At 38.0% G+C, this 72,089-nt stretch overlaps 4 protein-coding genes and 2 pseudogenes across 8 annotated transcripts; 3 read left to right on the plus strand and 3 right to left on the minus strand.

Annotated features, from left to right (window-relative positions):
- Nucleotides 1-13,685: 13,685 nt before the first annotated feature.
- LOC147487236 (uncharacterized) lies at nucleotides 13,686-15,593 on the minus strand. The gene is made up of 2 exons (XM_086573986.1): nucleotides 14,933-15,593; nucleotides 13,686-14,683 (listed from the first exon to the last, which is right to left on the minus strand). Exons 1-2 carry the CDS (start codon nucleotides 15,591-15,593, stop codon nucleotides 13,686-13,688), a joined length of 1,659 nt encoding a protein of 552 aa, XP_086430112.1.
- Nucleotides 15,594-19,527: 3,934 nt separating this feature from the next.
- On the plus strand, nucleotides 19,528-33,283 carry LOC147487237 (ABC transporter B family member 21-like; annotated as a pseudogene). Its single transcript, XR_015202784.1, has 11 exons — nucleotides 19,528-19,582; nucleotides 19,686-19,828; nucleotides 27,943-28,005; nucleotides 28,085-28,311; nucleotides 28,443-28,671; nucleotides 28,759-29,284; nucleotides 29,599-29,878; nucleotides 30,510-31,330; nucleotides 31,633-31,900; nucleotides 32,043-32,306; nucleotides 32,438-33,283. The product of XR_015202784.1 is annotated as an ABC transporter B family member 21-like (transcript).
- A 220-nt stretch (nucleotides 33,284-33,503) lies between these two features.
- On the plus strand, nucleotides 33,504-36,068 carry LOC147487238 (putative pectinesterase 14). 2 transcript variants are annotated; one of them, XM_086570568.1, is made up of 5 exons: nucleotides 33,504-34,330; nucleotides 34,586-34,757; nucleotides 34,831-35,055; nucleotides 35,172-35,422; nucleotides 35,512-36,068. In XM_086570568.1, the coding sequence occupies exons 1-5, from the start codon at nucleotides 33,882-33,884 to the stop codon at nucleotides 35,681-35,683; spliced, it is 1,269 nt and encodes a 422-aa protein (XP_086426694.1). In that variant the 5' UTR covers nucleotides 33,504-33,881; the 3' UTR covers nucleotides 35,684-36,068. The 2 variants fall into 2 exon arrangements, with proteins under 2 accessions (XP_086426694.1, XP_086426695.1); XM_086570569.1 differs by having other exon boundaries at nucleotides 34,849-35,055.
- Nucleotides 36,069-49,858: 13,790 nt separating this feature from the next.
- Nucleotides 49,859-51,711, minus strand: LOC147487239 (UDP-glycosyltransferase 73C5 pseudogene; annotated as a pseudogene). The gene has a single exon (XR_015203313.1). The product of XR_015203313.1 is annotated as a UDP-glycosyltransferase 73C5 pseudogene (transcript).
- Nucleotides 51,712-51,873: 162 nt separating this feature from the next.
- On the plus strand, nucleotides 51,874-55,559 carry LOC147487240 (cyclin-dependent kinases regulatory subunit 1-like). 2 transcript variants are annotated; one of them, XM_086575306.1, is made up of 4 exons: nucleotides 51,874-52,035; nucleotides 54,991-55,074; nucleotides 55,153-55,213; nucleotides 55,300-55,559. In XM_086575306.1, exons 2-4 carry the CDS (start codon nucleotides 55,022-55,024, stop codon nucleotides 55,435-55,437), a joined length of 252 nt encoding a protein of 83 aa, XP_086431432.1. In that variant the 5' UTR covers nucleotides 51,874-52,035; nucleotides 54,991-55,021; the 3' UTR covers nucleotides 55,438-55,559. The 2 variants fall into 2 exon arrangements, with proteins under 2 accessions (XP_086431432.1, XP_086431433.1); XM_086575307.1 differs by lacking the exon at nucleotides 51,874-52,035 and adding an exon at nucleotides 54,879-54,910.
- A 6,565-nt stretch (nucleotides 55,560-62,124) lies between these two features.
- LOC147487241 (uncharacterized) lies at nucleotides 62,125-62,679 on the minus strand. Its single transcript, XM_086573987.1, has one exon. The coding sequence runs from the start codon at nucleotides 62,677-62,679 to the stop codon at nucleotides 62,125-62,127; it is 555 nt and encodes a 184-aa protein (XP_086430113.1).
- Between the last annotated feature and the right edge of the window lie 9,410 nt (nucleotides 62,680-72,089).

Consider the following 72,089-nt stretch of genomic DNA (forward strand, 5'->3'; position numbering starts at 1 on the left):
AATACAATTCACATTATCACGTGCCAATACTATTCATTGCACGATATCCAAGCATCTCTATATCAAATCTCGAAACTTATTATTTCACGTGCCAATCATATATTGCACTACACCATATGGAATATCTCAAGCCGTCATAAATACTACATTTCATTTAAGTAGCAACTCATAATAATAATCCATCATGAAATGTATTCGTTCAATATATTTATGTGAACTCAAGTCACCATCAAAGGCACGCATTATTTCCATTTGTGCACAATATAAATAGTATATAAATAATCAAAATATAAGTCCATTCCACCAAATATCACAATGAAACGACTTTAAAAGAAAGAACAACTCAAGTCCAAATATCACGCATAATTATTCAAGTTCAAACCTCAAGTCAAGTCAAACTGATCCACCGTCAAAAGCCCAAAACTAAAGTCCATGAATCTAAGTCTTATAAGAATTCTCCTCTTGTTACGTGCCAATCTTATATTCTTTACACACTACTCACGTCAAATCTTAATTAGATAATGACAAACAATGTTATATAATTTTTGACAATATTTTATTACTACATTCGTCCATATTCTTAAATATGTGAAAATCTGGAAAAAGTCAACATTCCACAGTCAACGGTCAACTATCAAAGTCAACACGTCATTTCCATGTTCAACAAGTTCATGGTCATAGCCATGGTTCATGGCTAAGGTCAAAGGTGCATGGCTCATGGGCTCATGACAAAGGAAACGGTTCGGACCCAACTAGCCAAGCCTATGACTCAACCAAAGATTCAAATAATGTTAGCAGGATCCAACATAAAAGCCAAACCTGAAACCGGCCCAACAATAGATTTAGCCCAACTAGAAATATCTAAAGGGAACAGATTCACTTAAAACCAAAATGACCCAGCCCACAAAATAAAAGAAAATCGGCCCATGTATACAAAAAATTAGAACTGGCCCCATCAAAAACAAACTAAGTTCCGGCCCCAAAACAACTAATTGGAAAAGTCCCAAACAAAATTAAAAGAAAAGAATCCGGCCTAACCACTAAAATTAGATTTTTGGCCCAAACAAAACTTAAACATTTCGGCCCAAGGCCCAACAGAGGGAACATGTTGTCTTTCCCCATCAGCCACCACCAGCTACCACAATCGGCCACTACAACCTCCACTCCTCCGCCCATTTCAACCCAGCGGTTTCCCTTCTCATCAAAAACCAAACAACATTAATACACACAAAAACTTGATTCATTACCTCGATCCCCCTTCATCAAATCTAGATCTGATTTTCGCCACCATTAACGCCGGACTCCAAGCTTCAATCCGCCCTACTATCTAGCCCCCAATCAACCCTCCACAACCAATAACCAACCAATAACCAACATCCCAACTAAAAGAGTTCAAACAAATCAATAGGATTTCATCCCTTTTTTCTGGGCGACGCCATTAGCGCCTGTTCAAAGCTTGAACAGCCCCACCCAAATCCGGCATTCAAACCTCCCAATACAACCAATCCAACCACATTTTTTTCAGTTCACAAATCTAATCCCAACACAAAAATAGTACAACAATTTCAACATTATACAATACAAATGATAGTTCGGGGATCGCGTCGCCATTGACGCTCTTGCGAGCTTCAACAACCCAATAAGCCGCAACAGTTCAATAATTCCACAGGATGCGAAAAATAACGAAAGACAGAAACTGAGCGAGAACTGACAGTAAAGATTTTTGTGAAATAGAGTAAAAATATAATTACTCACCTGTATCGCGAAAAAGAAATATAGAAGAAAACTACGCGAGAACCAATCCCAAACTAGCTCGCATCATAGTCCGAATCGTTGCGCTCCAACTCTCTAGCAACCGAGCCGCCTCCACTTTTATTTTATTTTATTTTCTTCCAAAACCCTATTCTCTATAAAAATATAAATATATATCGGGGTTTGAAACCTAAGCCCAATACAGACTCGGGCCTAGAAACCAGGCCCACATATCCCAAATCCAATCCAGCGAATTTTAAATAAATAAATTAATTAATTAAGAAATAAATACGTATATTTTAAATACGGGCGTTACAGCTATACACATCTCAAAAGAATCTCGTCCCGAGATTCGGAAGTAAATCTATACTAACAAATAACGTTGGTTATTAACTTAGAACCTACACAAAAATGTACAGAGATTAAACTTAAACAAGATAACGTTGATATTAATTATTTTAAATAATTCCAGAATATATGTCCTCATGCCATTACAAAATCTACCATAGTTTAACTGTCTATATTAAAACACATTATTATTGTCACTTAAACACAAGATAAATACATCATTTCTTTTTAACATGTAGTTTCTTGACACGTAACAAACTCTACGAAAATTAATATTCTACTTAACTAATCAATAATATGGGGTAAGTTCATCCCTGCATAAAACATTATGGAGTCTTTCATTATCATGCACCAAAGAAAAATTAGTGCCCTGATACACTTAAAAAAAAATCACTCATGTCATTGATACTACAATAAAACTTTATATTTACTTTAGTCATGCTATCAGAAACCCTTTTATTTTATTATTTTATTGTATGTACAAATATTATTTACTTGCATTGTTAAACAAATTATTAAGGAACTCTAACTCAACTTCATGCAACTATGATTCATCAACACGAGAGGAAGATAAACAATCAAATCTATAATACTCTCATTTCAGCAAAACAAAAATGAATCATATATAGCTATAGAAATCGGAAATATTAAATTTAGAACGACTATCAAATCCTAATTCAGGAATGCAACTGGATCAAATATAACACGTATTCAAAAATAATTTTTCATATTCATCTATCAAAACCATATAGACTGAAACAAAACACTTAAGAATAAATACTCGACGTTCATTGCTATTATTATTATTACTAATTATTTTAAACGGTGAAAAGATTCAAAAATTAATCTCCATATACAATGGCAATTACAATAAGACTTGCTACTGTATAACACGAATTTAAAAAAAAAAAATAGGATAATATAAACTCACTTCTAATATATCAACAACAACAATTTATATCGGCATGAACAAATTTCAATATATTAATTAAGAACAATTAATCCAATTATGGTTTATGACTACCAATTATCACGACTAGTTTAATTAATCATTAATAACGCAGCATTAAGAAAACAACCTACACATGCATGTCTTATTGGTGAAACCATATTATCATCATATATACACGGTAATAGTTCATCTATATACAATAATATAAGAAAGCGTGTATACGCAAGTATACACATCTCAAAAGGAATACACGTATATTTTATTTATTTATTTTTTCTATATATTTATAATTAATCACATCTAACAAATTAATCGCTTATACTTTAAAACATTATTCATCCATTGCAATTTGTACGAGTAAGGCGAGATAGTTCCTCCAACACATAGGCAATGAGTTCCTCACTTAGTACGTCATAAAGTCATCAGTTAATGCAGCTCATTCAATATAGATTAAAATATCTCCTTGTTTCTTGAATAATAACATAACACTCCAATACAAAGTTCATAGACATGTTGTCGTACTTAATCCATACTCCACGTGAAAATGAACACCAACAATAAAACAATATTATAACAGCACACATCATTTTGATCAAATCCGTTAATAATTAACATATTACACATATAACCACTCCACATATGATAAGGAAAAATAAAAACATTTCATATGCACTCCACCAGAGTAACTAATATAAATATATACACATTACACATACAAACAAATCAAGAAAAATATTGACTCTCTTTATTTATGTATCATTTTTTTTTCTTTGTAAAAAGATAAAACGACTAGCGGAAATAGTTTTGAAAATAATACTTCATAAACACTACCCATAAACCACGATCCGAGAATCACTTAGACTCACCTAAGTCTAAGCAAACCAAATGCTCCGATACCAAACTGTCACACCCCGAATTTCGACAGAATTCGAAAAAAACAATATTTGTTCCCGACTCTTCGATTTCCGAAGTGTGATGTACTCTCCACTTCCAAAAACCCATAAACAGTTTAAATATGCGGATAATTAAAAACCAATAAAAATTTAATTTAAACAAAAGTCCTCTTCATTACAAAAATTCACAAATAAGATTAGGTTACAAATCTCTTTTCAATAACTCTTTAATTAAAATTACAAATGAAAATACAAATAACATTGTCTCAACTGAAAATCTATATCACCTCAAGGAAAACAAAACATATCCTCGAAATGCAACGCTTAACGAAACCACAAGCAAAGAACCAACCTTCTTCAACACTAAACCTATCAAGACTTATCAACTATGTTCATTTAATGAACACACCCGATAAGAAAACATGCAAATCAGGTCAGCATTATAAAAATGCTGGTGTAAGTAGCTCTAAAATACAACATATACTTATACATATACATACACAATCCATAAGGCAGTTAGTTCCTCCACCGAGGCGCCTTAACTTCCAACAACTAATACGACATTTTTAACTACAATAAGTAAGGTAGGTAATTCCTCCACTGAGGCGCCTTAACTTCCCACTAACCACACAACAAACCATACGCATAATAAAAAGGCATTTAGTTCCTCCACAAGGCGCCTTAGGTTCTAACTAAACTAATGACTAGCCAAGCATATTCTATACTTACCGCATTTCATGCTCAATTACAGAGGGGGTCGTCCCTGCACAAGTAATTAGTTTGACCCACCTTTCTACAAAACCATATACAATCATCTATCTAAAGATATATCATTAACCAACATATTACCATAATTATATTAATTAAGGCTTTCTTTGCGTGTCCCTAAAATCACGTCGTATCTATGTCTTACCTAGTTTCCCTGGCTACCACAATTGCTTCCCAACGCCGAACATGTACATCCACATGCCTCCCCTTACATAATGAACCACTCCGTGTGTAACTACCCTGAGCGGGATGCCGCACACCAGGTAACCCTCATACGAAAGCCATTATGTAAGTACTGCCACTATTCGGCATAAAATATCATGCGTCTCGTTCTAATTTTGCGAACGGAATAATCAAGCCACTATTCGGCTACGCTAGAAGGGCCATTCAGATTTACTGAAACGCTAGAAGGGCCAATCAAATTACTTTCGCCCATAGGGCCATTCAGATTCACTGAAACGCCAGAAGGGCCAATCATATCACATACGCCCATCACAAGGGTCAAATCCTCTGAGTTGTGGTAGCTAGGTTCCAGGATTTTCGTTACGTAATTTATTCAGGTGTCATGCATGTATGCCTCATAATAATTCTTATTCTATCTCATGCCAGTATACTTAATAGTATTGAAGCTCAACGTTTCTCGTTATAATACAATTCACATTATCACGTGCCAATACTATTCATTGCACGATATCCAAGCATCTCTATATCAAATCTCAAAACTTATTATTTCACGTGCCAATCATATATTGCACTACACCATATGTAATATCTCAAGCCGTCATAAATACTACATTTCATTTAAGTAGCAACTCATAATAATAATCCATCATGAAATGTATTCGTTCAATATATTTATGTGAACTCAAGTCACCATCAAAGGCACGCATTATTTCCATTTGTGCACAATATAAATAGTATATAAATAATCAAAATATAAGTTCATTCCACCAAATATCACAATGAAACGACTTTAAAAGAAAGAACAACTCAAGTCCAAATATCACGTATAATTATTCAAGTCCAAACCACAAGTCAAGTCAAACTGATCCACTGTCAAAAGCCCAAAACTAAAGTCCATGAATCTAAGTCTTATAAGAATTTCCCTCTTGTTTTGTGCCAATCTTATATTCTTTACACACTACTCACGTCAAATCTTAATTAGATAATGACAAACAACGTTATATAATTTTCGACAATATTTTATTACTACATTCGTCCATATTCTTAAATATGTGAAAATCTGGAAAAAGTCAACATTCCACAGTCAACGGTCAACTGTCAAAGTCAACACGTCATTTCCATGTTCAATAAGTTCATGGTCATAGTCATGGTTCATGGCTAAGGTCAAAGGTGCATGGCTCATGGACTCATGACTAAGGAAACGGTTCGGACCCAACTAGCCAAGCCTATGACTCAACCAAAGATTCAAATAATATTAGCCGGATCCAACATAAAAGTCAAACCGGAAACCGGCCCAACAATAGATTTAGCCCAACTAGAAATATCTAAAGGGAACAGATCCACTTAAAACCAAAATGACCCAGCCCACAAAATAAAAGAAAACCGGCCCATGTATACAAAAAATTAGAACTTACCCCATCAAAAACAAACTAAGTTCCGGCCCCAAAACAACTAATTGGAAAAGGCCCAAACAAAATTAAAAGAAAAGAATTCGGCCTAACCACTAAAATTAGATTTTTGGCCCAAACAAAACTTAAACATTTCGGCCCAAGGCCCAACAGAGGGAACATGTTGTCTTCCCCCATCAGCCACCACCAGCTACCAAAATCGGCCACCACAACCTCCACTCCTCCGCCCATTTCAACCCAGCGGTTTCCCTCCTCATAAAAAACCAAACAACATTAATACACACAAAAAATTGATTCATTACCTCGATCCCCCTTCATCAAATCTAGATCTGATTTTCGCCGCCATTAATGCCGGACTCCAAGCTTCAATCCGCCCTACTATCCAGTCCCCAATCAACCCTCCACAACCAATAACCAACCAATAACCAACATCCCAACTAAAATAGTTCAAACAAATCAATAGGATTTCATTCCTTTTTTCTGGGCGACGCCATTAGCGCCTGTTCAAAGCTTGAATAGAGCTTGAACAGCCCCACCCAAATCTGGCATTCAAACCTCCCAATACAACCAATCCAACCACATTTTTTTCAGTTCACAAATCTAATCCCAACACAAAAACAGTACAACAGTTTCAACAATATACAATACAAATGATTGTTCGGGCTCAAGGCCGCATTGGTGACGCTTCTTCGAGCTTCAATGTTCCCCAATAAGCCGCAATAGTTCAATAATTCCACAGGATCACGAAAAATAACGAAAAGATGTAAACCGAAATGAACCCGACAATAAAGCTTTTTGTGAAATAGAGTAAAAATATAACTACTCACCTGTATCGCGAAAAAGAAATATAGAAGAAAACTACGTGAGAACTAATCCCAAAGCTAGCTCGCATCATAGTCCGAATCGTTGCGCTCCAACTCTCTAGCAACCGAGCCGCCTCCATTTTTTTTTTTTATTTTCTTCCAAAACCCTATTCTCTAGAAAAATATGAATATATATCGGGGTTTGAAACCTAAGCCCAATACAGACTCGAGCCCAGAAACCAGGCCCACATATCCCAAATCCAATCCAGCGAATTTTAAATAAATAAACAAATAAATTAATAAATAAATACGTATATTTTAAATATGGGCGTTACAAACCCTTTATTCAATATCAAGTAAAGCAAAAGTGTAGCATTTAATAACATATACTAGCATCTCAGTTCCATATTTCACCATTGTTCCCACCCAACTCTATTACAAGCTTGTCCGTAGTTCAATATTGAAAATGGAGGTATTGTCCATAGTTCAATATTAATGCTTTTCCGTAGTTCAATATTTAAAAAGTTTTCTTATACAAATAGCCAAAATGTTAGGATGTCCCACCCTTTGTAAAAAGACCAGACTCAGAAGTTGCTGATAGTTAGTACATTAGAATATGTCTGTCCTAAGATAAACTGGTGAGATGAAGAATCTAGTTTGGGCGGGAAAAATCTTTGCCACGTGTTAGGAACGATACAATAACATTAATTATTCGCCGAACTATTGAAGAAATGATGGGTTTTTTAACCTTTAACTGGCACGTGTCGGTAGTAATATGTTTGAGGGTATAAGGACTGTTCAGTGTTCATTTTTGGACAAAAAAAAACCGCCCAAAATCCCTAATTTTTTAACCATTTCCAATCTTTCAAAAATGAGAAAGCTTAATTTGACTGTTTGTATGTCACTCGATAAAATGCATAAATTGTTCAAGACATTTAATACTGAAGAGAGGGAAGATTTTAAGCATTAACAAGAGAATGCACACCACTACTACGCTAGTGTATATTGTTTTGGGACACCAAGTAGGTAAACTTTGCTACCAAATCGGTAAGAAGGATTTGGTGTTTAAGAAAAGTGATGTTGCTCTTATAATGGGTCTTAGTGTGAAGCCGGTTTCTAATTCATTCTACACGGCAGACATCAAGATCCCATCCCAATTTCGTGCAAGGTTTTTTAAAGGAACCACGGTTTAAAAACGTAAATATTTGGAAGCTAGAAACTTGGCAAAATCCAGTGTTGGTGAAGAAAGTCAGAATGATGTGTTTAGGCTGAATAGGTTGTATATACTGTTGCAAGTTGTGCTTCCAGGATCTGCTAGGACAATTGATGGGAGGTATATTGATCTAGCCGAGAATTTAAATGCATTTGACAGCTTTCCTTGGGGCACACCTCTGTTTGAAATGTTGGCAGAGTCTTTGGAAGACATGTCTAACCTGGTGAGTGTTAGAAAGGATTCTTTCGCAGTTTATGGTTGTTTAATTTGTTTTGTTATTTGGGTATATCTTCACATACCATCTCTTGGGGCTCGGAGACAAGTTGATGGTAGGTTCCCCAGAATACTAGATTGGGTAGACTTGCCTTCCAGAAACATACATCTACATACTTATTAGAAAAAGCTTCAGCCTCTTAAGGGGAAGGCAGTGGTGTTGGAAAGTCTAGATCTTTCTGAAGGAGAACTGAATGAAGAAGTGCTAAATGATACTTTGGGGCAACAACCCATGCAAAGTGGTCTTTGCTTGCTAGCTTCGTTCAGGACATATAATAATGAGGAACTTTTTTCAAGACAGGCAAAAGTAATTAAAGGCCTTGTAAGTAACTTGTTTTCTTTTGACATTTGAAGTACTCACATAATCTTATAATGTTATAGAAGTTGTAATATGATAATGGAATTGCAAATGTTGTTAGGACCCATGTTGTTAATCAAGCACTGATAATGTGTTGTTATGGAACTGCATGTTGCAGCATTGTTTCATATATGAGGCAGTAATATGTTATGGTACCATGAGTGAGCTATTGTGAAACACTATATATCAGCAACTACAATGTATAAATAGTGAAGTGGGATCTTGCATGTTAAACCCAGAATGATAATAGGGTACCCATGATACCCTTTTGGGTAACCAGTTTGACATGGGTACCCTTTTGACATTTGAAGTACTCATATAATCTTATTTAAAAGTTATAGAAAGTTGTAATATGATATGGGTACCCTATTATATAGTCTTGAATTGGAATTGCAAATGATGTTAGGACCCATGTTGTTATATGAAGCACTGATAATGTGTTGTTATGGAACTGCATGTTGCAGCATTGTTTCATATATGAGTGAACTATTGGGAAATATGATATGTCAGCCACTACAATGTATCTGTAGTGGTTTATAAATATTGAAGTGGGATCTTACTTATATTCTTTGTTATGTGCTCTGATTAATCTAAAACAAGTCAGTAAGGAGGTTAGGGTTGTTGGGGATATACTCCAGAGTGAAATAAGGACTGGCATGGAAACAATAATTCAAGAGATTGCTCATGGTGGGTTGAAAGGTGGTATGGAAAGTTCAGAGGTTGAGGTTGTGAAAGGGCCTGGAACAAGGGGTAGAACAAGGAGTTGGAGTAGAACAAGGAGTAGAAGTTTAGAGGTTAAGGTTATGAAAAGTGCTGATGCTAGAACAAGGAGTAAAACTAAAAGCTCAAGCCCAAAGAAGCCAAGCAATGTAGACTCTGATGCTAAACTGAAAACACCAACAAGGTCTTCCCAGAAGAAGTCTACCCCGAAGAAGTTTTCCCAGAAGAAGGTTCACTCAGAACCTAAGAAAGGGAGTTCATCTGTTTCTAAGAAAGTTACCTTTGAGGTTTCTCCTAGTTCCTCAAATAAAAGAAAAAGAACATTGGACAAGGATCAAAGCCTTGAAGTTGAGGGAGATACTTCAAAACCTGCTCAGTATGAAAGAAAGAAAAGGAAAGTGGTCAAAGTTTGTGGTACTCGAGTTCAGTCATCTAGGGCAACCAAAAATGAGGCTATAAAGGCTAGTGAGAGGCAAAATTTGAAGAAAAAAAATATCAAATCGGTGAGAACACAAGGGAAAGGGGAGTCGAAGCTTAAGGAAGCCGAGACACCCAAACAAAGAAGGAAGTTGATCCAGCCGAAATCGACGAAGATGAAGATGTTGCACAATAACAAATAGGGCAAAAATAATTTGAGTCGGGCTTGTCGCAAGTGCTTTGCGGAGATTAGTGAGGTCATACCCCGACTATAGTACCTTATCTTTGAATCTTCAATGCTTGATCATGTTCCCTTTACTTTTCTTTGTCATCTAGGGATCTTGATGGGGTATTATATCCTTTGGCATCTGTTTTGATCCTTCCTCCCGGGTGATCTTGATGGGGAAGAAGTCCCGAATAGAAAATGGAAAAATTCAGTTTTGTTTCTCTATTAGCCGGAAGGCTGAGCTCTCCTCGACATAACGAATTGCCGACCTATCACCATCGGAAGGAGTAAGCAATCGAACATGATATGGCAGTACGTAGATGATGATCGAACAATCGATGGTCAACATGATGCCGGGTGCCGGAGGAGGACCGATGTGGTACTCATTCACACTCAGATGGAGAAGGAAATGGATAAAAAAAAAAGTGCAGAGAGTGGCCGTAGAAGGAGGAGGGAGAAAAAACAGGGAAAAGAAAGTACTATTTTATGGGAAGAGAAGATGGGAAAAGACTGTGACTCATTAATCAAGGTTGCTCTGTGATCAACCTTTTACAAGAAAACAACTACCACAGGTGAGGTAAATGTTGTCAATTATTACTGGAGAAAGTGCAGTAGGAAGAAGAATCAACAGAACTCTCCTGATATGAGACTTTTTGGGTATGATCAAGTTATTTCAGTGCATAATTTTCATTCGTTACATGGAAGACAATGGGTGGATGGTGAGGTAATGAATCTACCATAAGTAATTTGCTCTAAAACTATCAGCAACTTGGTATTAATGTGCAAAGTAAACTACTACAGAAAGTTAATTGTTACTAATTCCTATTTGATTATTTTATAGGTTCTCAGCTTGTATGTCAAGCTATTGATAAGGTGGTATAAGCAGCACTGTAAGGAATATGCCATTCCGGAAGATGAAGTGTATACTGTTATGGAGGATGTTTACTTTGCTATGAGTTCTCTATACTTTAATACTAAGTTTCTGTTGAAGCTTACTCACTAATCTTACTTAAGTTTGATAAGCTTAATCATCACTTTGTGGATGTAGAAATTCATGATAAGAGAGTATGGGATATTCAAGAATAAGCTACAAGACCCAAGTTTTCGAGCTGCAAGCCCAGAGGAAAGAGTGGTTAATGGTTTGTACCATACAGATGAAATTGTGAAAGAGTATTTGGAACCCATTGATGGAAGGATTAGAAATCAACCACACCCAGTACAGGGTAAGGGAGTAATTGTACCTTTTCAAGTTCATGGTAGTCACTGGATTGTTGATGTCTTTAACTTTAAAGAGATGAAAGTGTGCACCTATGATTCTCTTGGTGGAAAGCAAATTTCTGATGAACAACTAGCTTTGGAGAGAATGATTCCTTATGTGCTCAGTGTGTTGATCCAAGCTCCATCATTGATATGAACACACCATGGGCTCGTGAATTTGTTAGTGTCACACAACAACCCAGATTCCAACAAACCGGGTTATATTGCCTTGCCTTTATTGATAGTCTTCTTAGAGGTGTTCCTGAGAGGGTAAACAATATTGACATGCAACCATTTAGAATGCGGCTGAGGATTGGAATGGACATTATATCCTGTGGATTAAATCCAGATGAAGTGGTTAAGAAGAGAACAAAATTTGAAAAGAGGTTGACAGAAGAAAGTCAGCACCTAGTAGCTACTGGGACAGAGGTACTGAAGCATGTGCCCAAGGATGTAGCAGCTACTGGGACAGAGGTACTGAAGCAAGTTGACATTGGCATAAAGCTAGAGAGTGAAGCAGATTCAACTGTAATTGACAAAGAGCTCAAGGATGCTGAAGCGGCTACTGAGATAAAGGATGATGAAGCTAGAAGTGAGCAAGTGGACAAAGATGTTGAACCTGCTACTCTAAACCAAGTGGAGACGGAGCAATGCCAACAAAGTGAAGCAGATGCAACTACAAGTGAAGAAGTGCAGCTGTATGTTAAACCTGCTACTGAGTGGGTCCAAGTGGGGACAGTGCAATGCCCACAAAGTGAAGCAGATGCAGCTGTATGTGAGAAGGAGGATGTTGAACCTGCTGCTGCGGAGGATGTTGAACCTGCTACTAAGGAGGATGTTGAACCTGCTGCTAAGGAGGATGTTGAATGTGCTGCTGAGGAGGATGTTGAACCTGCTGCTGAGGAGGATGTTGAACCTGCTACTAAGGAGGCTGTTGAACCTGCTGCTAAGTTGGTCCAAGTGGAGGCTAACCAATGCCAACAGAGTGAAGCATATGCAACAGCTGGAATTAAGCAAGTGAAGGAGGATACAGAAGCTGCTACTAAGGACCAACTCAACATTGAACCAAATGAAGTGAATCATGATGAAACAACTAAGGATGTAGAAAACAACAAAGGTAAAGATGCTGAAGATGGGTCTGCTGACCAGCAGGAGAACATAGCTGAAGATAAGAACTAGGGGACATTGAAATGCTATCATTTTCATATGTTTGTTATTATTCCGTTCTAATAAACATAATATTTTGAAGTCAGTGGTTTGTTCAGATAACGTATCTAAACAATACACAAAACACCTGAAATTAGTATTTATTTAGATAATTTTCAAGTTACAATCCTAAGTGTTTCAATTGAGGCGTTAATTTTATAGTATTTTTTATAGTATTTGTTTTTTTGCTACCTACCTTACATATTGATAACTTGAATAGACAAAACACCTACAAGTATAAACAACAAAATACCATTACATTGATTTCCAAATAACTTACATAGTCATTGAAAGGCAAAAGAAAATCCAAATAATATTATTTTGAAAGGGTTTGAACTCAGTGGTTTGTTTAGATAACGGCCCTAGATAATGTCTCTAATTTTCAAGATACAATCCTAAGTGTTTCAATTGTAGCGTTAATTTTAATCTTTAATTTTATAGTATTTTTTATAGTATTTGATTTTTTTGCCTACATATTGATAACTTCAATAGACAGAACACCTACAAGTATACCCAACAACAAAATATCATTACATTGATTCCCAAATAACTTACATAGTCATTGAAAGGCCCAAGAAAATCCAAATAACATTAGAAGATTAGTTGCTAATAGTAGTTATAGTCGTCGCTGATGGTTAACTCAAATGTTGTCTTCGTTGGTAAAATCAGCCGGAACCCCAGCTGAAAAGTCAATCCAAGCAGCATCATCTGTCGTATTAAGGCAGGTTGCTCTGTTGTGTTCAAGGGAACCACAACGGCTGCACCTTCTCCTTTGCACTGGCACACCCTCTCCTTTAGAACGTTTCCTCTTCTTTTGGGGCCTACCAGGCATTACCTCATCTGTGGGAGGACGAACCATGATGTTGTGACTTCCCCAATGCCACTGTTCTTTGCACTTCATCGGTGTCTAATTCTCTTGATAGGTATCCATCATCGTTTCCTTTGAGTAGTACGGCAGGCAGAAGTCATTTACATAAAACCGACCATCGTCAATGGCCTTCATTGCATGGCTGCAAGGAATACCAACTTGTTGAAAAAAACCACATGTACAACATTTTTTTAGTAGGTCAACTATATCTGTGTGCCTTACGCTGGTAACCGAGTATACGTACTCACTAGCCCTTATTGTAGTGAACGGCCGACTAACATAACGAGAGGAAACGATTACATCCTCAGCTGATTTTGTCAGCTTTGTCTTCAGCTTCGAAGCCATGACCCGATAGTCATAAAAGTGCCTCATAATGTTCATTCGAATACCATTTAGCAGAGATGTAATTGGCATAGCTCGCTCAGGCATAATCATCTTATTCCAACTCTCGATATGATTTGTATAACAAATTCCATACCTTCTCATTTCAGCATAGGCAAATGACCACTGTTCCTTCAGAATCTTTATTATTTTTGTGTAACCTTTACTATCACTACACCAAATGCGACACATGATTCTCACAAAGTCAGCTTTATTATAAGTTTCTGCAGCGGCCTTAACTCTCCCTTTGGTGTCTTCTTTGCTAACATTGTTGGAGATATGTTGTGCACAAAAGCAATGGTACGTATTTGGAAGAATTTTTGGCACTACCTGGAGAATGCTTGTATGCCTATCTAATAATAGAACAAACTTATCTGTAGGTCCAACTACAACATCTCTGAGTTTTTGAAAAAACCAATCCCAATGTTCATTATTCTCTTTTGGGACTACACCAACTGCAATTGGAAAGCAATGACTATCTCCATAAACAGAAAGAGCAGTTAGGATGACAAACTTGTATCTGCCCTTCATGAAAGTTCCATCGATCATAATCAACGGACGAAGGCACCTTCTGTAGGCACGAACAGTTACGCCATAGCTCACAAACAAACGCTCAAACCTGTGCTCGCTTGTTGTTATTATATCAGTGTGGCAATCTGGATCAATTTTCTTTAGTTCTTTAAAATAAACTGGCAAAGATCCGTATGATTATTTGAAGCCCCCTTATCTACATCGAAACAAAATACACCAGCTCAGGTTACATATGCCTAATAGTTACACGCCATGACAAATACAAGTTAATCGAAAAGATGATACATGTTCTTCATATCATACTATAAAGAATAATTCGGTGTACATAGTATACCCTAAACATAGAATTGTAATAAGACTTTATATATTGCTACTAGTTATCCTCATAGTTGCTGACAGTTCCAATAGTACTCTGACCTTTTCTAATGCAATTTCTCTGGCCCTCCACGCAACTTTATATGTCACATCAGTTAGTTGTGCCTGTTTCACCTCCAACTGAAGGTTCTTTGCAGTCAGTTCTTCATTGTCCTTAAGCTTGGACATAACAATTTCTAAAACCCACTTTGCGTCTGCTTGTGAATTTTTAGAAAAATCCTTATCTTGTGCACAAGTGTGTGCATCTCTAAAAGTTATAACCACCCACATATCAGACCCAGTTGCAGGTTTTGCATACAAATGAAATGGACAGTTAGTTGCCTTACACTTGATTACCAACTTTTGGGAGGTAGTATTGCAACGACGTAAATCAAACATGTGTGCAATTGCATAAGATTTCATGTCTTTCACGAGATCATCTCCAGTGGCGTAGTGCTGACCTACTTTAGGGGGTACAAACTTCAACCCCTCCTTACAAGGATTTACCACCTCACTTTGGTTCGTAGTGGTTTTTGGACTATGAGAAGCACACAAAGGATCATATCCCTGACGTAGGTCTTCAGAATTCAGATCTTTAGCACCAATAACCCTAGCATCAACCATTCCCTCCAATTCGAAATCAATCTCACCTTCCTCATCGCCATCATTCACAACTGTCATAGGTGTGTCCCCCTACAAATACTCTTGACTTCGATTCGGAGTCGACCATATATCGCCATCATCATGATCGAATTCTTTAACTTGATCATCTTCAACTACCACAACTTCACCCGCAGCAACATCTTCATATTCATTTTGAAATTCAACATCCTCATTACTTCGAGAACTGTCGATTATGTTTTCTTGAGGAATGTCAGCTATATCAACTAAATCATTTAGTATTTGAACTTCATTTTCATATTCATTTTGAAATTCAACCTCCTTATTACTTTGAGAACTGCCGATTATGTTTTCTTTAGGAATGTCAGTTGTATCAACTAAATTATTTAGTATTTGAACTTCATCTTCATCTTTATTTTGAAATTCAACCTCGTCATTACTTCGAGGACTGGCAATTATGTATTCTTCAAGAATGTCAGCTGTATCTCCATATAGATTTTCATAATCAAACTCTTCATAGTCTGGTTGATCAGCATCTTCAATACCATTGGGATCATCCTCTGCATTATAATAGGTCAACCATTAGTGCATGGACTATCAGCGACTCAAACTATAATTACCCCCTGTAATGTTTTTACTGCTCACCTTCAATGACAATTGGAAGAGGTATCCTTTCTTCCATTGATTTGCAACTACCAACTGCACTTGAGCTTCCCTTTGGGAACAAATCTAAAATGGTTACTAAATGTGAGTAATTGAACAAACATTTATGCGTAACTAACATATTTACAGGTGTACTATTTGTTCCCCATCCCTCACCTGCCATGACCTTTTCGAACGTTTCCAAGCTGTGTGGGACATTTTCATTTTTCACATCTTGCAATTGACGAGTTGCAGTTGAAGGTTGTTCTAGCGAACTGTCTGGGGAACACATCGTTTATAACCGTCAGCAACCAAACCATTTACTGGAACTAAGAATAACTAAAATAAAATTAGTGATTTACCTATTTTGTTCGTCCACAAGTTTAAATTGATTGAAAGAATATTTCTGTCGAGCTAGCACTTTTTCTTTCAAAAAAGATTGTTTCCTTGGAGAATCAGTAATTGGAATTTCTTCATTGAGTTTCTGCTTAATACAATGTTCTCCACCACTTGATCCAAAGATTACAAGCACTCTTTTGGCGCAGAGAAGGTTTAAACGGCTCACTACAAACTTGTTTCTTCTTCGTACTAGGAATTCCATAACTTGATCCAGGACTTGCACTTCTAACCATTTCTTGTTTAAATAGCTCACTACTAGCCGGTTTATTCTCCACTCCATGTTGTCCACCACCTTTTCCAGGAGTAACACTATCTATTTTAAACAGCTTAGTACGAACTTTTTTGTTCTTCACAGTAGGTTGTCTAGGACTTGATCTTCTAATTTGTCCTGCTCTCATACCACATGGTGTGATGACGATTGCTTCATTGATAACCCAAACTTTCATTGCTTTTGTTGAAGTCTTCTTCTACTTCTTAATCATGTTCAAGTAGTCGGTTTCTTCATCGATTCTATAAGGGGACTTGTTCATCAAATACCTAACAGAAAAAACCCAATCTTATGCGCGATGACACAGCTTCAACAAGACACATGAATCCTTCAAAAGGAGTATCCACATCAAACACTCTCAATTTCACCTCACCCCTTAGATAATTCATCACACCATGCTTGTCAGATTTCATCTCGCCATCATAATAAATAAGCATATCGAATGAACCTGAAAAAATACAAAGTTAGCACAATAAAAAGTTGGAGCTTTTAATAAAACGACAGTAAAGTTCTTTCATTTATTGTTCTACATTTATGACATTGTATAACCCTAGTATAAATACCATAACTATGACAACAAAATCAACTTGGAAATGATAAACCACTATGGAAATCTTATAAAAAAACACTCACACTTCTACGTAAAACTGCAAAGAAGCAAACCGAAACATAAACCTACATAGAAACAAACCAACACTAAAGACAACTAAACAAACATCAAAACTGACCATTATCGAGGTTTGAGTTCTTTTCATCCATCACAATCCTTAGAAAAATCGAAAAGGAGAAGACAGAGTAGAAGATCAAAAAAAAAGAACCAGAGAAAAAAGTGTAGCTTTGGAGCTTTGTAAAAACTTTTTGAGGTTGGCACAAAAAACGAGATAAATATTGTCTCGTATCCGTACAACAAAAACAACGTAAAAGTTGCTGATAGTAGATCCATAAGTTGCTGGTTCGTGATCCCACAATAGCTAAAGTCCGTTTTCATTTTTGTTGGGTTGAAATCCAACGGTCATTAACCGCTGGTACGTATCGCTAAGAGAATCTAATGGATAGATATGACTGTGCATGTCAACATCAAAAGTACAAGAGGAGAGAGAGTGTGGCAGGAGGAGAGAGAGTGTGGTATGGAAGGGCAAAAGGGTCAAAAACCTGTTGAATTAGTCAAAATTGAAAGGCATGGCCGGTTGGAGAACAATGTGTATTTATTATGCCTGATTCAGGCAATTACCCATTCCCCCCCTCTTATCACCTCCACGTAGACAGTTTTTCCTCCTTTTATCACCATTTTGGTGAAAAGCAAGGTGAAGCTGCACAATGCAAAGGTGAAAAATAGTCTCGGACGGGATGTTAGATTCCGTCTAGACGTAAAAATCGAAAAAACGCTCTGGACGGAGTGAAACATCCTGTTTGAAATTTTTAAAAAAAACCGAAAAATCATGCGAGACGGAATGAAACATTCCGTCCAAAAAAAAATCCATTTTAAAAAACAAAAAACACACACGTGAGACGGAATCCAACCTCCCGTCATAAATTCACAAGTCAGCTACTATCTCGGTTGAAGGTTTCACCCTAGGAATGACTTGGGAAAATAGTCACAATCTTTTTCACTTTTGTATTGGGCACTGGTTTTGCACCAAAAGGAGGTGAAAATTTTCACATCCCCCTCTTTTTCACCAGCATAGGGAATGCTCTGAGTGTTTCAAGTGCACAAAGTACGTGTGAAATGTGCATTTAGGATTCTAGTGAGTATTATTATAGTTCCTCACAGTTTGATCATTGTTTGTTTTTAACATGGTGTTGTGCTGCTTTGTTGTTAAGCGTTTAATACAGATGCATGTGGACTCTAATGGTATTGAGTTTCCTTTTCATGCTTCATGGTAATAGCACGTCAACTTGAAAGTGAATTAACTCTATGTGTGTTCATATAGTTTTTCTCATCCTTGAAATTTTCCTAGTAAACACTATAAGATTGGTCCACTGGGCAGCGGAATTATATGAGGGAAGTCCTCAGTGTAGAAGAAGGTGATAGGAATCCTGCGTTGCCTTTCACTGCTTCCATTCTCTCTGTTGCCCATCAACTGAAATGCAACCTCAATGTTGTTAAAACAATTTATGCCAATCAAAAAACCTGATATTCAAAACGCCAAAACGAAAAATGACCTTCGTTCGGTTAAACTTAAATTTCAACCCACATTGCTTTGTTTACCACTAATTCTATGACTGACATCTCTTGCTGATTGATAAGTTTAACTGTTTTTTCTTTGTGTATGGGACTCGATCTGCACTTGGTTTTGGCTTTGGCGTTGAAGTATCTATTTGACTATATGACTATATGGCGTTCTTTTTGTTCAACTCTTTTATATATGTACCCTCAAAATCAAACTTCAGTTGCTAACTTCTCAAAGGAATTATATTGTTCACTACACCATGTCATGGTACTGATTTTCGTAATTGTGATTCTAAAGACATTGGAGAACAGAAAAACTAAGTGAAGTTCTGAGAAAGAGTTGATATTTTTGTTTCTTGTCATTTTACCATGGCATATATTATTGAAATTCAAAGTCAAATCAATTATGCTCATCTTGCTTTGATTATTGATGTCTAACTTCAAACTTAAATCTGATGTCCTAATCTTCAAATTTTCTACAAGATATAAGGATACCAAGTACTAGAGATTGTGGCATGGCCAGTGCGGATGGCTTGGATTCGATGAGTCACTCTCCTGTACGAGATACAGGTGAAAGCTTGGGAATGACAGGACAACAAAAACAATCAGGGAAGAAGCAGATAGTTGAGGAGAGTGCCGTCACTGTTCCATTCTTCCTTTGTGGACTTCAAAGATGTCATGTTGATGATAGTGGGGATTGTAGCTGCTCTTGCAAATGGATTATCCACACCACTTATGACCTATTTGATTGGAGATATAATCGACTCTTTCGGACAAAACGCAGATAACAAAGATTTGGTTCGGGAAGTATCCAAGGTACACAACCCGTGTTTAATCTCAATCATTAATTTATTACTGTTTACTTTTGAACACTATCAATTAAGACTGCTTACAAGCATACGAAGCTGGTAGAATATGCTCGTGCTCTTGAGTTTTATAGTTCCAAGGAATCACAGACAAAGTCCATTGAAACTCCAAAACATCCCATTTGGATTTAGCAAATACTGTTCTATCAAAACCCTGTTCTCTTGCTCTGTTTTGAGCATGTATTGGCATCCAACAAAGCCTTAGGGCATCTGTGGTTTTCATCTTCAGGTGGCACTAAGACTTGTTTACTTGGTTGTGGGGTCTGGCTTAGCATCATTCTTACGTAAGTGCAAAGAAATAAACTTAAGAATTGAGTGATCAATGTGTTAGGGTTAAACACCGATACCAATCGATTCCTCACTACACAGATAACTTATATTTGAACAATAACCACTCCAATCAACAATCTAAATATTTTCTACAACCAAACTAACATGCCCAACTCGCTAAACAACTATTAACAACAGATAATAATGTAAAGCAATAAAAGTATACCACAATACAAAGATATATCGTGGTTCGGCCAATGGTGCATACTTCCACAAGAGCTAATCCTTTTATAAAGTGGGAAGGAAGATTACAATCACTCTTTGCAGTCTCTCACCTTACTAGATCACTCCTATCTCTTTACAGAGTTGTTTCTCTATAAAAGTTATCTCTCAATCTTGATTGCTTTCAAGATTGGGTTTCCTCTCTGTGTGCTGTTTATTTTCGTGTCTTCTGACTTAGTTAGGTTTTGCCAAAACCCTCAACCTGTATTGCAAACTCGCGGTCCACAAAAATAGAATTCTCCGAAAAATAGGCATGGGCGCGGGGCGTGCTAAATCGTCTGGAGGTTTGTCAAGGCAAGAGCGCGGGTTGCGCTTCGAGCAAGAACAAACTGAGCGCAGGTCACGCTCAGGCTTATGCACGCAAGCATAACTCCTTTTCTCCTCATATGAGGGATAACGCCAATAATCTCTCCCTCCCGAACAGTGAGGGGGGATACCTCCATGCAATTTCCAAATCAACAGGAGGAGTCTGCTACCATTCCAGTAGTAGCACATCAAATATCAAACTTACCTTTCAGTAAGACTTTGGTCATCATATCCGACCCATTCTTGTCGGTATGGATCTTCTCAATGCTTGTCTTCGAATACTTCTCTAATCCAATGATAACGCACATGTATGTGCTTGGATCTAGAATGAAAACTCGGATTCTTGCTCAAATGGATGACGCTCTGACTGTCACATAGAACTACAAACTGTTTCTGCTTTAGTCCTACTTCGTCGAAGAACATCTTCATCCATAGCATCTCTTTGCAACACTCAATGACTGCAATATACTCGGCTTCTGTAGTGGAGAGGGCAACACACTTTGGCAACTTAGATTGTCAAGAAACTGCTCCCCCTACAAAAGTAACCCGGATAATCGGCTGACTTCATCGAATTCAACATCACCTGCCATGTCTGCATCAGTATAGCCTTCAAGTAAGGGCTTATTTCCACCAAAACACAAACATGATTTGGAAGTGCCCTTGAGATATATCAATATCCACTTAACACTTTCCCAATGTTCCTTACCCAAATTTGACAGAAATCGGCTTACAACACCAACGGCGAAAGCAATATCCGATATTATACACACCATTGCGTACATCAAACTGCCCACTGTGGATGCATAAGGAATCTTTTCTATTTGACTTTGCTCATGCTCACCCTTTGGACACATCTCTTTGGTCATGCAGAATTGGCCGCCAATCGGACAACTAACTGGTTTCGCTTGATCCATGTTGAATCTCTTCAACACCTTCTCAATGTAGCTTTCTTGAGAAAGCCACAACTTTCTACTCTTTCTGTCATGAGTGATCCGCACCCCAAGTATCTTCTTTGCTTGACCCAAATTATTTATCTCAAAGGACTTACTCAAGTCTTTCTTCAGCTTGGATATCTTGTTAATGTTTGGGCCAACTATCAATATATCATCCACATATAACAAGAGCACTATAAAATCTCCATATGGAAATCTCTGAACAAACACACAATGATCGGAAGCAGACTTCTTGTATCCTTTCTTCGCCATAAAAGAATCAAACTTTATGTACCACTGTCTCTGTGCTTGCTTCAACCCATACAAGTTCTTTATCAGCTTGCATACTAGGTGCTCCTTGCCTTTGACCTTAAACCCCTCTGGCTGGTCTATGTAGACATCTTCTTCAAGGTCTCCATGAAGAAAGATTGTCTTAACATCTAGTTACTCAACCTCTAAGTTCATACTTGCGGTCATACCCAATACCACTCGGATAGAAGTCATCTTCACTACAGGAGATAAAATCTCATCAAAGTCAATACCTTTCCTTTGACCAAATCCCTTCACAACAAGGCGAGCTTTGTGCCTTGGGTGTGGATTGTTCTCCTCATGTTTGACCTTGTAGATCCACTTATTCTTGAGAATTTTTCTTCTTTGCAGCTTCTCAACTAACTCATAAGTGTGATTCTTATGCAAATAATTCATCTCGTCATGCATGCCATTCAACCACTTTTCTTTGTCTGTACCTTCAAGTGCCTCTTGATAGTACATAGGTTCTCCACCATCCGATAGCAGAACGTACGTATGTGGTGGATATCTGGTTGAAGCTAGTCTCTCTCAGTCTGACCTCCTTGCCCCATCCGCTGCCTGCCTCCGGGATGCACTTCGCTTGCTCGGTGGTGGTTCATGCACTTCATCTGCATCTTCTATACCAATAGGTTCTATCCCATCATAAGTAATAGGATTCTTATCATGAGCTTCAAACTCATGGTTCTCTGTATTCTCAATGCCTTCAGCACATTCTATAGTAGGAACTTCTGGTTCTGAATTAACAAGATCATTAGTGAAAGCCTATAGCTTCTCACCCTTCTCAAAGTCTGCTATGGTTTGGTCTTCCAAGAACACAACATCTCGACTTCGGATTACCTTCTTGTTAATCGGATCATAGAGTTTGTAACCAAACTTTTCATCTCCATAACCCAGAAAAATGCAATGCTTGGCTTTGTCATCAAGTTTGGATATCTCATCTTTCAGAATATGCACAAATGCCTTGCACCCAAATACCCTCAAGTATCCATAATCAATATCTCTACCTGACCATACTCTCTCTGGATAGTCACTATTCAGAGGCTTTGATGGCGATAGGTTGATCACATGCACGATTGTACGCATTAATTGCTTCTACCCAGTAGGTTCTAGGTAGCTTAGAGTGAGATAGCATGCATCTCATCCTCTCTACAATGGTACGGTTCATTCTCTCTGCTATTCCATTCTGTTGCGGTGTCTTGGGAACGGTTTGCTCATGACGAATCCCATGACTCTAGCAATACTCTTCAAACGACCCAATGTACTCACCCCCATTATCTGAGCAAATACACTTCAACAATTTCTCAGTCTCTCTTTCCACCATGCTGTGGAATTTCTCAAACACGCAAAGTACTTCATCCTTGGTCTTCAGACTATATGCCCATACCTTTCTTGACGCATCATCAATGAAGGTCACAAAGTATAAAGCTCCCCTGTGGGACTTCACTTTTATAGGACCACATAAGTCTGTGTGCACTAGTTCAAGGACATTGTCCTTTCTGTGAGACGAGAATCTTTGGAAAGACACCCTGTGTTGCTTTCCTGCCAAACTGTGAGTACATGTATTTAAATGTGTACCTTTAATGTCTGGCAATGCCTTTTGCTTAGTAAGAACTTCCATCCCTTTTATGCCCATATGACACAGTCTCTTGTGCCACAGTTCGGAGGAAGCTTTTTCTTCTGCCGCATTCACTTCTGCTTTACACAAACTAGCCTGTGTATTGTAAAGAAAACAAGTTTTCTTCCCTCTGGCTACTACAATGGAACTTCTGCTCAGTTTCCATACCCCGTTACCAAACGAGTTTACAAAGCCATCGTCATCTAACTTTCCAGCCGACATTAGGCTTAGCTGAATGTCAGGGACATGTCTTACATCCTTGAGTGTCAAAGTGTAGCCGACATTGGTTTCTATATGAACATCTCTAATGCCTATAATCTTCGAGACTCTACTGTTATCCATTTTCACTTCACCATATTCACCACAACTGTAGGTAGTGAAGAATTCCCTGTGTAGTGTGACGTGATAGGATGCTCCTGTATCTATCACCCACTCTATATCCTGGCATGAGGTACTAAGACAACATACACACAATCTTCCCACTAGGTCGTCGACTAGTGCGGTAGTATCTCTGTCTGTATTTTCATTCCTCTGCACCATGTCTTCATGTACATAGTTATTCTTCTCATCTCTCTTCAATGTTCTGCATTCATATCTGAAGTGACTCTTGGTGGCACAATAGTAACATTGCCTCTCTACCTTAGGAGTTATAGCTTCACCCTTAAATTTACTTCTGTCATCACCTCTAGAACGAGATGGTTTTCTGTTTCTACCTCTCCCCTGTTTCTCTGTGATAAGGATCTCTGAGTGAGAGGAGTTGCCTTTTGAACTCCTTCTAGTCTCCTCATTCAACAAAGACGCGGTAGGCATCTCCATGGTAACTATTCCATCCTTGGCTACTCCGTGTAGAGAAACTGCTAATGTCTCCCAACTTTTAGGTAGAGAGCCTAATAGAAACAAAGTCTCAACTTCGTCTCCCAAATTAATCTTCATCAAATGCATCTGATTGATGGTATTCTGTACTTCGTTAAGATGCTCAGACATTAAAGAACCTTCTTGGTACTTCGTGTTGGCAAACTTCTTAATGACCAACACTTTGTTTCCGCCCGACTTCCTCTCATAGAGGTCTTCGAGTTTCTTCAACAAGCCAAAAGCTGTAGTCTCTTGGAATACATGGTGAGAGACACTGTCGTCAATCCACTGTCGAATGTATCCAATTGCTTTTCTGTCAAGCTTGCTCCACTCAGCCGCAACAATCGTTTTTGGTCTTTCTCCTCTATTCTCAATAGGTTGTGCTAAGTCCTTGCAATAAAGCAAGTCTTCCATCTTGGCTTTCCAAATGGTGTAGTTCTTCCTATTCAGACTCGTCATGCGAGCGTTCACGGAATTGTCCATCTCTCCAAATTATTTAAACTCAAATCTTCTCTCAGGAGTTTTGTCAAACACCTTTCGACCAAGATTTGGATAACACCCTAGACTAATCTAACATGGCTTTGATATCACTTATTGGGGTTAAACACCGATACCAATCGATTCCCCACTACATAGATAACTTGTATTTGAACAATAACCACTCCAATCAACAATCTAAATATTCCCTACAACCAAACTAACATGCCCAACTCGTTAAACAACTATTAACAACAGATAATAATATAAAGCAGTAAAAGCATACCACAACACAAAGATATACCGTGGTTTGGCCAATGGTGCCTATTTTCACAAGAGTTAATCCTTTTATAAAGTGGGAAGGAAGATTACAATAACTCCTTGCAGTCTCTCACCTTACTAGATCACTCCTCTCTCTTTACAGGGTTGTTTATCTATAAATGTTATCTCTCAATCTTGATTGCTTTCAAGATTGGGTTTCCTCTCTGTGTGCTGTTTATTTTCGTGTCTTCTGACTTAGTTAGGTTTTGCCAAAAACCCCAACCTGTATTGCAAACTCGCGGTCCACAAAAATAGAATTCTCCAAAAAATAGGCATGGGCGTGGGGCACGCTAAATCACCTGGAGGTTCGTCAAGGCAAGAGCGCAGGTCGCGCTCAGGCTTATCCACGCAAGTATAACTCCTTTTCTCCTCATGTGAGGGATAACGCCAACACAATGTAGTACTCAAAAACTGTTTGAAATGCACATACTGAGTGAACTGTGTTTGTGATCTTTTAGAGGTAGCATGCTGGAGAATAATTCTACACTGACACAGAGAATCTTCTTTGACACAGTTGATCGACACAGTGATGTGGCACTGCAACATCAATATTGCAATATGAAAAACCACCACTGCAACATCAATGTTGCATCGAGAAATACCACTGCAACATCAATGTTGTACTATGAAAACCACTGCAACGTCAATGTTGTACAAAGAAATATCATTACAATATCAATGTTGCACCATGAAAACCACTGCAATGTCAATATTGCACAGAGAAATATCACTGCAACATCAATGTTGCACCATGACAACCACTGCAACGTCAATGTTGTACCGAAAAATATCACTTCAGCATCAATGTTGTACCATAAAAATTACTGCAACATCAATGTTGCACCGAGAAATATCACTTCAGCATCAATGTTGCACCATAAAAATCACTGTAATATCAATGTTGCACTATGAAAAATCAATGGAATAGATGGTTTGCTATGTGGAAAAGATGAGAATAGCAAAATAAGAATGGAAAAATGAGAATAGAAAGAGAATAAGTGTTTGGGTGAAACAAAAAAGATTTTTGACTTTTATTTTCAGTACAGCGACATTGATGTTGCAACAACTTCAGTGTGTCATTTTTCATAGGATGGTCACAGCTCACAGGGGAGAGGAGTGATGAGTAATACTATACGTACCAACAACTCCACTAACAAATTATACCAACAGACACGTAAAGATCCATTTCACCTTTGGTTACAATTCTCTCATTTTAATTTCAAATGACGAAAATAACCTTAGATAAGCAATCAAGTTCTGAATTTCTGATCCCCAAAATGAATTAGTCCCGTCTTCTCCATTTTTTTGCCGCTGAACCATCTTCTATATATTTCACCTATGTTTTATGTTTTCTTGTTTCTTTTATTTTAGCATCCCAAATCAATTGTTAAGAACTAATTAGCATATATGCAATTGTTAAATTTGATTGTACAATATTCCATTAGTTGATTAGTGATTTAGTGAGATAGTTTGAACCAAGAACCAAAATATCGAATTCGGACAATATATCGTGTACCCAAAAAACGAGATATATCGAAAATATAGGAGATGTCTATTTTTTTTTTGACTAGTCAAAATTTTGTTTTGTATGTCGATATATTGGAAAATATCAGAAATGTCGTTGATTATATTAGAAATATCGTCGATCATATCAGAAATATCGTTGATATATTAATAAAAATCAGTCAAAGTCAACAATTTATAATGGATATATCGTATATATCGGTCGATATATCTTGATATATCAAAAATTATGATATATATCGGAAAAAACAATATTCAATATTCGGTGGAGATATATCAAATATTTTTATCTCGTGTATCCCAAAAAACGAGATATATCGGCGATATCTTGGATATCTCGGCGATATTTTGGGCCTTGGTTTGAACAAACCCAAAATAACCCAAAAGAAAATAGGAATTGTGAACCATTGTATACACGAGCACACATTGTATACACATTGTATATATAAAAATATATATACAAGCACACATTGTATACACATTGTATAAATGGAATAGTTTTTTTTAGCAACTGACGATAGTTTTCTCCTACTATGGATGGATGAATTGGTTTTTTGAATTGATCATTTGCATCTCTCAATACATATCTAATAGACTAATAAGAATTGTGAACCAATTCTAAAAAATCTATTATATGATTAATTCTGTTTGTCTTGCTATAGTTGTGACTTGTGTCTCTTTAATGCTAGTCTAATAAAACTTTGCTGGTGTAGAAGAAAAAAAATAAAATGTGTTGAAGATTCATTGAAGAGTAAAAAAGCGAGAAATTTTTTGAGAGAAAATAGTAATCATAGGGCTAGTATTTTTGGGTAATTTCTCAATTAGACCATGATAATGTCAATGTGTTCCCAATTCGAACATTGTCAGCAACTCAGTGCAAAACGTTGCTGACATTATCCCACTAGTTGCTGACAAAATGCGCTGAGTAGCAATTTGTGATCTAATTGAGAAGGAATTGACATTATCACGGTCTAATTGAGAAATTATCCAGTATTTTTTATATAAAAAATTTAAGTTAAAGTGGTAGTAGAATTTGCAAGTAAGTGTGAAATGGGTTCCACGTGTGTTTTGAAATTAAAATGAAAGAGAATTGTAACCAAAGGTAAAATGGATATCCACGTGTCTGTTGGTATAATTTGTTGGTGGAGTTGTTGGTACGTATAGTATTACTCATAGTATTACTCTAATGAAACAAACACGGGTGACAGTAATCTCATTCATGGTGCCATTGGTGAGAAGGTACCATCTTTACCACTCAATGCATCGCATCAAACTGAGAAATCAACGGCTACTGATCGACATTTGTTTCCTCGTGTAGGTTGGCAAATCTATACAGCTGGTTTCAACGTTTATAGGAGGTTTTGCGATAGCATTCATTAAAGGCTGGCTTCTAACCTTGTGATGGTATCTGTAATTCCGCCTCTTGTGATCTGTGGGGCAGCTGAGCAATTGTAGGAGCAAAGATGGCATCTTGTGGACAAACTGCCTACTCCCAAGTCCCAAGCAGGAAATATTGTAGAACAAACAATCAACTCAATCATAACTGTATGTGACCATTTTGAGAACTGAATTCATGCTTATGTATTATCAAATACTCTTCTTGACAAAGAAGACTTTTGTTCTCCCTCTTCATTTTTTATTTCATTCCAGTTGCATACCTAATGGTCACTAAACAGGTTGCATAATGTACTGGGGAGAAGCAAACTATAGCTAAATACAATCAATCTCTGAAAAATGCTTACAAATATGGCGTCCAAGAGGGCTTAGCTTCCGGACGAGGAATTGGGGCATTTATGTTTGCCCTTTTCAGTACTTATGGTTTGGTTCGAGGATGATACTCGAAAATAAAGGGTATACAGGAGGTGATGTTGTGAATATAATTCTTGCCATGTTAACTGGATCCCTGTAAGTTGCAAAGTGCTTCAGGGCTTCCTACACTTTGGTTGATCTTTTTTAGAAATTCAAACGGTGTACCTTTTATTTGTGTTTCAGATCTTTAGCGCAGGCATCACCTTGCCTGAATTCCTTTGCTTCTGGAAAGTCTGCAGCATCCAAGATGTTTAAAACAATTAACAGGAAGCCACAAATAGATGCATCTGACACCAGTGGCCATATAATGGATGATATTTGCGGAGATATTGAATTAAGGGATGTTTACTTTAGTTATCCAGCTCGACCAGACGAACAAATTTTCAGTGGATTTTCTCTTTGTATGCCTAATGGAACAACTACAGCTTTAGTTGGACAGAGTGGAAGTGGTAAATCGACAGTAGTCAGTCTCATCGAGAGATTTTATGACCCACAAGCTGGTGAGGTTCTTATAGATGGTATAAATCTCAAGGAATTTCCGCTGAGATGGATCAGAGAGAAAATTGGGCTTGTCAGCCAGGAACCAGTTCTAATTACTTCCAGCATTTGAGATAATATAGCATATGGGAAGGAAGGTGCTACGCTTGAAGAAATTGTTGCTGCATCTGGGCTTGCCAATGCTACCAAGTTTATTGATAAACTGCCTCAGGTATATTATCTTTGACCATGGTTGCTACTAGCTGTTTAGAATATTCTCTTAATAGGACTATAGCTTCATTTACTATTTCTCTTAGGTGATCAATTTATATAGCCATTGTTCATTTCTTCATTTTCCTAGGACACCCAAGATAACTGGACCTGTTTGTGAGTAGTATATTCTATCAAAATCATCTCTTAACAGAAGAACTTGAACTTTTTCCATAGATTACTTCATTTCCATAAATATTTCCATAAAATACTAACTTATTTGATTGGTACAAGGCGAAGTGTTGATAAACATGTCGTGGTCTGTTATCCATTCAGGGGTTAGACACGATGGTTGGTGAACATGGAACTCAACTGTCTGGGGGTGGAAGCAGAGAGTTGCTATAGCTAGAGCAATCCTAAAAGAAGCAAGGATTCTACTTCTGGATGAAGCTACAAGTGCACTTGATATGGAATCTGAGAGAATAGTGCAAGAGGCTTTGGAAAGGATCATGGTTCAACTGAACTACTGTTATTGTTGCCCATCCCTTGAGCACTGTGAAGAACTCTGAAACGATTGCTGTTATTCATCAAGGGAAGATTGTTGAAAAAGGTAATGATCTTAAAGATACTTACATTTGATGTAGTAAAATTTTATTAGACAAATATTTGCATATTTATCGTGCATTGTTTCCCCTAGGCCAATTCTCTTCTTCACTGGATTTAAGAGCATCTGTATTGTTGAGAAATATTATAGAAAGAAGGAAAAGTGAGCATCAGACTATGCATATTTTAATAGGGAGAACTAAATTACCTCATACTGTGTATAACTTCACTCAAATCCTCAAAACAATCTATAGTGGCATCTATTAGGCTTTGCTAAGGACGCCAATAAGGAATATACATATATCATCAGTGAGCTTACCCATTTGTCGTTGTAGAAGTTGCATTAGCATACCTCTCAGCAATAAGATTCACCGTTCATGTCGGGATTATATTGAAGATCAAACATGTATATGAAAATCTTCTTTCTACTATTTCAAGATGCTGTAACCTTCGAGGGAAATGCATCGATAAGAACTGCTTGATGTTGTTTTAACTGGCTATGTAGCTAGATTGCAGTCTGCGCACCTATCCCTTGTGCCAGAGATCTTAGCACCGGAACCGTTTTATTTTGGTGGAAGCAGTACAGATATTACAAGAGGAAACCTCTTTCTTCTACCTATACACGTAATATCTAAGTTTGTCACTATCAGAGCTCCTCAAGGATCCGGATGGAGCATATTGCCAACTCATATGCATGCAAGAATAGAAAAGCGAACCAGAAAACCAGGCAACCACGTACTGGTCAAGAAAGTGCACCTGCAGTGTCAAAACAGTCTGGAAAGCAGCTGAAGCAACACATAATTCATGGATCATCTGTTGTCGGAAACAACAGCCGCCATTCTTTCTCTGTCTCAGTTGGACTACCTGCAGAATTTAACGTCCAAGAAAGTGCACCAATGGAAACCAAAGTCCACTCTTTCGCCTTGCCTATCTAAACAAGCCAGAAATCCCAGTGCTAACCCTAGGTGCTATAGCTGCAATAGTCAATGGAATTGTATTTCCAGGTTTTGGTATACTCTTCTCCGGTATGGTCAAAACATTCTATGAACCCACCAAGTGACCTTCGGAAGGACTCAAGGTTCTGGCCATGGTCACTCATATTTGTCTCTGTTGGCATAGTATCATTTCTAGCATCATCCGCAAGGGCGTACTGCTTTGGTGTGGCAGGATGTAGATTGGTAAAACGTATTAGGTCAATAATGTGCTTCCAGTTGGTGGTTCACATGGAGGTTAGTTCGTTTGATGAGCCTGAGCACTTGAGTGCTGTCATTGGTGCAAGGCTCTCTGCAGATGCAGCAAATGTGTGTGGCGTTGTTGGGGATGCACTTGCACTTCTTGTTCAAAATGCGGCAACAACAATTGCATGTTGGCAATTGGCTATGATAGTTCTTGTTATGCTACCTGTAGTAGGATTTAATGGATGGGTTCAAATGAAGTTCATGAAAGGATTCACTGCAGATGCAAAGGTTTTGCCTTAAAACTTGACTTTCATTTTAAATACATTTCACGCAATAATCGACGTTTTTTAAGCAATATGGAAAGATAATTCAGTAATCTGGAGTTTTTGTAAGTTCCTACACAGGATCTTAGGTCGTGCTTCAAATAACTGAAATCAGATATCCTATTTCTACACAATTTAAATTATGAAACAGATGCAGATTTACATGTCTTTTAGGGCTTCCTGGAAATCTGTAAGGATAACCTGTTTAGCATGCTAGTACTAGTCTTAATTCATTGGTCTGTAGTCATTGTCATTTAATGGTTGCTGATGGTATATGAGGAGGCTAGTCAGATTGCTAATGATGCAGTTGGTAATATGAGGACGGTCTCTTCACTCTGTGCTGAAGAGAAGGTCATGCAATTGTACAAAAGGAAATGTGAAGGTCCCAGGAAAACAGGGATAAGGCAAGGGTTGGTTAGTGGGATCAGGTTTGGTCTTTCCATTTGCTTTCTTTTTTCTTTCTATGCGGCATGATTCTTTGCTGGAGCACAACTTGTGCTGGATGGCAAGACAACATTTCCATAGGTTTTTAGTGTAAGATTCCTCTTCTCTCACGTTTGTTCACAAGATTTGACATTCTATACAAGAACTTGTTTCGTAGTAGTAGTACACTTCAATATCAACATCACAGTGCACCTCAAGTTGTTTAATCAGTTGTGCCTGGGGTGCTTCGCAGGTTTTCTTTTCTCTTTTTGTGGCTGCTATTGGGATCTCAGAATCAAGCTCCTACATACCAGATTCTGGTACAGCCAAGGATTCTACTGCTTCCTTATTTGCAATTCTTGACCGAAAGTCAAAGATAGACTCAGGTGATGACTCTGGAATGGCACTTGGAGACATAAAGGGTGAAATTCAGTTTCGTAGTGTTAACTTCAAGTACCCAAGAAGGCCTGATGTGCAAATATTGATCGACATTTGCTTGGTCATTGATCCCTACAAGGTATCTTATACTATCAGAGAGTAAATGTATTAAATTTTCTTTAAACACACAATATTACTAGTTACAAAAAAACTTGTTTGGAATTTATCTATCAGTGAAAACCGCTATTTTAACAGATCATCTTATAATAGCTAGTAACTGGTATTCATTTCTCTTTGGTAGGAGAAAGTGGTTCCGGAAAGTCCTCTGCAATATCTTTGTTGGCTTGTTGCAATGATTTTATGACCCGGATTTGGGTCATATTACACTAGATGGGATCAATATTCGTGACTTTCAGATTAGGTGGTTGAGGGAACAAATGGGCCTGGTCAGTCAAGAACCAGTGTTGTTTCAATGACACAATTCGAGCTAACATTGCCTACGGGAAACAGGGAAATGCAACAGAGGCTGTGACATAATGGCTGCAGCTGAATTAGCAAATGCCCACAAGTTCATAAGTGGGTTGGAACAGGTTGAAAGCTTCAATTACATCACATCATTTCTATACATTAGAAGACGTAACCTTGTACTTCATTTCCTCATTGAAACTTGAAAACAAAACAATGCAAGGGGTTGCACGTGCAATGGTCAAAGAGCCAAAAAAAAATTGCTATCAGATGAGGCGACAAGCGCACTTGATGCTGAATCAGAACGAGTGGTTCAAGGTGCCCTGGACAGAGTTATGGTAAGTCGAACTACAATTGTTGGATTGTCCACAATCAAGAATGCAGATCTAATTGCAGTGATCAAGAACGGAATCATCACTGAGAAAGGAAAGCACGAGGAATTACTCAACATAGAAAATGGAGTTTATGCCAATCTGGCAGCACTTCATATGAGATCTTCGTCTTAATGATCTATATATAGTTATTGGGAAAGAAGACAGTTAGCAGGAATACATTGAGCAGTTCTTAATTAACAGAGATAATGGTAAAGAAGAAAACATGTACTGTATAGCATGATCTTCTGTGCAGAAAAGGATTGGTTAAGTTTGTTGACGATGTAGACAACCCTTTCTAATTAAACGCCCCAGCTGATGAAAAGAGGCACAACAATGTATATCAAAGGGATTGTGCATCTAACAAGTGGCGCGTACGAAACATGAAAGTAGGCAAAACTGCTAATTAGGAAGAATGCGTCTGCTTGGGATATCTGACTTGCCGAAGTTCCTCAAACAGTTCCACTATATTTCTTATACTCTCTCTCTCTCTCTTTTTTTTTTTTTTTTTTAAAAAAAAAATTAGAAATATATTTATTGATATGAAAAATAAATAAATCAAACAAACGATTAAGAGGTCAAGCGCGAAAATTTTATTTATTTATTTTCTAGGTAAGCAGAACTTCTTCTGGACATAAAAAATGAACCAGTCGTGGCCAAATTCTCAATTTTTCCTTCCTGGCTTTGCGTGTGCATTCACCATTCTACTTCACTTGAACTTTTCCACCTCCCTCCACTTACTTCAAGCAAATGTAAGTTACAATCATCAAACTTACACAAACGCATCATATATCTTACCTCCCACGCCAATCATCACTTCTTCACAAATAAAACTGTCATAAAGAGAACTTGTTCGCCCTACACTCCTTAAACATAAAATGAACAACGACCACAGTGCCTTTACTAGAAGGACTAAAACAAGCTTCTTTTGGCTTTCAGGCTTCTCTGTTTTACTTTTCTCCATTCTTCTTACTATCAAAACCAGTCCTCCCTCTTCAACTACGAGTATTAATTATAGTTTTCATGTAGACATTGTCGATGGAGCGATCAAAATGTTGAAGCTAGACGACATTTATTCGTCATTGTACTATTTCGTGCATAGAGTATCAGGGCACCATCATCGAAACCACCATCATAGGAAGCATAGGACCGACTGTAATAAGGTAAAGTGGAATTCTACTATTACGTCTGAGTATAATGTGGCTCTTGTGTTAACAGTTGACCAGAAAGGATGTGCTAACTTCAGTCATGTACAAAGAGCTGTGGATGCTGTTCCTAATTACAGCTCCACTAGGACTCTCATCTTAATCGACTCCGGTATCTACAGGTGAGTGTTCTTATGATTCACATTCCTTTTTGTTTCGATTGTATCCATGCCGGATGTTAGTTCAACACATCAGTCTTGAGATCCTACGTACAATGCCAATCTGTTTTGGCGTGACTAACCCCAGTCAGTTCCTCAGTTGAGCTAAATCGGTGCATCAAAAAAATTAACAAGTAGCGAAGTGTGACGTTGTATCTGTAAGAACAAACATCTAAATGCTAATTCTGATACGATTTTGTAAATTGCATATGCTGGCAGAGAGAAAGTGGTTGTGCACGCGAACAAGACAAATTTAATATTTCAAGGCCAAGGCTATCTGAAGACATACATAGCTTGGAATGACACTGCAAACTCCACAGGAGGCACAATTGATAGTTTTTCAGTATCAATTTTAGCTCTGAACTTCACCGCTTACAACATCAGCTTCCAGGTAATCTTGATAGCTTTGTCTTCAAATCATTTTTGGTGGCCCATACTTAGTCATTTGACATGTCCATCTCAAGTATTTGGCTTTGGAGCAGAATACAGCTCCTCCTCCATCTCCAGGTGTTGGAGGAGCCCAAGCTGTTGCTCTCAGGATTGCGGGTGACCAAGCAGCATTCTATAGTTGTGGATTCTATGGTGCACAAGACACTCTTCTTGATGATCGAGGGAGACATTACTTTAAAGACTGTTTTATCCAAGGATCTATAGATTTCATATTTGGTAATGCCAGATCACTGTATGAGGTAGAACAACTATAATTCACACCTAAATGTTTGACTTTGTTAACACCTCTATGCCAAACTAGTTATAAACAAATGCTGAGCAAGCTAAGCCCACATTAACATTGGCGTTTAAACAGGATTGCAGGATCAATTCTATAGCAAATCAAGTTTCAAATGGGATAAGTGGATCCATCACAGCTCATGGGAGGCAGTCAATGAACGAAAGCACAGGATATTCCTTTGTAAATTGTAACATTAGTGGCTCAGGAAGGGTGTGGCTTGGGCGAGCATGGGGTGCTTATGCCTCGGTTGTCTTTGTTAAGACCAATATGTCTGATGTCATTGCTGCAGATGGATGGAACGATTGGAATGATACAACTAGAGACCAGTATGTGCATTTCTCCAAAGCACATTTCATTTTCCATTCGCTATTCTATAAAACATAGTGTTCCAATACTTACCTGTTATGTTCGACAGAACTGTTTTCTTTGGTGAGTACGAGTGTACAGGACCTGGAGCAAAAAATACATCCAGGGCCTCATATAGTAAGCAACTGGATCATTCTGAAGCGACTCCGTTCATAGATGTTTCTTACATTGATGGAAACCAATGGCTTATTCGTCCTGTGACCATGCACCATTCTTATTGATTTGACTGACTTAACAATCAATGGGGAACTTCCATTCACTGACAGCAAAGGGATTTTGAGTGAGAGGAGAACTACCACACCACAGGTCATGCCATAAAAGAATAGTTTCTGCATTAGCAATGACGTATCTGATGAATTGTCTTGCATCTTTCCTTGCTAGAAGTACACACCTCCATGTCCATGAGCAATAATGTTTTGGAATCTGCATGGTCCAGAAAAAATTGTTTCTAATATCCTGTGTCCAAGTCCGTTGTACCCATGCCCCGCATTGCTTTCTAACATATGTTGAAATGTTTTGCTACTCTAGCTACTTGCAAAATTGAAATGTTCATTGACAAAAATAATATATGTTGCTCCTTTGGTGAGAGGCCCAAGGCTCTCCCTACATATGTTGCGACTATGATTGGTGTAGGGTTTTTATCAATATCTAATGCATGATTTCTACAATATGTATAATTACACTATATCACATGTATAAAATAGCGCAGCGGAAACAGAAGATCGTACCTTGGTCACAGCTTTCAATTCGAAGTTCCAAGCTTTGATCTACCGGAGAAGATGATGTTCTTGGCACACTCAAGATCTTCTTCTTCTCAACTTAGCTAGAGTCAGGTTCCAACCACGAACGGAAAGCAACCTTTGTTCACGAACCAAGAACCAAGAACTGACAATAGCTAGCAATGGAGGTTACCACCTATGGAATCTCCACGAAAAACTAGCTTCTTCTTTAGAAAACGTTGGAGGCCACCATTAAAGGAGATAGAGCTTTTCTTGTTGTTGGGATGATCAATGTGTGAGGGGTGGGGGGGGTCTATTTATAGAGCTCTCCCACCTCCTCAAAATTTGATAGGATAGAGTCCCATACTTACCAAAAATCGGCTAAGGATAGAGTCCTATACTCATCTAATATTGGCTAGGATAGAGTCCTACACTCATCCCAATACCTGGTGGTTATCCTTATCCCAGTGGTTTATCCTTATCTTGGTGGGCGTTTATCCATAATTATTTTCAACATCTCCCACTCGCCCACAACGGTGAAGAAGGTTTCTATGAGAAGCATTTAAGTAGAATGCTCAGCCATTTGTGTGTCTCACACGGCAAATGGTTCGTGTGACCCTAGCACACATATCATGATATCTGTGAAGTAGCAAGTCGCAATGAAAAGCACGACACAGTGATCTACCATGAAAGTGATCTTAAAGAAGACGAATCCGGAAATCTAATATCCGGAGAGTGTGTGTATACCCCAAGATCTGTTTGTTTTATCACTTTGACAAATAACACTCATCCCTATGAGTCCACACCATAAAGTCAAAAAATGTATCACATGATTCACAATTATCATCAATTGTCCTGGCCAGGTAGAATCCCAGTGATTGTGTGATAAACCTTCAGTTCTTTTACCCTTTGCACGCAAGTTATTGTCGTCGAGTTCTACCAACTTCCCAAGATGATGCATCCAAATGACCTTTTAGTAAGAGCTTGTGGGGAGCAAACCAAAATTACGAGTAGTCCTCTTATTTTCTTGACAAGGTCAAAAGTTCAAGGAGGGTACCATTCGATATGTCTTAAACAAAAAACTTATCAATAGAGCTCACATAGCAAGAATTTTTAGGGATATTTATTTTTTTGCTCTCAGGTGGTCAACTATACACATGTTGTGTGAAAACATGTCATGGCAAGAGTATCTAATTTGTTTACTCAACAATAGATATCTGTATGTCCACTCATACCATGCAAGTGTTGTCATCCCTAATGACAATTCTAAGGATACTTTGCTCTCACTTGGCAACAACTGTTTGTAGGTTTAGACAGAATCTTCCCTATGAAGCATGTTTCTTCTTATCCAATTATAAGAAGGGGCATGACTCGGCACTAGGTCCACCCTTCCCACAAGGTTTAGTGACTTGTCAAGCTAAACTCCCACTGTTTAAAATGGAAGTGACTGTTCATGTGAGTGAACCAGTCAACCCTACTGACATACATATGAGATGATAAATAGTATAATGAGAATGCAATCGATCTGAAAAGAATGCACGTTTATTCATTAAACCATCAAAGTGTTTTTAGCATAATCACATCCTCTTTAACCCAAACATTTTTACATGTGCAAGGAAGAGTTCCTTTGGAATAGGTTTGGTCAGTGGATCCGCAACCATCTGATCAGTGAATATATGTTGTAGAACCACTTTCTTCTTCAGTATCATTTATCGTACGTAGTGGTACTTTAACTCTATATGCTTGGTTCTTCCATGGTACTTTGGATCTTTAGCATATGTAAGAGCAGCCATGCTGTCAGTCCAGATGTGAACTGGTTCAGCAGCTCTTGAGAACATTGACAAGTGTTTGATGAATCGTCTGAGCCATACAGCCTCCTGTGTGGTAGAGCAACATGCAATATACTCAGCTTCCATAGTTGAAAGTGTTATGGAAGTTTGCTTCTTGCTGCTCCAGGATATAACACCTCCATTCATTATGTAGGTATATCCTGAAGTTGACTTCCTCTCATCAAGGTCTCCAGCCCAATCGGCATCGGAGTACCCAATCAACTTAAGATCTTTTCCTTGGTAGACAAGTGAGTAGTCCACGGTGCCTTTGAGATACCTCATTATCTTCTTGACAGCCTTCCAGTGTGCGACCCCAGGATTTGTTTGGAACCTTGATACTAACCCAACTGCATAGCAGATGTCTGGCCTTGTACACAATATTGCATACATAAGGCTTCCGACTGCGCTTGAGTATGGTACATTTTTCATAGCCTGAGTTTCAGTAGGATTCTTGGGAGACATTTTAGAACTCAAAGACTCTCCTAGACTTACTGGGAGATCCACTTGTTTGCAATCAGTCATGTTGAATCTTTCCAAAACCTTCTTGATGTATGTCTCCTGAGACAAAGACAACAAGCGTTTGGGCCGATCCCAAGTTATTTTAACTCCTAAGACATAACTAGCTTCACCCATGTCCTTCATTTCGAAGTTTAATGACAACCACTCCTTAGTGGAATTTATCAATGCCTTGTTGTTACCTGCTAACAAAATGTCATCCCATATAGAGATAGAATCACAAAACCATTTTTAGATGTCTTAACATATACGCAATGGTCCTCATTTACCATTTCGAATTTGTCTTGAAGCATAGCTTCATGGAATCTCAGATTCCACTGTCTAGAGGTATGTTTTAAACCATATATGGATTTATTCAGTTTACACACTTTGTGTTCCTGACCCTTGATTGAAAAACCAGTGGGTTGATCCATATAGATTTCCTCTTGCAATTCTCCATTGAGAAAAGCAGTTTTGACATCCATCTGGTAAAGCTCTAAATCTAAGTGGGCAACCATTGACAAGAGGAGACAGATGGAGACAAATCTCACTACTGGTGAGAAGTTGTCCTCATAGTCTATTCCTTCTTTTTGGGTGTAACCTTTTGCAACAAGCTTGGCTTTGAATTTGTCTATGTTCTCTTCCGCATTTTTCTTGATCTTGAGAACCCACCTATTCCCAATAGATCTCCTGTTTGGAGGTAGATCAACTAAGTCCCATACTTTGTTTTTCTTCATCGACTCCAATTCTTCCTTCATAGCTTCCATCCACTTACTTGTATTGAACCTAGAAATATCCTCCTTGAACGTTTTAGGTTCATCAGATATTTCTATAAGTGCATTGGTCACATTTATCTCCCCTTCAATCTCAAACCGATGTTTGGGGATATGGCCTCTAACACTCTTACGAGGTTGGGATTGATCAATCAGTTGACCAATGCCATTGTCACTGGAATCAGGGTTGATGAAAGTTTCATCTTCGCCTTGTTCATCAGCAATTATAAGGTTGTCAACTTTGTAAAGTTGTAGATCCTTATCAACCTCACCCCTCATTGGGTATTGATCCTCTAAGAATCTGACGTTATGTGCTTCTATTTCTGTGACATGCCCTTGAGTATCCTCCCCTAGGAAGACATACCCCTTAGAAGTCTCACTGTATCTTATAAAGACACACTTCTTTTCAGGAGCACTCAACTTTCCAAATTCTCGATTTTGAGAAGTGACAAAGGCTGCACACCCCCATGGTCTAAGGTAGTTCAAAACGGGTTGTCTACCAGTCCATAGTTCATAGGGTGTTTTGTCAACAGATTTTTTGAAAGAACTAGGTTAAGTATGTGCGCAGCCATTAACAATGCATCACCCCAAAATGAGATGGGCAAGTTAGCCTGAGCCATCATAGACCTAACCATGTCCAGCAGGGTTCTATTTCTTCTCTCAGAGACACCATTCTGCTGAGGGGTATAAGGAATAGTTAGCTGTCTAGCCATATCCTTATTTTCACAGAGTTCCTTAAACTCATCATAAATATACTTACGTCCGCGGTCAGTTCTTAAGGCCTTTATTGTCCTATCAAGTTGACTCTTAACAAGTTTCTTGTACTTTTTAAAACAGTCCAAGGCGTCTCATTTGTGAGATATCAAGTACACGGTCTCATAACGTGTATAGTCATCTATGAAGGTAATGAAATATAAAGCCCCATGCCTTGCTGTTACATTCATTGGTCCCTAAATGTCTGAGTGAATAAGTTGTAAAGGATAAGTTGCCCTTTGGGCTTTCCCAAAAGGTTTCTTGGTGGCCTTTCCAGCAAGACAACTTTCACAGGTTTTCATTTTAACAGAGGTTAAGTTACCTAACAACCCTCCCCTTGCTAAGCGGTCTATCCTACTGTGTCCAATATGTCCTAGTCTAGCATGCCACAATTGGCAACCAACCATTTTAGACATAAAAACTTCAGTTTGTGCTAAGTGTAATGTCATAAAAGAATTCATTAAATAAGCATGACCTATCAAACTGTTATTTAAAGATATCTCAAGCGAGTTCTGAAAAAAATTAAACACATAGGATTCTTGAAGTAATTTCAAAATTGATAAAAGATTTCTCCTAATCGAGGGTACAAAGAGTACTTCTTCAATAAGGATGGCTCTCCCACTCGCAAAATCCAACCTAGAAGTGCTTGTGCCCAAAACATCAGCTACACTTTGGTTTCCCATGTGGACTCTCCGAGTTCCTTGTGGAAGTTTCCGGAAATCTTCAAACAGGGACCTATCCCGCCTTTATGTGGTGCAATAAACTGCTGAATCTACAATCCAATATTGTGATGAATCAGGCAGCATGACAGTACTTATCACATTGATAGTACTTAAAGTAAAACTTACCTTAGGAGAAGGACATGCCCTAGCATAGTGTCCCATCTGATGACAACGGAAGCATTCAACACTAGTCATGTCTATCGACTTCCTAGGTTTCTTTTGCTATGGGTCAGGCTTGGCCTTTTCCTTGCCTTTCCCTTTTCCACTTTTCTTGTTCCAAGGAGCCTTCCTCTTTTTGGAGTTGACAACATTTGCTTCAGTTTGAACAACAGGCTTTTCATTGAGAAGCCTTTGTTCCTCAAGCTCACATTTCCTTTGCACCTGCAAAAGTTTGTGATCTTGTCGTCATCGTCAAGATAAGACAAAATTGTTCCCAAGTTTTAGGTAAAGACCTAATGACAGCTTGAATTTGCTGTTCATTTGACAGGACTGTCTGCCCCGGGCTAACTTCGGCAACCATGTTCCTCATCACTGTGCAATGTTGTGTCATAGAGGTATGGGGCAGCTTGATAAATTTGTCAAATCTCATTTGTAGCCTCCTCAGTTGTGCAGTAGTCGTACCCCCAAGGTCCGCATTTACTGCTTCCCATAGCTCTTTAGCCGATCCAAGGCCATCATACCGCATCATGAAGTCATTCCTCATGGTGCCAAGTATGGCAATTCGGGCAACATTGTCTCTGCTTGTATACTCATTGTACTTTCTAAGTGCAGCAGTATAAGCAACTTGTGTTATTCCTTCAAATGATAGGTTCTCGCTCTCTGTCTCGGTTATTACGTCAATGACCTTCCTATCTGCGAATTAGCCTAACTTTCCTAGACCAAAGTTAAGTAATTCTTATCGTTTAACAAGTCCTTTTCAGGTAGCATGGTAAATGGGGATTTTCCATCGGGTGCCATTCTATCAAATTTGAATTCCAAAAATAAGATACTATGAATAAGAATCATCTCTTAAAATAAATCTAAGTAATCCACATTTTCACATATGAGATGATCATGATAATCTACTAGCATGATTCTAGCCATTAAATAAAATCAATGCATTTGACTATCAATAACATAGAATAAGCAAAAAATCTACTACTTAAATTTCCATTTAATAAAATTGTTTCTACAAAAAGGAGTTTTCTATCTTTCAAAAACAATATGAAACTAAAAAGAGCTAGTCAACCATGAACATAGAAACGTCCTGGGTGCCTAGGATGCTCATCCTCATCCTCACAGTCACTATCAGCTATTTGAAAAATACTAGCCACTTCCTCTGTTTCCCTGTGAGGTGGGAAAATAAACCCTGATGACACATCATATGGATTTGGTTCCTTAGCATCGTCCCATAACTGATGTAGGAGAGATTTAAGTGGTCGAGCCTCATTCCTATCCTGAATAGGACTGGGGCTCTATGGTGTATATTCTGGTGATGGTGGCTCTGTCTTTATCCTATCAGATTTCAAGACAGTACGCTTTAAAACTCTCCTATATTGTTTTGCAGTCATGCGTTTCTTGGAAGCCCGTCTCTCAAGATCTGGTTCAGTTTTCCTACAAGTCTCGGGTCTATGTGACTTAGGCATTGTGCCTTAGTTTTTATATGACCGTTGATAGAAAACATACAATTTTATTTACATGCAATAGTAAAACATCAGATTTAAATAATTACTGCATGGTAAAAATAAATATCCTAATGTCAATTTTTAATCGTGGAAAAATAAAAAAATTTAAGGAAAAAATTTTCCAAGAAAAAATTTCCACTAAAATTGCCAAATTATTTCCTATAAATAATTTATTTTGCAAAAAAAAATTAAGCAATTTCTAATTAATTTTAAACAACCTAATTATTTAAAAATTAATTAAAAGATTTTGAAAAAAAAACAGTTTTCCAAAAAAATATAGATCACAAGATCAAAACTACAAACAAAAGCATGCAAACCATGGAAAACCTGGCTCGATGCCAATGTAGGGTTTTTATCGATATCTCATGCATGATTTCTACGATATGTATAATTACACTATATCACATGCATAAAATAGCGCAGTGGAAACAAAAGATCGTACCTTGGTCACAACTTTCAATTCGAAGTTCCAAGCTTTGATTTACCGGAGAAGATGATGTTCTTGGCACACTCAAGATCTTCTTCTTCTCAACTTAGCTAGAGTCAAGTTCCAACCACGAACGGGAAGCAACCTTTGTTCATGAACCAAGAACCAAGAACTTGTTGGAGTTATCCCTCACATGAGGAGAGAAAACAGAGCTGGAGAGAAACGGCTTAATTCGGGTGGAAAGGTCGAGGCAGGCAAGGCTCGGATAGAGAGCGCGACTTCGCTCGAGTTCCATAGAATAGGGCGACCCGCGCGCGAGTGGCCTTGAGCGCACCAGCGGCTTCCAGTTCTTCTTGACCAGCGACTTCGGCTGAGTGTGGCCCAAGGCCAGTCTAATTTTCGTGGGCCTTGCTACACGATTACCCTTGAAATTTGGTTTTTGGAGATAAAAACCAAAATCAAGGTTTTGGAAAACCTAAGACTAAGAACCAGACAAAACCAAAGAGAGAGAAACCAATCTTGAAAGCTATCAAGATTGAGAGAGAACCTTTACAGAGATACAACCACAGAAAGAGATAAAAAGTGATCTAGTAAGGTGAGAGACTGTAAGGAGAGATTGTAATCTTCCTTCCCACTTTAATAAGAACTGGCTCTTGTGGAAGTAGGCATCATTGGCCGAACCACGGTAAATCTTTGTTTTGTGGTTTGCCTTTTACTGCTTTACATTATTATTTGTTGTTGATAGTTGTTTAGCGAGTTGGGCATGTTAGTATAGGTTGTAGTTGATATTTAGATTTTATCCGGAGTTGAATTGTGTTCATACAAGTTATCTGTGTAGTGGGAGAACCGATTGGTATTGGTGTAATCCCCAACAAGTGGTATCAGAGCCTTGGTTAGAATAGCCTAGGGTGTTATCCGAATCTTGGTCAGAAGGTGTTTGACGAAATTCCTGAGAGAAGATTTGAGGTTAAATAACTTGTAGAGATGGACCATTCAGTGAACACTCGCATGATGAGTCTGAATAGGAAGAACTATACCATCTGGAAAGCCAAGATGGAAGACTTGCTTTACTGCAAGGACTTGGCACTACCCATTGAGAATGGAGGAGTAAGACCGGAAAAGACTGAGGTAGTTGAGTGGAACAAGCTTGACAGGAAAGCTATTGGGTACATTCGACAGTGGATAGACGACAGTGTCTTCCACCATGTATCCCAAGAGACTACCGCTTTTAGTTTATGGAAGAAACTAGAAGACCTCTATGAGAGGAAGTCTGGCGGAAACAAAGTGCTAGTCGTTAAGAAGTTTGCAGACACGAAGTACCAAGAAGGTTCTTCAATGTCTGAGCACCTTAATGAAGTACAGAATACCATCAATCAGATGCATTTGATGAAGATCAATTTGGGAGACGAAGTTGAGGCTTTGTTTCTATTAGGCTCTCTACCCGAAAGTTGGGAGACATTAGCAGTTTCTCTACATGGAGCGACCAAGGATGGAATTGTTACCATGGAGATGGCTACCATGGCTTTGTTGAATGAGGAGACTAGAAGGAGTGCAAAAAAGCTCCTCTCACTCGGAGGTCCTTTCCGCGAGAAACGGGGAGAGGTCGAAACAGAAAACCATCTCGTTCTAGAGGTGATGACGGAAATAAATCTAGGGGTGAAGCTAGAACTCCTAAGGCGGAGAGGCAATGTTACTATTGTGCCACCAAAGGCCACTTCAGGATATGAGTCACGAAACAATCGGAAGAGGGATGAGAAGAATAACCGTGTACATGAAGACATGGTGCGAGGAATGGAAACACAGGCCGAGAGATACTACCGCGCACTAGTCGGCGACCTAGTGGGAATTGTGTCGATTGTGGTGTGTCTTTGTCTTAGTACCTCATGTCGATCTGAGTGGGTGATAGATCTGAGGAGCATCCTATCACGCGTCACCGCCTGGGATTCTTCACTACCTACGGTATGGTGAATATGGTGAAGTGAGGATGGGTAACAAAAAGTCTCAAGATTATAGGCATTGGAGATGTTCATATAGAAACCAATGTCGGCTACACCTTGACACTCAAGGATGTAAGACATGTCCCCGACATACGGTTAAAGCCTAATTTCGGTTTGGGAAATTAGATGACGATGGCTTTGTAAACTTCGTTAGGTAACGGGGTATGGAAACCGAAAGCGAGAGGTTCCATTGTAGCGGCCGAGGAAAGAAAAACTTGCTCTCTTTACAAAACACGGGCTAGTTTGTGTAAAGCGAATCTTAACGCGCGAAGAAGAAGCATCCTGAACGTGGCACAAAGAGATCGTGGTCACATGGGCATAAAAGGGATGGAAGTTCTTGCTAAGCAAAAGGCCTTGCCGGACATCAAAGGTACACATTTAAATACATGTACTCATTGTTTGGTAGGAAAGCAACACAGGGTGTCTTTCCAAAGATTCCCGTCTCCACGAAAAGGACACACGTCCCTGAACTAGTGCACTACCGCACTTATGTGGTCCTATGAGAGTAAAGTCCCACCGGGGGGCTTCGTACTTCTTGACATTCATTGATGATCGTCAAAGAAAGATATGGGCCTATAGTCCGAAGACCAAGGATGAAGTACTTGGCGTGTTTGAGAAATTCCACGAAGATGGTGGAAAGAGAGACCGGAAGTTGTTGAAGTGTATTCGCTTTCGGATAATGGGGGTGAGTACATTGGGCCATTTGAAGAGTATTGCGAGTCATGGGATTAGTCATGAGCGGACCGTTCCCAAGACACCGCAAATGAGAATGGAATAGCGAGAGAATGAACCGCACCATTGTAGAGAGGATGAGATGCATGCTATCTCACTCTAAGCTACCTAGAAACTCTTGGGTAGAAGCAATGCGTCTGGCCGTGCATGTGATCAACTTTGTCACCGGAAAAGCTCACGAATAGTGATTATCCGAGAGAGTATGGTCGGCGAGAGATGTTGATTATGGATACTTGAGGGTATTTGGGTGCGGGGCATTTGTGCATATTCAGAAGGATGAGAGATCCAAGCTTGATGACAAAGCCAAGCGATTGCATTTTTCTCGGGTTATGGAGATGAAAAGTTTGGTTACAAACTCTATGATCCGATTAACAAGAAGGTAATCCGAAGTCGAGATGTTGTGTTCTTAGAAGACCAAACCATAGCAGACTTTGAGGAGGGTGAAGCTCTGAGGCTTTTCACCAATGATCTTGTTGATTGAGAACCGGAAGTTCCTACCGTGGAACGTCTGCGAGAAGGCATTGAGAATCTGAGAGAACCATGAGTTTGAAGCTCATGATGAGAATCCTATTGCTCATGATGGGATAGAACCTATTGGTATAGAAGATGCGATGAGATGCATGAACCACCACCGAGCAAGCGAAGTGCATCCTCCCGAGGGCACCCGGTAGATGGGGCAAGGAGGTCGGCGAGAGAGAGACTAGCTTCAACCCGGTATCCACCACATAATGTCACGTGCTACTATCGGATGGTGGAGAACCTATGTACTATCAAGAGGCACTTGAAGGTACGACAAAAAAAAAAGTGGTTAAAGGCCATGCATGACGAGATGGATTCTTTGCATAAGAATCACACTTATGAGTTAGTTGAAACCCACGGGGAGAAAAGTTCTCAAGAATAAGTGGATATACAAAGTCAAGCATGAGGAGAACAATCCTCACCCAAGGCACAAAGCTTCGCCTTGTTGTGAAGGGATTCGGTCAAAGGAAAGGAATTGACTTTGATGAGATTTTCTCTCTGTAGTGAAGATGACTTCTATCCGGGTGGTATTGGGTATGACCGCAAGTATGAACCTAGAGGTTGAGCAAGACTAGATGTTAAGACGACTTTTCTTCATGGAGACCTTGAAGAAGATGTTTACATGGACCCGGCCCCGGGGGTTTGAGGTCAAAGCAAAGGAGCACCTAGTATGCAAGTGATAAAGAGCTTGTATGGTTTGAAAGCAAGCACCGAGACGATGGTACATAAAGTTTGACTCCTTTATGGCGAAGCAAGGATACAAAAGTCCGCTTCCGATCATTGTGTGTTTGTTCGAGATTTCCGATGGGGATTTCATTGTCTATTCTTTGTATGTGGATGATATGTTGATAGTTGGCCCAAACATCAACAAGATATCAAAATTTGAAGAAAGACTTGAGTAAGTCCTTTGAGATGAAGGATTTGGGTCAAGCAAAGCGGATACTTGGGATCACGGATCACTCATGACGAAAGAGTGGGAAGTTGTGGCTTTCTCAAGAAAGCTACATTGAAAGGTGTTGAAGAGATTCAACATGGATCAAGCCGAAACCGGGTCGGTTGTCCACTTGGTGGCGGTTCCGCATGACCAAAGAGATGTGTCCTAAGGGTGAGCATGAGCGAGTCGGATGGAAAAAGATTCCTTATGCATCCAGCGGGCGTTTGATGTATGCCATGGTGTGTACTAGACCGGATATTGCTTTTCGCCGTTGGGGTGGTAAGCGATTTACATCAAATCCGGGTAAAGAGCATTGGGAAGGTGTTAAGTGGATATTGAGATATCTCAAAGGCACTTCAAATCGTGTTTGTGTTTTGGTGGAAGTAAGCCCTTACTTGAAGGCTACGATCGATGGAACATGGCGGTGATGTTGACTCGATGAAGTCCACCTCCGGTTATCCGGGTTACTTTTGCGGGGAGCGGTTTCTTGGCAATCAAAGTTGCAAAAGTGTGTTGCCATCTCCACTACTGAAGCCGAGTATATTGCAGCCAATCGAGTGTTGCAAAGAGTTGCTATGGATGAAGAGGTTCTTCGATGAACTAAAAGCGTAAAAGCAGTTTGTAGTTACATGTGACGGTCGGGCGCCATCCCACTTGAGCAAGAATCCGAGTTTTCATTCTAGATCCAAGCACATACACGCGTCGTTATCATTGGATTAGAAAAGTACTTTCGAAGACAAGCATTTGTGTATCGAGAAGATCCATACCGACAAGAAGCGGGTCGGATATGATGACCAAAGTCTTACCGAAAGGTAAGTTTGATGTTTGTTGTCTTATTGCGGAATGGCGGACACTCCTCCTCTGTTGATTTGGAAATTGCATGGAGGAAGCCCCCTCACCGTTCGGGGGGGGAGATTGTTGGAGTTATCCCTCACATGAGGAGAGAAAACAGAGCGGAGAGAAACGGGTCGGCGTTGGAAAGGTCGAGGCCAGCCAGCTCGAGATAGAGCGACTTCGGCGCTCGAGTTCCATAGAATAGGGCGACCAGCGCCAGAGGCCAGCGCCAGCCTGCCAGCTTCCAGTCTTCTTCACGACTTCCAGAGGCGCGCCCAAGCCGAGTCTAATTTTCGTGGGCCTTGCTACAAGATTACCCGGCGAAATTTGGTTTTGGAGATAAAACCAAAATCAAGGTTTTGGAAAACCTAAGACTAAGAACCAGACAAAACCAAAGAGAGAGAAACCAATCTTGAAAGCTATCAAGATTGAGAGAGAACCTTTACAGAGATACAACCCTGTAAAGAGATAAGAGTGATCTAGTAAGGTGAGAGACTGTAAGGAGAGATTGTAATCTTCCTTCCCACTTTAATAAGAACTGGCTCTTGTGGAAGTAGGCATCATTGGCCGAACCACGGTAAATCTTTGTTTTGTGGTTTGCCTTTTACTGCTTTACATTATTATTTGTTGTTGATAGTTGTTTAGCGAGTTGGGCATGTTAGTATAGGTTGTAGTTGATATTTAGATTTTATCCGGAGTTGAATTGTGTTCATACAAGTTATCTGTGTAGTGGGAGAACCGATTGGTATTGGTGTAATCCCCAACAGAACTAACAATGGCTAGCAATGAAGGTTACCACCTATGGAATCTCCACGAAAAACTAGCTTCTTCTTTAGAAAACGTTGGAGGCCACCATTAAAGGAGGGAGAGCTTTTCTTGTTGTTGGGATGTTGTTGGGATGATCATATATGTGAATGGGGGTGGGGGTCCAAAATCTATGTATCCTTATAATATTATCTCTCCCCAATACCGGTGATTATCCTTATCCCAAATGGTTTTATCTCAAGGCCCAAAATATCGATGATAGGATATAGTCCCAAAACCGATATATATATATTTATCCATTTTTTATGACCAAAAATATCGGAAATATCGGATATATCGAAAATATAATATCGAAATATATCGATATATTGAAAATATCGGTTTATATTAAAAAATGGTCAAAAGTCAACCGATATATATCGTAAATATCCGGATATATCGATTATATCGGGCGATATAAACTTTTATATCGAAATTACGATATATATCGGAAAAAAAAAAGAATACTATATTCTGGATATATGTCGGAAATATCGATGGTTTATCAAAATTATATATCTATATCTTGTATCGGCGATATTTTTATCCATGGTTTATCTTATCTTGGTGGGCGTTTATCAATTATTTACAACAAATGGAAAAATGTTATGGGCCATGGAGACCAGCAACTCCACTATGATCCTAAATCCGGTTTCGCCCGACTTAGTTCCGCACCAACCTTTAGTATATAATAAAGAAAAATAATATTCTCGCGAATTATGGTGGACTGGTGGTGAACCTAATTAATGGTTATGTAACATTGAAGTTTTTGTGGATATATACCTATATCTACTCTTGGAGAGACTCATGGCCACGGCTGATGCCTAAATTTTAAGCTGGTTTTTGCTTGGAGACAATACAAGATAGAGTCCCCCTTCAGAGTTTACCAGATGACAACTGAATTGAAACTACAAGAAATACTGTCAAAATTTGATTTTTGTTAAAGCTATTAAGCAGGTTTCCACCTGATAATGATTTTCTTTTTCTTCACGTACACGCTTGTACTGTGACAGAAAAATAGCACAACCAACATGCCGGAGACGGTTGCATTGTTTTTTATTTGAAGTGAACAAGGTATGGCAGTACGTACGAAAAGAAAGTGGCCTGATATTTTTGCTCATCAACCGACATCAAGCCAAGTTATGTACCCATTTATTCCGATAATCCCCTATGAAAAAAACAAAAAAATCAGCATGAACAAAATCGTACTATGTTGCTGGTTCTAAAAATCTTGATATCTTTCGTACAATTTTCTGCAGTTTAATATGTGACAGCTGCATTTTGAAAATACTTTCAACATTTGAAGTATAATTCTAATGCTCTCAGTGACGAAAACAGGTCGTGATTGGAACATAAACAACCAAACTAAGAAAAGTGTGCCGAACTCTCTTTGGCCTTAATGGCAGGTATGATCCACATTGTTCTGCTTTTGACAGGAATTTTTCTTCAGTTGTTGCTGCTTAATATCATTCATGAAGAGTGTCATACTTAAGTATGAAGATCCCCCTTCTTCCATTGCTTCCCTTGCCAACTTTGCAAGTTCTATTGCCTTTTGTCTTCTCATTTCTCCTTCATCATCCTTGCACATAAGTTTGCTTATAGCTTTTTCAACGTCTTCCTTTCTCACTGGCACTTGAACATTGTCCTCCTTTCCCCAGTGAACTGCAGGGTCAGTGACTCCAATCTCAACTCCTATTCCTAAAACTTGCACAACAAGTTTTTCGTTAAGAAATTGCTCTGCATACATTGGGTAAGTAATCATTGGAACACCTGCACACACCCCTTCTAATGTCGAATTCCAACCGCAGTGTGTTAAGAATCCACCAATCGCTTGGTGTGACAAGATTAGTACTTGTGGTGCCCACCCTTTAATTATCAGGCCTCTATCTTTGGTCCTCTCCTCAAACCCCTCTTCAGATAACCATTTCTCCAACTCTTTGAATCTCTCGCAGCTCCTAATCACCCAAATGAATGAGTAATTCGTTGCTTCTAGGCCTAAACCAATCTCCTGAAACTGCGCAGATGTTAGGTAACATTGGCTGCCAAGACAAATATAGATAACTGAGTTTGACTGCCTTGAATCGAGCCACTTCAAACATTGGCTCTCGTCAATGGAGGCCTTGTTACCTCTTTCGAACTTATCTAAGACTTCCTTGTTGAATTGAGAAACAGGACCAACACACCAAACCTTATCTTGTTTGGCCTTCTGGTACCCGTCGATGTACAAAGGCTCCAAGTCGTAAAAACTATTTATAAGTACACCATATGCAGTTAATTCAGCATCATTTATTCGGGCCCATAGATCGTTCGAGTCTGTATCTTGTTTGTGGGATGCTCCATGCAGACGCGACTTTGTGATCTCAATTTGATCAGGCAAGCCTGGAATAACAAATGGCTCTGACTCGGAGGTGATACTCTCATCAGGCTTATGATGTAATATGTTATGGCAGCAAAAAAGAGAGAAGCAACTGATACCATGGAATATAAGCCTCGGTATATCGAACTTGCGAGCTGTTTCAGATGTCCATGGTAAAGTATAATCAGATATAATACAACTTGGCCTAGGTTCCATTTCTTGAAGTGATTTTTCTAGTGGTTCTTGTAACATAGTAGTTGCTGTGAAAAAAGCTGCCAATGAGTCTGGCGTGGGAAGGGTATCAGCATTTTCACATCCCTCTGGCAGCCCTACTTGTACACTTGGAAACCGGAGCTCAAGAATTCGTATTGGGAGATTTGACTGCTGAGCACGATCAGTGGTTGTCTTGAACCGCAAGGTGTTTGTGGGCGTCAAGACTATGGTGACCACCACGCCCCGCTGAGCAAATAATCTGGCCATGTCTACAGCTGGAATCATGTGGCCTTGGGCCATCAGTGGAAAAATAATGAAGTGAAGCGGCTGGTCTTGAGCCATTAGAACTAGTTGAAAGGTTGTTGTTTGTTGATTTGGGAGGAATGCATTAATATATGTACATCTATAAATTGGGTATAGATGTCTATATCACTCGATTCGTAAAAAAAAGTGTCTCTAGGCCTGTTTCCAACATTATCAACGCAAGCTCATATGTCAGCAAAGAAAATTCTTTTCTAACAAATTTCTTTGTACTTTTACGTGGAGACAAATGACACTTAACCCGTCGTAATTAAAAGAATAAAATCGTATTATTAAAAGAAGGGATAAAGGGAACAAATTGTTTACGCAAATGACTTTCAAGTGGCAGCTACCGACTAACAAAGTCGGTAAAATCTTTGAGTGATTTAGTGAGCCTATCTAACTGAGGGTATGCGATTTTGGTATGATTTGGTTGGAGGGGGCGTAAATGCTTATGGTCATCGTACACTTGGGAAGCAAGTCAGATACTGCAGTAAAAACGGTTAGTTGTTAAAACTTCAAAGTCAGTTCTTCGTGGTATTCAGTGGTTACTTGACTCGAGAATTAAAGCTAATTCTTTTGTTATCTAGCCTTGAAAATAATTTCCTATATAAAACTATATAACCTAAGACCTATTACTGAGCAGCTACAGACGAGAGACTGCTAAAAGAGGCAATTGCAGGCGACATAATTTTGTGGTTTCATAATTTGAAATTACTTGCACTGGATCTCACTAAGGTGGGCGGAGGTTGGTTTAAGGGTGGAATTCGAGCTAAACAAGCCGAGCTTTACCATGTTCAAGTTCGGCTCGCTAATTACATGAGCTTTAAATTGAGCTCGAGCTCGGCTCATATGTTAAACGAACGAGCTCGAGCCGAGCTTAAACGAGCCAAGCCCAAGTCGAACCCAAGCCGCTCGGTCATTTTACACTATAAATATGCCATTTGAGCTAAACGAGCCGAGCTTCATCAAGCTCATTTGTTACACGAGCTTTAATTTGAGCTCGAGTTCGGACTCATATAGTAAACGAGCGAGCTCGAGCCGAGCTTAAACGAGCCAAGCCCAAGCCGAGCTCCGAGCCCTCGGCTCAAATTCCACCCTTAGTTGGGTTCAAGTTGACGGGCTTAGAAAATGCAAATGAATCAATTCTCGCTTATTATGGAAAGCGAGAAAAACCATATGTTTTTATGTGTTACCTGAGAAAAGAAAAACAGACGTATGGACTGATGGACATGGAGATGTTTTCTTGAGTTGCGAAATTGAAATCTTTCTTGATCAATTGTTATGTTCATTAAGAGCAAGTCCAATGGAGAGCTATATGGGCTGTTAAAGGCAAATATAGCTCTCCAACCACAAAAATGTCATTCCGATGGGACTGCTAAAAGAGTCTTAAATTTGGAAGGAGTAAAAAACCCAGCAAAAGTTAAAATCTTCGCTAGCAGGTTCTATAATAAGTTCGGGAGATGGACGACATAGTTTCTATCGTCCGTGTGTTAAATTTCGATGGACGGCAGACAGTGGCGGAGCCAGAAATTTGAGTGAGGATGAGCCACCGAGACGATCAATAAAAAGGGAAACATTTGAGGCCTTGTCTAGTACAAAACTAAGAGATTGCATTGCATACAATTATTTTGGTGTATGTTAAGACGCTATTGTTTTAGTTTAATCTGGTTCCGTTTTTGCTCCAATTATATGTCACCAAAGAGATATCAATTTCAATTCTTACAAAAGATATGTTGTAACAGTTTTGATGGACATACACCTCAATGATTTGATGAGAAAGGGAAGTCAGATTGTATTCTCTAATAAAACTTGTGTATAAAACATTACATTCCCACATCTTTTGTTTTGAATTTTTTTGCTTTACACCAAGGTGAGACTATTGCTACTACTTTGGGATGGACTCAATACGTACAGAAGATATTTGTGAACTAATGTACTTTTAAATGGTTGGTCATATTCGCAAGAAAAATCAAAACTTATCAGGGAAAGGAGCTACTGTGAGTTTACATGTTTTTTTTATGAATATAAAATAAACTGATCCAACTTAGAAATTAAAACACCGAAAAGAAGTATGAACTGAAAAGAGAGGAACAACTTATCAGTATTTTGCTATACACAGAAAAGCTACAATCGAATTTGCTTGCTGAGGCACAAATTTGGCACTGACGAAGTATCTGAATAAGTCAAAATTCATGGATTCTTTGCACAGCTTGACTGTTGTGCAATCTTCTATATGTCTTGAAGAACTGTTTAAAATATAGATCGACATTTTTTTGACACAAAGCTACCACGAGAACTTCGGATCTTGGGGCTAGGTGCAAACTTTCTCTGTCAAAGCAGTTTGTTTTTTATAGTAGAGACTAGCGAGAACTTGAGGGGTTTTTGGGTTTCTTTTTTTTTTCGTACGGGTTTTGTGGTTTTGTTTTGTGTGAAGTATATTTTTTGTTTTTTTGGAAATATTCGAGGGTGAGCCAGGGCATACCCTGGGCCCCCCTGACTCCGCCACTGACAACAGAAACTGTGCCGTCCGTCCAAAAAAATTTCAACCTAAGTTACAAAATAATGGATGGACTATGCTGTCCGTATCATTTGACACTTCAAAACAGAAAAAGCAATTGGATTGGTTTTTTAATTTTGGGTACCAAATTTGGCTGGGCAAGCTAAAAAACCTATGTGGCACTTTTAGCAGCTCTCCATTGGACTTACTCTAAAAAGCTACTAAGCATGTGACAGTTCAGATTATGCATAAATACCAATGCCCAAAACGAGTCCAGCACCGGCGCATAAATGCTTGGAATGTGATTAATCTCTCTCAAACAGAACTTTATTTTTATCAAAGTCCAAATCTCAAACGACATGGCCACACCGTTTGGACTGAGTCCAAAACGATGTGGCCATGTCGTTGGGGATTTTTCTAAGTCCAAATCCGAAACGACATGACCACATCGTTTTGGACTCAGTCCAAACGGTGTGGCCATGTCGCTTGGGATTTGGACTTTGAAAAAAAATAAAGTTTTGTTTTTTGGGCTTTTGACCGGTGTGGGCACATCGTTTGGACAAAGTCCCAAACGGTGTGGCCAAGTCGTTTGGGACTTAGTCCAAATGACATAGCCGAGTCGTTTAAGTTTAGGGTTTTCGAATTCAACTTTTTTGGAACAATGACATATTTATAATAATTGTTTTTTTTATAGATTTTTTGAGACTAATGGCACACTTGTAATAATTGTTTTTTTAGTCTACCCAACACAAATTGGGTCCGGCAGTAACAAATACCATAAACCATTGAATGTACACCAGGGGTTAAAATGGAATGGAAAAGTAGTCTCTTATATAAACCAACATCCACAGTTGTTCACTTGACTTTCAAGAAAGCAGTAAGGCACTCATTTCTTTCAAATTTTAGGGTTTTACTTTCTTTAAATTTAATTAACTTCTTCTTCATTTGCAAATTCAGCCCCCATCTTTAATTTCTTCTTCATTTCAAAATGGGTCAGATCCAGTACTCTGAGAAATACTTCGATGACACTTTCGAGTACAGGTATCAAATCAAAACCCCTATTTCCTCTCTTCATTTTAAACTAATTTAACATTATTTTCTTCTTTATTATATATACAGGCACGTTGTTCTTCCACCAGAAGTAGCAAAACTTCTTCCAAAGAATCGTCTTCTTTCTGAGGTAATGTCTCATTTTTATTTATTTATTTATAGGGTTTGCGTTTAATTTCAATTTTAAAAAAAAATTGGGTTTGTGAATCAATGTAGAATGAATGGAGAGCAATTGGGGTTCAACAAAGTCGAGGATGGGTTCATTATGCAATTCATCGACCAGAACTACATATCATGCTTTTCAGGAGGCCATTGAACTATCAACAACAGCAAGAGTATCAGGCTCAGCAGTAAAGTGAAATATTTCCGATATTTCGGTTAGAAAAGATTATGAAATTTTAGGGTTTGTGTTATTATTAAACAGAAGTTGTTATGTGTGTTGGGATTAATGCTAATTTTACTATCTGGTTATTATGTGTGGAAATGTTGGATTGATTTACGTTAATTTGGGATTAGGGTTTAATTAATCTTGTTTATATTTTTAATTAATTGTTATTGTAGAGGTTTCAAATTTGAAATTTGAAATTCAAATGTTTTGGATTTGGAGCGGGGGAATCAGATTAGCACAGCACACGTGGTGTAGCACTTTAGGTTATTGAGATCTTTGATTAAGTCTATGGGATCTTAATACCGTATTAGTACCGATCCTTCAAATTTTGGGCTTTACGAATTTTTTGTTTTGATTCAAACAAATGTCCACTAATACAAGGAACACCTCTTCGTGTTGCGCATTTTGTGTGTTGCGACTTTTCCTTTGGGCAATCCAAATCGTAATCACAAATCAATGTCATGCCATTTTAACTGAATATCCACCATGCCAATCAAAATTCTCTCACAAACTAACCAAAACTTGTATGAGAATTCGCCAGGCGTTATAAGTTCACTGTTTAAAATAACCTTATAAAGAACTTTAACATCTCCATTTGTTTGGCGGTTTGGCCCAAATGGCAAAACGGCTCAGCAATATGAAAGTAAACTTTTGGCAAGATCTCTTTTCCTAGAGCAAGTCCAATGGGGGTGTATGTGTGCTGCTAAAGGGCATATAGCACCCAAAAACCAAATCTTAAGCCTACACGAGCCTTTAATTTTCGACATTTAATCATTCAAAAAAAAAAAAAAAAAAAAAAAAATTGACTGGCCGCCTTGCCCGCTTAGACCCGTTTAGTCGGTCTACCGATTTTTTAAACGACTTGGGCCTAGACGAGTTGGTTGGGGACCGCCTAGCGCCTAGAGACTGCTTAAACCGATTTTTAGAACAGTGGCAATATTACACATAGAGAATGGGCTTGAAGCCCCAGTGTTCCAATTTAATTACGTAAAAAAGACACAGCTTTTTCTAATTATATCAAAAGCCCATCCGGTCCATTCGTTGGCAATATTACACAATTGTCCCTTAAACAGAAATCAAAACTAGACAAATATGCAACATTCATGTTGCAGTCAACAACATATACAAATTTCGAAATCCTAGTTCCCCAAATTAAATCCAAATTTCGAAACCCTAGTTCCCCAAATTAAACCCAAATTTCGAAACCCTAGTACCCCAAATTAAACACAAATTTCAAAACCTAGTTTCCCAAATTAAACCCAAATTTTGAAATGAAAAACCCTAATGAAGAAAAAAGAAAAGATTCAAACGATAATATGCAAGCAAACACAAGATCTACTACCAAAAAAAAAAGAACAAGAGGGCAAAAAGGTTAGATACCAAATTTCATTGATAGTTTCACAATTTTGATATATTAGGATTTTCATTTTATGAAAAATTGGTTAAAGTGTATTGAATATATTCACTGCAACATGAGTGTTGCATCGAATATACTTGGATGTCACTTACCACTGCAATATGGATGTTGCACTGTCAAATCCCAATGCAACATGGATGTTGTAGTATCAAATCCCACTTTAACATGAGTATTTTGGGTCGAATGCAACATGAGTGTTGTTTGAGGTTTAAATTGGTGATGTTTGTTTGAGTTTTGAGGCATGTTTTCCACTGAAACATTCATGTTGCAGTCGTAATTGGTTGAAACAAGCTACTAATTCATTAGTTTTCTTCGAGTTATCACGACAAGGGAAGGGCGCTAAATCTAAATTGAGCCTTCCGAAACAAACTAAAGATGCAACTACCTCAACGAGCAAAAACCGAAAAACAAAAGGCAAAGAAAAGATAGAGGAGAAAGGTAAAGAAAATTTGGTGAAAAGCGAGTTGTTGAGTTATAGGTCCAGTTTAAAGTCAATGATTGAGATTATGGATTTGATTATAGCTGATATAACGGAAGTGCATAAGAAAAAAATGATGGATACACCATTTGCAAATCTTTTTAGTGTCTTTATTGAAAATAGGGTAAATGTTAAGACCACAATAAAAGCAAATATTGATGTTTGGTTAGTTTTGAAGACATACTCGGGAGTAGATGATGGGTTTAGTGTTGGGGGTAAGATTGTTAGATTTACCCCTGAAGATGTTGCATTGGTTTTGGGTTACCTTTGGTAGGGGAACCGTGGTGTTGTATCCAAAAATGTAGGAAAGAGTAACTTGTCGGAGTTTATGAAGACCTACTTTGGAGGAGATGACGAAATCAAATTATTAGGAGTAAAGAGTGAGATTACAAGTGTTGTGAAGAAGATTGGGATGGAAGATGATTTTGTGAGGTTGATGTCCCTATACTTGACTACGACAGTCTTCTTTCCGAACCCAACAAGAATCAATTGGTCTTTTGTTCCTCATATTGAAGATTTGAATGGGATGAGAAGAATCTCGTGGCCAAAAGTAATCCATGCGGAGTTGATGGACCAGATAAGACGTAAAAGCGACAAGCTCTCGACGGTTTCTGGTTGTGTTGTTGCACTTTTGGTAGGTTTCGTTTTATTTTGCAAATGAATTTTGTTTCTAATACAATCCCTTTTGCTAATACTTTTGTTTCAAATTGCAGTATTAGTTGTGTGAGCATACAAAGATAATCACACCAATAAATGAATTTGAATATGTTGAGCCTAAAGTCTGTAGGTGGAGCTTAGACGAACTCAGAGAAGCCATGGAGAAGTGTCCTCCGATCCTCTAAAAGAGATAGATCCAGAAAATGTAAGTGTCAAGGTTATCCACTGCAACACTGCAACATGGTCAAATACCACTACAACATAGATGTTGCACTGTAAACTCATACTGCAACATGGATGTTGAAGTGTCGAATACCACTACAACATGGATGCTGCACTATAAACTCATACTGCAACATAGATGTTGTATTGCAACATAGATGTTGCAGTCTATGTTGCAGTGTCAAATGCCACTATAACCCCGGATGTTGCATCAGAAACTCACCGCAACATGGTGTTGCCTTTATAAACTCACTGCTCGCAATATCCATATTGCAGTATTACATTGACATCAAATAAATGAGATTGCATGTTAGTTTTGAATCTTAATTGTGTTTTTTGTGCATCATTTTCAGGTATTAGTCGAATTGGGTACTAAATCAAGCAAAGAGGAAAAGTTGTTAGATCTCAACTTCAAAGTTGAAAGAGAAGTTATTTCAAATGAAGAAGCCATGCGAATTGAAAATGAAAATCTGAAAAGGTTAATTGATGAATTGAGAGATAATCAGAAGAAGGACAAGGAAGAGATCGAAAATCTCAAGAAGGAGATCCAAATCTTGGATGAGGATAATAAGAGGTTGAAGGAGGAGAAACAATTAGAGATTGTGCGGCACGATGATAGTGTTGTGCAAATTGACGAAGAAAATCAGATTAGCAAGAGAGGGTTGGAAAGAAAAAAGAATGAAGAAATAGGTTCATTGGTCAAAAGGGCAAAGAAGAGAACAATATTGGAAACAAGAAAGGAGAAAAAACCTAAGGACGGTGATAACAAGAGCCCCAAAAAGAGGAGAAAGGCCGAGAAGAAAGAAGTAGATGCCATACCTATAACTGTGGATGAGTGGCCTACTCCAATAGTGGACCCAATGTCATTAAAAATGCCTGGTGTCACTACAAGCATGGCATGGCCTTATTTGGAGAAAAAAGAGAAAAAGATAGTTGAGCAATTTTTCAAGAATGCAAAACCAGAGTAAGTAACAAAGCTTAAAAATTACTGCTTTTGTTGATGTGTTATCCTAGTGCGTGCGACACTTAATAAACTGTTTTTCTTTCCTTTTTGTTTATTTTGCAGTACTATAGCGTGGGAAGATGAGTGGAAAGAGTTAACACTCAGTGCATTGATGGTTATGGACCTCATGTTGGGGAGATTCGTAGATAGTCAGGTAATGATAACAATTATAGATTGAATTTGATTAAGCTTAGTAGCAAACATATAGATGAGTTTTGTTTTGCACTGGATATCCCAATGCAACATGAATGTTGCTCTGCTACCTCGCATGGCAACATGGATGTTGCATTGTTACAATGACATCAAATAAATGAGATTAATATGATAATTAGATGTTAATAATTCTTAGTTTTTCACTGCAGATCATTAATTGGTATGGTCGATATTTGCAAAGAAATGTCAAGGGAGCTGAAAAAGAGACATTTTTCTTCGATTCTTGTATTTGGGTAAAGTTTGAACTTGTACCGTCCTTTATTCTCCGCAAATATTATTTTACAAGGAATACGTCTAACTTTATACTTTCATTTGTATTCAAGACCTATGTAAGGGACAATCTCACTGCAAGTGTGGGAACACACTTGACTTCTGAGATAGAATCTTTAGGCGACGATGTCACCTTATACTTTTTCCCCATGATTTATGGAAAGTACAAGAATGACAAAGTGGGAAATCATTGGACTCTACTCGTTTATAACACAATCTCAGACAAATGGACTCACTACGATTCAATGGTTCCAAGAAATAGCAAAGAAGGCATTTGCTTCAAAGATGCAGAACAATTGGTGAGTTGAACTTAAATTTTGAAATGTAAAATGGAATTGTGTTATCTAGTATCTAAATGATTGATTTCACTTATATTGCAGCAAATCCGTGTCTCGCGAGTGATCAATGACAAAAGGCGTATGGAATGCTTAAAATTAATAAACCCTAAGGCAACGATAAAGTCATCAGTTTGCACACAACAAAATCTAGAGTCGTAAGTGACTTATGAATTACTCAGCTCACTTTTGTTGTTAAATTTTGATGTAGAGTCGTAAGAGAAAGGCTACTTGTGCCCTTTGTATACGGTATACCGAAGCTTAGTTTGGTGGCATGGAATCTGCATATTAAAATGTGATTTTCTTTAGATCCTTCCGATGGTTTCTCTCGAAAATGTGTGGGGTGGTTGATGCTTGCCAGAATTTATTGTTATAATCTTCTCGGCTTACTTTTGTTGTTAAATTTTGATGTAGAGTCGTAAGAGAAAGGCTACTTGTGCCCTGGAGTAGTATGAATGTTGCACTAACTATTCTTAATTTTTTATGTGGCAGGGCTGATTGCGCACTCTACGTGTGTCTCTTCATGGAAACTTTGGTAGCCAAGGAACAAATGCCACATGCATTAGGAAAGGAAGCTATGCATCGCAACCGGGCATCCAAAGCATACAAAATTTTGTCTGACAAACCATATTGTTGGGTGCCGAAACCTTAATGCAACATGAATGTTGCACTGTTAACTCATAATTATTTTGGTCTTGTTGTTAGCTAGCTAGCATCGTAGTTATTCGGGTCGTGGCCGAAGTGTCCTCTGTCTACACATTTTATGAAAAATTCCTTATTAGTGCTATCAGTTTGATACCTCATCAGTTTCATTAATTATATCTTTGAGAAGCTGGCTCAGGAATCTTCAAGGCTTGCAAGGTACAACAAGAAGTCCACCATCACTTCTCGGGAGATTCAGACTACTGTTCGTCTTGTTCTTCTTGGTGAATTGGCTAAGCATGCTTTGTTTAAGAAGGCACCAAGGCGGTTACCAAATTTACTAGTTCTTGAAGATGTTTGTTTAGGGTTTGTTTCAATGTTTCAATGTTTCTATCTTTAGTATTTAGTATTAGAATGTTTCAATGTTAGTGGTGTCGATGTAATATATAGTTGATTTGGAACTTATGAATCAGAGTTAGATCTTTTGTGAATGAAATTAGGGTTTTTGGTGTTCTCTATTTTGGTTGATTTCTTCGTTCATTTTACCTAGTTCAGATCTGAGATAGTTTGATTACAATGCCAATCTGGTGTTATTGGCGTAAATTTCTATAACCAGTTATAAATGATGATGGTTGTGGATCTTGAATTGGAATGATGGCAGTTAAGAAAATGTTAGCATAATTGTAAAGTTTGGTTACTTTTTTATGCCTAAATTTGTATCAGTAGACGTTGAATACCTCATTAGCCAGTTGCTTCCTAAATTCCAAGTTTCTAATAAATGGGTTTAGCTTTGTCTACATTATGAGTACATGATTCCAAAGACAAAAACACCAAGTTTAAAAGGAAGCATCAAACTATGTAGTTGTAGTACATAGCATGACACCTGTAAAATGGAGAAGTCTCCTTTAAAAGAGATGGGTTCAGTAAGTCTCACGCATTACGACTGCATGCAATATGAATGTTTCACTCTCAATTACAACTGCAACATGAATGTTGCACTCTCAATCTGACTACAACAGATCGCAACATGAATGTTGCACTCTCAATTAAACTGCAACATGAATGTTTCACTCTCAATTCACGACTTGCAACGATGCAACATGAATGTTGCACTATCAATTACAATCTGCAACATGAATGTTGCACTCTCAATCTGACCTGCAATTGCAACAAGAGAATGTTACATCAATTACGCTTTGCACATGAATAATTTTACAGACTATAAATTTCATTATAACAAATGAAAAATAAAACAAACCGACTAGCGAATAATCTCAAATGAGTATCAACATTCCATAAAAGTATACAATGAATATAAATTTCTCATTAATAAATGTCAAAAGACCAAACTTAAAAATCTTAATTAAGACAACTAAAAACATATGGTTTGCCGAGAACATCAAAACTGATCATAGACTAACGAATCACACCGGTGCTTTCAATTCTTTTCTTCTTGGGTCTACCACGACCAATCTTCGGACTACACGGATAAACCGCAGGAGAATCAGGCATGCGTCTTGGCATAGAACCATTCGGAACTGGCTTGATAGAATGTGAGTAGCATTGCCTGAACGCGATCACCGTATATCCTTTATCAATGTAGCCATAAAAGGAATCACCCTTACTACCAATACAGGCGATAGCATGTATGCAAGGGAAATTATCGATACACCAATAGTTACAAGTACATGTTCTATTCATCAAATAAATTGAATGAATAACGTCGCTATGAACTAGAAATTGATTTTCATTGGATCTAACCACCCTCAAAGTCCTTGCAGCTTCAACCTTGCTAGCCAGTACTATCTCCATTTTTGGACATAAAACAGAATTCCATTTCATAGACTCCTCCAATCTGTTCCAACTCATTTCCATCATCTTTTCCATGATTCCAAAAAGCATAGGAGTAATAGGCAGGAAGCGCTCCTTGGTGATCCATGCATTGAAACATTCAGCTAGTGTCGAGCACATCTCACCGTACCTAGCACCGCGGAAGTATGCATTTGCCCAATTTTCCAATCAAATATCTTCCAAAAACCTTTGCACAGGAAGACCACCATATTTCTTTAACTTTTCAGCACAGGTAAAAAATTCATGATGAGAAGCTGCATAAGCACAATCAAAAAATAGCTTCACAACATATTTCCTCAACTTGTTATCTTTCCGTATAGCAGAACCAACATTGTTCTTCAAGTGCCAAAGACAATTCGAGTGAAATGACCCCGGAAACACAATTGGAATATTCTTAACTAGTCCAACATGCCGATCACTCAAAAATGTCAAAATTCTATCACTTGAAATAGCAAGTTTCAATTGTTCTATGAACCAAAACCAATTTGCATCAGTTTCATTAACCACTATAGCAATGGCCAACGGAAAAATCCCTTCAAAATAGAAAATAAAAATAAAAATGGTTAGTCTCATATGCATTAACAAACATTATTGCTAGTTAGTAAGCTTCTCAATAACAATATAATACTATTTCATGTTTATATAGATAACAAATAATCAATGCATTCTAAATGATATACTACGTTACCTTGATTTCCATTTTTGGCGGTTGCAGCTAACAAACATCCCTTATGCTTATTCTTCAAAAAAGTACAATCTAAGTACACTATAGGACGACAATGGTTAAAACCATAACTGGAAGCCTCAAAGCATATGAACATTCTTTCAAACTTTTTCGTAGAGTCAATATCCAGAATAACGCGACTTCTAGGATTACTTTCTACGATTGCATTCTTCAACCATTTCAACTGGTGAAAACACAGTCCATCTATACCATGAATCTCCTCCAAAGCCATCTTTTTAGCCGTGTACACATAGTAATATGTAATGTCAAGCCCGTAGTCAGTCTTCAACGTAGTCATCAAATCTTTTGGCTTTACCAAAGGCATACCGCGCACAATCTCTAAAATAAGATTTTCCACTAGCTTGCTCGACATGAAACAACTATTAATATCTTTGCAGACGAATCCACAAGAGTGCTCAGAATGCATAGTTTTTATCACAAAAGAGTCAAACTCAGAAACTGCATGTACACGCCACAAACAACCAGTACTCTCCTTCTTAGTACAATAAATCGTAACTCTCCCCGGATCATTCTTTGAAAATTGATATTTGTACCCAGTCTCAACAGATTACTGCAATACGTACTTTAAGACGGAAATCATTAGCATCAACAAATGTTTGACCAACATGTTTGAGATTAAAAGCCCATAATCTACTCCTCAATTCTTTAATAGGCACTATTTCACTACCAGTCCCACTACCAGAAGCACAAGAACTACTATAAGAATTAGAAGAATTATCACCAGATGTACTACCTTTACCTATTCCATAAGAACACAACATACTATCAAGTTTCAAAGAAACATCAATGTTAACTGTAAATAAGCCCTTTGCAAAGCTGTAGCACGCTAAAGATTGAAGCTCTGCAATATTTTCTATAACAAATGCCTTCCTATCGCGAGTGAAAGAAATATCAAAACTTGATTGATTTAACTCGGGCCAATTCGTCGAAATCTCATTTTTGACATCGATAATTGAAGAAGACGGACCAATATGACTCGTGAGAGTCAAATTTTTGTTGGATATAACTCCAAGAACAGTAAAATCCATCCTACAACACAAAATTGAAATGAAACTAAAAATTACAACAATTCCATTATCTCAAAAGAGTGTAGGTTATATTATTCAATAAAAAAATGATCAAATACAGAGATGACGATAAGTTAAATTATCAGTAGTCAATTTCCATATTTTGCTTACCCTAGATAACATAATAATAGAAGTGTTGGTGTAAATAAATGTACCTTAGTGGTAACAGTTCTAGAAAGTCCAGCAAAAGGATAACAAAGAAGAAAAGAGAAAAGACGATCTCAATTTTAGTTTAAAATCACGATATGAGAAATCACCATTGCCAATTGAGGAAGAAAGAAATTAAGTAACAACTTTCATATAAAAGGGTATGTAAGGTATTTTGAAAAAACAATAAAGGTGCGGTTGGTTTTTTCTCGCAAACTCACCGAAAACGAAACCTTTATTTCGCACTTTTACAAACCGGGTGGGCTTTAGACATAATTCAAAAAGTCAATGGGTTTTAGGCTAATAAAGACCGAAATCAGGGTTTTGAACCTAGTTTTATGAATGGGCTTGAAGCCTAGTGTTCCAATTTAATTACGGAAAAAAGACGCAACTTTTTCTAATTATATCAAATGCCCATCCGGTTCATTTGTTGGCAATATTACACAATTGTCCTTTAAACAGAAATCAAAACTAGACAAATATGCAACATTCATGTTGCAGTCAACAACATATGCAAATTTCAAAACCCTAGTTTCCCAAATTAAACCCAAATTTTGAAACCCTAACCCTAGTTCCCCAAATTAAACCCAAATTTTGAAACCCTAGTTCCCCAAATTAAACCCAAATTTCAAAATGAAGAACCCTAATGAAGAAAAAAGAAAAGATTCAAACGATAATGTGCAAGCAAACACAAGATCTACTACAAAAAAAGGAGAACAAGACGGCAAAAATGTTAGATACCAAATTTCATTGATAGTTTCGCAATTTTGATATATTAGGATTTTCATTTTATGAAAAATTGGTTAAAGTGTGTTGAATGTATTTATTGCAACATGAGTGTTGCATCGAATATACTTGGATTTTCATTTGCACTATCACTTACCACTTCAATATGGATGTTGCACTGTCAAATCCTAATGCAACATGGATGTTGCAGTGTCAAATCCCACTTTAACATGAGTATTTTTGATCGAATGCAACATGAGTGTTGTTTGAGGTTTAAATTGGTGATGTTTGTTTGAGTTTTGAGGCATGTTTTCCACTGAAACATCCATGTTGCAGTAAAAAAAAGCACACTAGTAAATGTTGCAGTCGTAATTGGCTGAAACAAGCTACTAATTCATTAGTTTTCTTTCAGGTTACGCAGCAAGGGAAGGCCGCTAAATCTAAACTGAGCCTTCCAAAACAAACTAAAGATGCAACTACCTCAACGAGCGAAAACCCAAAAATGAAAGGCAAAGAAAATATAGAGGAGAAAGGTAAAGAAAATTTGGTGAAAAGCGAGTTGTTGAATTATAGGTCCAGTTTAAAGTCAGTGATTGAGTTGTTGAATTATAGGTCCAGTTTAAAGTCAATGATTGAGATTATGCATTTGATTAGAGCCGATATAATGGAAGTGCATAAGGAAAAAAATGATGGATACACCGTTTGCAAATCTTTTTAGTGTCTTTATTGAAAATAGGGTGAATGTTAAGACCACAATAAAAGCAAATATTGATGTTTGGTTAGTTTTGAAGACATACTCGGGACTAGATGATATGTTTAGTGTTGGGGGTAAGATTGTTAAATTTACCCCGGAAGATGTTGCATTGATTTTTGGGTTACCTTTGGTAGGGGAAACTGTGGTGTTGTATCCAAAAAATGTAGGAAAGAGTACCTTGTCGGAGTTTATGAAGACCTACTTTGGAGGAGAGGGCGAAATCAAATTGTTATGAGTAAAGAGTGAGATTACAAGTGTTGTGAAGAAGATTGGGATGGAAGATGATTTTGTGAGGTTGATGTCCCTATACTTGACTACGACAATCTTCTTTCCGAACCCAACAAGAATCAATTGGTCTTTTGTTCCTCATATTGAAGATTTGAATGGGATGAGAAGAATCTCGTGGCCAAAAGTAATCCATACGGAGTTGATGGACCAGATAAGACGTAAAAGCGACAAGCTCTCGACGGTTTCTGGTTGTGTTGTTGCACTTTTGGTAAGTTTCATTTTATTTTGTAAATGAATTTTGCTTCTAATACAATCCTTTTTGCTAATACTTTTGTTTCAAATTGCAGTATTGGTTGTGTGAGCATACAAAGATAATCACACCAATAAATGGATTTGAATATGCTGAGCCCAGAGTTTGTAGGTGGAGATTGGGCGAACTCAAAGAAGCCATGGAGAAGTGTCCTCTGAAAGAGATGGATCTAGAAAATGTAAGTGTCAAGGTTATCCACTGCAACACTGCAACATGGTCAAATACCACTACAACATGGATGTTGCACTGTAAACTCATGCTGCTACAACATGGATGTTGCAGTGTCAAATACCACTGCAATATGGATGTTGCACTGTAAACTCATACTCATGTTGCAGTGTCAAATGCCACTGCAATATGGATGTTGCACTGTAAACTCACACTGTAACATCCATCACTGCAACATAGTATTACATTGACATCAAATAAATAAGATTGCATGTTAGTTTTGAATCTTAATTGTGTTTTTTGTGCATCATTTTCAGGTATTAGTCGAATTGGGTACTAAATCAAACAAGGAGGAAAATTTGTTAGATCTCAACTTCAAAGTTGAAAGAGAAGTTATTTCAAATGAAATATCCATGCGAATTAAAAATGAAAATCTGAAAAGGTTAATTGATGAATTGAGAGATAATCAGAAGAAGGACAAGGAAGAGATCGAAAATCTCAAGAAGGAGATCCAAATTTTGGATGAGGATAATAAGAGGTTGAAGGAGGAGAAACAATTAGAGATTGTGCGGCACGATGATAGTGCTGTGCAAATTGACGAAGAAAATCAGATTAGCAAGAGAGGGTTGGAAAGAAAAAAGAATGAAGAAATAGGTTCATTTGTCAAAAGGGCAAAGAAGAGAACAATATTGGAAACAAGAAAGGAGAAAAAACCTAAGGACGGTGATAACAAGAGCCCCAAAAAGAGGAGAAAGGCCGAGAAGAAAGAAGTAGATGCCATACCTATAACTGTGGATGAGTGGCCTACTCCAATAGTGGACCCAATGTCATTAAAAATGCCTGGTGTCACTACAAGCATGGCATGGCCTTATTTGGAGAAAAAAGAGAAAAAGATAGTTGAGCAATTTTTCAAGAATGCAAAACCAGAGTAAGTAACAAAGCTTAAAAATTATTGCTTTTGTTGATGTGTTATCCTAGTGTGTGCGACAGTTAATAAACTGTTTTTCTTTCCTTTTTGTTTATTTTGCAGTACTATAGCGTGGGAAGATGAGTGGAAAGAGTTAACACTCAGTGCATCGATGGTTATGGACCTCATGTTGGGGAGATTCGTAGATAGTCAGGTAATGATAACAATTATAGATTGAATTTGATTAAGCTTAGTAGCAAACATATAGATGAGTTTTGTTTTGCACTGGATATCCCAATGCAACATGAATGTTGCTCTGTTACCTCGCATGGCAACATGGATGTTGCATTGTTACAATGACATCAAATAAATGAGATTAATATGATAATTAGATGTTAATAATTCTTAGTTTTTCTCTGTAGATCATTAATTGGTATGGTCGATATTTGCAAAGAAATGTCAAGGGAGCTGAAAAAGAGACATTTTTCTTCTATTATTGTATTTGGGTAAAGTTTGAACTTGTACCGTCCTTTATTCTCTACAAATATTATTTTTCAAGGAATACGTCGAACTTTATACTTTCATTTGTATTCAAGACCTATGTAAGGGACAATCTCATTGCAAGCGTGGAAACACACTTGACTTCCAATATAGAATCTTTGGGCGACGACGTCACCTTGTACTTTTTCCCCATGATTCATGGAAAGTACAAGAATGACAAAGTGGGAAATCATTGGACTCTACTCATTTATAACACAATCTCAGACAAATGGACTCACTACAATTCACTGGTTCCAAGAAACAGCAAAGAAGGCATTTGCTTCCAAGATGCGGAACAATTGGTGAGTTGACCTTAAATTTTGAAATTAAAAGTTCAATTATGTTATCTAGTATCTAAATGATTGATTTCACTTATATTGCAGCAAATCCGTGTGATGCAAGCGATCAATGACAAAAGGAGTATGGAAGGCATAAAATTAAAAAACCCCAAGGCAACGATAAAGTCAGCAGTTTGCACACAACAAGATCTAGAGTCATAAGTGACTTATGAATTACTCGGTTCACTTTTGTTGTTAAATTTTGATGTAGAGTCGTAAGAGAAATGCTACTTGTGCCCTGGAGTAGTGTGAGTTTTATCTGTTTGTTTTTTGGTTTGGCATACAGAGAGATCCAGATCTGAGTTGGTGGACTGGAGATTGTTCTTGGGTTTTTCTATGCTATTAGAGCATTCCCAAGGATTTCCATCTCCTTCTGAGTGAAATGTAACTTCTGAGTGTGAGCAGCTTGTTCTTGGTATCTCTTGTTTTGTTATGATGGCCAAACTTATTACTTAAGTTATTGGATCTTTGATCCTAAAGTCCTAATATATTATATTTATTTCTAATGTTATGTTCAATGCAATTGTTAATTTTTAAATTGAGAGCGTGTCGTGGTGTTTATTTGTTTATATTAGTTGTGGATGTGTTCATGGGTGAATTTATGTTTTCTATTGTGTCTTCATGTGTGTTTCTTAATGGCCGACCCTTTGTATACGGCATACCAAAGCTTAGTTTGGTGGCATGGAATCTACATATTAAAATGTGATTTTCTTTGCACATCCTTCGATGGTTTCTCTGAAAATGTGTGGGGTGGTTGATGCTGATAGGGTTATATACTAAAAGCATTACTTTTGTAATAACTCTAATTCTTTATATTTTGAATGAGAATTATATGGGCAAATATTATGCATATTATATATGTTATTAGTTATATGCATGCGTCTAATACTTTATGTTGTAGATGATATAGTGTGTATAATACACAGAAGATCATATCATCAGTACCTTATAAAGTATAAGTAAATGTTCACAACCTAGATGGATTTGGACAAACCATTGGTACAGTTGTAGTATAATCTGGTATTAATCTATCTTGACTACAGGATTACACTAGTACACTTTGTGTGTATTGAACATGACCAAGTGAGGTTGTTTCTCGTTATACTGACTATATAAGAGAACAAACACCTATGTTATTATGGATGTTTGTCCTCTTAATCCGGATATAATAACGTGCACTTACGTGCATTGTACATTGCTTTAAATCATCAATGAGTGAGATTCATTTGTGAATCAACAAACTCGATGAATTGGGTAATGATATTGTATGTAAGGTGTGCTGTTGATTATGGAAGGAATCCATGACCCGCAGGAAGTCGGGTTGATGATGTCCCCTTGAGGAGCTCATAAGGATTGTCATGTAAACCCTGCAGGTGGATTTAATCCAACATGACAATGAGGTTGAGTGGTACTACTCAAGGACATAAGAATTTGATTAATGTAGTTGTCAGTAACTTGACTTAATCAACGGGCATTCAATATCTTAAACACGGGTAGATCAACGAGCATATAATATGGAGCCCATAAACGTAACACATAATTTGGGATTAGGGCGGTAGTGCAACAATGGCCTTTATTGGAATAAGCCATTTGTTGACGGACTTGGGCCGTGTGTTCTGGGCGAACATGGGAAGCCCAAGCCCGTCAGGAGACCTAACCCTGAATTCTCCTCATGGTCCCTGTTGTAGCATATAAATAGAAACCTTCTTTCTCTAGCCGAAATTACTGATTAATTGCTCAAGATAGTGAGTTAGAAATTTGGTTCCAACTTTGTGAGTGAGAGAGGCCAAGAGAGAAAGAAGAGGCTGGAAGATTGTTGCCCACACAACGTCCATTATAAGGATAGGAATACAACAGAAGATCAAGAGGTTGCTGATTTCATAGATCTTGGATTCTCAGAGATATCACAGCTGATCTAAAGGTATAATTCTAAACAAAATCGTGAGAACCTTTATTCCCCTGCGCATGGTTTTCACGGTTTGTAAACTGCGACCATAACGGTTCCTATAGATGCTTGCTAGAATTTATTGTTATAATCTTCTCGACTTACTTTTGTTGTTAAATTTTGATGTAGAGTCGTAAGAGAAAGGCTACTTGTGCCTTGGAGTAGTATGAATGTTGCACTAACTGTTCTTAATTTTTTATGTGGGAGGGCTGACTGCGCACTCTACGTGTGTCTCTTCATGGAAACTTTGGTAGCCAAGGAACAAATGCCACATGCAGTAGAAAGGGAAGCTATGCATCGCAACCGGGCTTCCAAGGCATACAAAATTTTTTCTGACAAACCATATTGTTGGGTGTCGAAACCTTAATGCAACATGAATGTTGCACTATTAACTCAAAGTTATTTTGGTTTTGTTGTTCGCTAGCTAGCATCGTAGTTATTCGGGTCGTGGCCGAAGTGTCCTCTGTCTACACATTTTATGTAAAATTTCTTATTAGTGCTATCAGTTTGATGTGCAACATTTTAAGGAGACTACTATCTTGAATTGCTATCAGTATTTTTTTTGGTTTGAAATGAACCCCAACAAAGATTTGACATGAAGTAATTTCCAAATGACTTGTTATTGCTTTGACGTGTAAATGAGCTATTGCTTAAATGGAGAATTAGTGTGAACTATATGAAGTGTGGCAATACTTGAATCGGGTTATGTTTCAGTATTTTAGATGAGAAAGAAGCAAAAAAAGAGTTTGAGAAATGGCAGAAAAGGTTGATAGACGGAGAGAAAGAGACATGATCTAATAATGTAATTTTTTTCCCCATTTTTCTTGCTTATAGACTTTGAGAGGTCAGGCCGCTAATATACCATGCAAGCTCTTGACTCCTCTTCTACTTCATTAAAGGTGAATGTATTCTTCTCTTGCGGTCTCTTTCTATAGCTCAAGGCAGTATGGAAAATTGCTCCTTTACTGCTCCCATGCTTTAACCTTGGATTTGTTGCAGTCGAGCCTTTCTTTCGAGTTACATAACGAATCACTGCTCTTCTAGTGGTTCATCGGGACCTTCAGAGTCAGTCTATATAGTATCCGAGCTCTGTTAAGGCTTGACAACTTTACTACTATTCTGATCCAATATTTTTTCCAGACTAAAATTCTCCGCACCTACATCAAGCTCCTTAGAGTCTGAACTCTTTTGTTTTGCTGGAATGAGTCTGAACTCTTCTCCTTAGCATTATTATTATTATTATTATTATTATTATTATTAAACATTGACATCAAACATTAAAATCCACAATTCAATCAGATTAAACACTTGAAACATTTAATTAAAGAATCTACTCAAAACACTAAGGTTAATTTAACAGATGTAGGAACTTCCAGCTGATGCTATGCCAGGAGAATGTGGTGATTCTCTGCTGAGGATTTCTTATAAGGCAATTTTTGTATGAAATTTTCATCTTTTTTTATTAAACAAGTTATTTAGTTTTACATTCATGTCAGAGTGAATTTCTTAAGAAAAAAAAAATGTAGGAAAGTGATAAGCACCCAAAACTGTAATATTAAACCCCGAGAGATATAGCATTTTGGTCGATTATGTGTTTAATAATCATGTAATAATTATATTTTCATACTTTTGCAGGTTTCCGCAATTAAAATGAA

The sequence above is a fragment of the Coptis chinensis genome, chromosome 7 (assembly GCF_015680905.1).
Source record: "Coptis chinensis isolate HL-2020 chromosome 7, ASM1568090v1, whole genome shotgun sequence".
NCBI lineage: Eukaryota > Viridiplantae > Streptophyta > Magnoliopsida > Ranunculales > Ranunculaceae > Coptis > Coptis chinensis.

What these genes read in the sequence shown, in the direction of transcription:
- LOC147487236 (XM_086573986.1), bottom strand. Translation starts at nt 15,593, where the DNA reads ATGACAGTTGTGAATGATGGCGATGAGGAAGGTGAGATTGATTTCGAA. An exon ending in AGCAACTATGAGGATAACTA is followed by an intron (nt 14,684 to 14,932) that starts GTAGCAATATAT and finishes AAATTGATCCAG; the next exon opens with ATTGCCACACTGATATAATA.
- LOC147487238 (XM_086570568.1), top strand. Translation starts at nt 33,882, where the DNA reads ATGAACAACGACCACAGTGCCTTTACTAGAAGGACTAAAACAAGCTTC. An exon ending in CTTACAACATCAGCTTCCAG is followed by an intron (nt 34,758 to 34,830) that starts GTAATCTTGATA and finishes GTCCATCTCAAG; the next exon opens with TATTTGGCTTTGGAGCAGAA. An exon ending in ATGCCAGATCACTGTATGAG is followed by an intron (nt 35,056 to 35,171) that starts GTAGAACAACTA and finishes GCGTTTAAACAG; the next exon opens with GATTGCAGGATCAATTCTAT.
- LOC147487241 (XM_086573987.1), bottom strand. Translation starts at nt 62,679, where the DNA reads ATGTGCTCGACACTAGCTGAATGTTTCAATGCATGGATCACCAAGGAG.
- LOC147487240 (XM_086575306.1), top strand. Translation starts at nt 55,022, where the DNA reads ATGGGTCAGATCCAGTACTCTGAGAAATACTTCGATGACACTTTCGAG. An exon ending in GATGACACTTTCGAGTACAG is followed by an intron (nt 55,075 to 55,152) that starts GTATCAAATCAA and finishes TTATATATACAG; the next exon opens with GCACGTTGTTCTTCCACCAG. An exon ending in AGAATCGTCTTCTTTCTGAG is followed by an intron (nt 55,214 to 55,299) that starts GTAATGTCTCAT and finishes GAATCAATGTAG; the next exon opens with AATGAATGGAGAGCAATTGG.